The 72,089-nt window shown below is 35.9% G+C and overlaps 2 pseudogenes; both read right to left on the bottom strand.

Moving 5' to 3' along the window:
- LOC120778089 overlaps window positions 1–1,015 on the bottom strand; it is a 1,385-nt pseudogene extending 370 nt beyond the window's left edge.
- Window positions 1,016–13,559: 12,544 nt separating this feature from the next.
- On the bottom strand, window positions 13,560–41,358 carry LOC120777155 (annotated as a pseudogene).
- Window positions 41,359–72,089: the final 30,731 nt, after the last annotated feature.

Below are 72,089 nucleotides of genomic sequence, written 5' to 3'. Positions count from 1 at the left end.
GTAGTACACGCAACGGCTTGCGTGACTCATCTTTGATGCTGGCCGAATACAATGAAACGGCCAAGGTACGGCCGATAAGGAAGAATAGCGAAAAGTAAAAGCATGCGACATGGGCGAGCGATGACATTTTGCTATAATGAGAGAGAGAGAAAAGCAGACGAGACATAAAATTGCCGGCTATTACTCATCACGCGAACTAAATTATATAGTATTACTGAGAGATGTGTAAACTCACTTTAGACTACGCAACAGTTGCGCACAAATTAAATACAAATTATTCCAGAAAAATGTTATCGTGATGAGCGAAATGGCGCCGTCAATGCGTGTGCAGAACTCGAGCAAGTTCCGGTCTTGCTTGTGTTGCGTCGACCAGTACATCTTAGGCATACGCTGTGTCGGTCAGTCAGCCAAAGTAATCAATTAAAAGTAAAAGGCGATATTTGAAAGTGGGTAAGGTGAGCTCAGTATGCCCTTGAACTTGAGTAAATTATCGTTAAGGTGCGTAAATCTCGCTGCCAAGCCAACGCTAACAGTCATAACGAAAACATCCATATAATTACAGATGAAGGTGCAGAATATGTTCAGTACTTTACCCCAAATAGCCAGTGGATATCAGTGATTAGTCAGAATAAGGAAGTTGTCGAATGGGTCCTCGGTCTGGGGACAATAGTTGGAATCGTGTATGTTGGATAAGATAGTCAGCAGATGTTCACCTGAAAATAAAAACTGTAAATTTAAAGAAAATCTCACACAAGCATATATAAGGAAGCATAATGACACAAATTAACTAGAAATAGCATGGAATCCCAAGAGAGATGTTGCGAATTAAAAAAAGCTCTTTTGTTTTAGTTGAAATAAAATTCTATATACTGTCCATGCTTTTCTCATGACGGGAAGTACAACTCTTGCAAAAAGTAATACCGAACGTCAATCAAACGCGTCGCACTTTCGGTGAATGGACCCAAAACGAGATTGCACCGATCCCGATCTTCGTAAAATTATTTTTTTCAGCGATGAAGCTCACTTTCTATGTTCTATGGGCGGAAGAGCTCACTGATCGAAACTTATTTAAAAATGAAGCCGGTCATAACGTAACAGACAAGGGGAATGATACAAGGCTATGATTTATGACTTTTTCGTAGCTTAAATAGAGGGTGTTGATATGGACGACCTTTGGTTCCAGCAAGGCGGCTCTACATGCCATATAGCCAACGAAAGAATCAATTTATTGAAGGAAACTTTTGGTGAACGCACTATATCGCGTGACTTCTAAGATAAATCGCAAGATCTGGACTATTTGGTGCAGATTTAAGTAAAGTCAAGCAATGGAAGAGCGTTCCGAATGTGAAATACCCTTTAAAACCTCTATTGTTATCATTATTTCGTTCTTCATGAACTCAGGCATGCTTTTCCTGACAAACTGCTGACTGTAAGAGGTCTCAAATTGGTGCTTGTCAAGCTTGCACAAGTACATACATACATATGTATACGCAGCATTAAGAAATTATTAGCACATAAGTCGGTGTTCGGATCGGAATGCTTACGCAGCATTGCGCGCTAGCCGATGCGAGCCACGAGCCACATATGCGAATTCAGTGTAACGTTGCGAGTCTTAGAGGACACATCGTTGTTACTCGAATAAGAAAATTAATTTGTTAAAAAAAAGGACAAAAAAACAATAGTGAATAATAAACATTGAATGTTGTTTTTTTGTTATTTACAGGTAGGATAAGTTCTATATTGTTATTTTAGTCTAAGTATAATTAAGTTTGTATAAAATAATAAAAATTTTGTTATTTACAGAAAAACAATTCTTGTAGTTATCACTACATAGTATAAAACAACAAACAATTCTTGTAGTTAATTACATATTATATGTATTTTCTAAATTCTTATAAATTCTGTAAACATTCAACGCACACCTGGTCGCTCTCATTCCGTACTCCTTCACTTGCAACTACCCGACTATCATACATATGTGCTCTGTGTCATATCAAATGATCATCCAACTTACCGAGTGGCAACATCATAGCCACACATGTTACCATTTTAATCCTCTACGCCAGACGTCTTTTCTTTATTTGCGTTAAATACTCCGGCAAGTCGTACCAATCCAGCATCAATGTCGGTTTTTGCGTGCCAATACGATGGCACTGATGCCAACCACGATAATGGACAAACAAATATCAGTGGCTCTGCACAATTACCAAATGTATGTACGAGTAGGTGTGTGAGTAAGAGAGCAAGCGTCGATATAGGCGATCCAGGTCACAAAACGAACGGCGCCGAACGAAGGACGGTGAACGATTGAAGAATGCTGCAGGCATGACAGAGATGAATGTTTACGTAGTAAAGAAGTTACCATGCAATTTCATTAACGCAAAATTGTATGTTTGGCTTTGTATTTTCCCAGTGTGACTTAAAAAAAAAACAAAAAAGTTTAACTTAATTTATGTGCATGCGACCACTTGGATTCTTACATTTTCTACCTGACTGTGATTAAGTTGCCTCGGTCTTACACCCAGTGCTCTGTATGCAATTCTCTGCATTTATGCGCTAAAGATCTCGCCACAATGTTTACATGTCGTAGTTGATTGGTTTGTGAAGCACTTTGTTCATTGTCACTCCCAAATCAATTGTTGTCGTTGTTATGAACAACAAACAATATATGGTCCAGATATTTGTCCATGAAAACGACAACTGCCATGGGTGGGCCGCAGTGACTCCCTTGACCGGCATTATGGCGAAGAACTCGGCGAAGTGCAGCACTTGTTGATCAATGGCGAGAGAATGAAAATGCCACAAAAGAAAAATGTTGATTAGTGGAGAACAATGTGCAATTACTTATCAATATTTGGTGTTGTTGTGTTGGTGGTGAATATCCTAATAGTCAATATGTGAACTATGGAACCATAGAATTTATTATGTGGTATTTATAAGTTTCTATGCACTACGAAATACGTTATATTGACTTATGATTGCACAAGTCTATGGCTAACGAGGGAAAGAAATTGAATAGTTCAGTGGAAGAGAATTGGATGCAAAAAATTATAAATAGAGTGGGAGTTTATGGCATGTATTAAGGTCAGTGACATTGCGGCGTTTAATTCAAAGTACCTTATAAAATAATATGTATATAAGGCTCTAGTTAAATGGCGCAAATAGTTAATAAAGTAGTTGAGGCTAGCTAGAGATCGGTAGGGATAGGATTGATCTTCTTTGACAGCTTTGGTAAAAAATTCTGATCTCAACCTGCGCGGTGAGGCATCCGTTTCCCCATTCTTTGATTTTTCAAGCCACAAAGGCTTATCTTGTAATACTTACAAATTATCGTATTATAAATTTCACATACATATGTATCTCTTCGTACCAATTTGCTCTCGATTATATACTTTGATTAGAAGTTTTAGAAGATTTCATACATGGCTCGTCTGATGTTGAAAAGTAATTGTAGTTTTAAAGATGCAAGCAATGTGATTTAAAGGAAATTTTTTCCAAAAGATGAAGCAATTAAGGACTACTGAAAGTTCCAGCAATAGTATCTGTTTTGCTTGAATAGCACTGCCCCACATTGCCGTCGTTTCCTCAATGCCAGAATTTCTTGAATTCGCCACAAGAACTTTCGGGCATAGCTCAATAAGCAGGGGGTTGATGGGGAAAATAGAAAGACATATCCTCACAGTTTATCTGAGAGAGAATATTTAAAGCCACAATAGAAGAGGGTGGATGGCGCATACAATACACCAGCTGAGCTTAAAACATATACACAGACGGATCAAAAATTGTTAATAGAGTGGGCACGGCACTCAACACAGATCGGAACTGGATCTAATGCGACCCTTCAAGCTGCCGAAATAATGCAATATCTTTCTGGCATCAGTTCTTGCGGCAAATTCTGGGAAACGAAATAGCTGATCTGATTGCCGAAAATGTTGTCTGTCTGGCTACCGAACGAGTAGAGGATACACGTAAGACACTAAAAACGATACACAATAAAACTTCCGAAAAGGCTGACAGACAGATTATGATGATATGGAATGCCTTAGAGGCATGCAAGATCGTCAAGATCATGTGCAAGAGACTTGAAGAAACACTCGGATGATTTTTACTCATACGGTCTCGAGAAGACTGGCACATGTGCGACCCGGAGGGCATTAATAAGGACGACATTAATTTAATAGGTGTGTTTATGGTTATGGCCATGGCGTTAAGGGGACACTGCTAATTGAAACAGTGTTGCTTGTAAAGTTGTTTCGATCAACTGTTTTATATGATTATGGTTTTGGCACTTATAATTAAATCTTAAGGATCAGCATTTATGTACGGCGTAATAGCCATCCAGTATAACGTAACCCATCTTACAGCTGTTGCCAACTAAAGAGTAATAGATGTTGTTATTAGTAACTTATTGGGGAGAAAAGGACTTGTTCAACATTTCAGATCCAATCTTAATAACTAAGTGATTAGCTTGCAAATATACCGAGCGCTTTCAGGTCAATGTCAAAGTCAATAATAAGCTTGTTCTCTAATAAAGCTGACTTTTACTTGAAGTTTTTTTTTATTGCGCGATTGTTGACACGTATATTCCTACTAAAATAAAATTTTTGCTTTTAAAAATGTTGCCAACCATATTTTGGTAAGTGAGGAACAAAGCAAATAATCTACAAACACCTACTCTAAGCAAACGTGGCACCATCTACATGCCATATATTGTGGATTAATTTCCACTTAATCCACTTTTACCTTTTTTGCCTGCACCCTGATGAAAGCTGCCGTCGTGTGGAAAATTCTTCTTCACCAACTTTGCCAAAACTTCTGCCATAAATTCGTAAAAAAACAATAGCAATGGTGTTAATTAGTCATTTTCTTGGTGATTTGTCTATTTGCAGTTGTTGCAATTCCCTTTGAGCAACAAACTCCGTGCAGGTACGTCTAATTAGGGTAGTTTTGTTGTTCGGTTTCTGCAGTCCATATGTCGCGGCAGCATTAGAACCATTTTTGCTGTAAATTAGGCATAGTTTAATAAACATATGAAATGGAGTGGCTCACAAACTAGATCATTAACATTACAGAAGTATAAAGAAGAGTTTAGTGGAGTACATCTGTGAGGAGAAATACATTGCTTTACGTTTGAAAAATTTTGGAAAAATTTCCAACTTAAAATAATGTTGATCCAAAAATCATGCTGACAGCAAAACTACTAATTCTAGTTTTTAATTTATTACGTTTAATGAGTAAAACACAAATTAGCTTTTCTGTGCTTATACAAAAGTTGGCCGAGTTTTCAAAGTGACTAAACTTTGTGTTTCAATTAAAAAAAAAATAAAATAAAATATTAATTTCAATTATAGTGTAAATGAAATTAAATTAAAAAAATAAAAAATATAATTTTTTCATTGCATGTCAGTCTCTTACAAGCTCGTATTGTAAAACTCACTATCTTTCAATTGATTTGTCTATAGCTGAACGTGTTTTGTTTTAATTTTTAATATTTTTGATTAATAACATGTCATTAACTCATTTCTAAATAAAAAAAAAATTCTATACCGCAAAAAATACCGCTATAAGGCGTAGCCAAATGCGCACAATACTTGAAAATATTGAGTGGTAAGCTTTGCGTGGCGAGTGTATATAGATATGTATGTATATAGCAGGATGACTGGAAACGTTGAAATACAGGCCACTGTTCCTGTGTTTCTGTCCGTCCGTCCGTCGTATGTAATTATATTTCAGACAGAAACTTTTTCTGATTATAATAATTCTGTGCATCAAAAATGTCTTGAATCGGATCAATACTTCCCTGAGCCCCTATATACCTAATATACAGATTTTCGAACTTCCAGATGACCTTGTGCTGGCCAATAATGGAGTTAACACTATGAAAAATACAGAACATGTTTTACATAACAGTATATCCTTGTGCGTAAAAGAGATACAATTGGGCGAAAACATAACCTAGCCCCCATACATACAAGCACTACCATTATTTTCGAATATCCGGCTGCTCCTTAATGAAACCCAGTAAAATTTTTGTAGTATGTGGCATGGTAATAGTTAATCGATAATATCGGGTCGATACTACCCCAATTCCCATAGAGTACATAAATTAATTCTGGTTTTTCTAACAAATCTTGCGCTGAATATGTGGGTCAGTGTATGAGTTATATATGTATATGTATATGTAAAAATTCATAGATTCCGATCTTTTGGTTGACATTTTACACCTTAAGGTAAATTTTTTCATTCTTGCAATTTGTAAGAGTATAAAATGTTCGGTTGCACTCAAACTTAGCCCTTTCTTACTCGTTTTATGAATAAATTCGTATTAAGTGCTCTGGAATCCAGAGCAACAAAAAAATTGAATTTTCGGTAGAGCTGTGTAATAATTAATGAAAAATGTCATAATCTAAATATGAAGTGTGCCATACAATCAACATTTATAAAATAGACTGGTCAATAAATGGGAATTTTACTACAGCTACCCATTGTCAGATGTAATATCTTGCGAAACTTTCATTAATTTTTCTGTAAGGCTAACTCTAACTGCTTTTACAAAAAATTCTACGCCCTTCAACAAACAACAGTTCAATCCATTTATAATATTAAGAGCTCTGATTGCTAAGGTACTTTATAAGCGCGTAAGGCATTTCAATTTCACAAACCTAACTGCTCGCTTCGGAATTTAACGCTCGCTATATGACTAAGAGATTTTCAGAGTAGAAATTTATTTATTGAAAATTTGAAACCGAGTGGGTCTCAAGTTGGAATTCGAATTGTCAGCTTGCACCTCCAATCATCTGAAACTTTGGCTGCTAATGCCTAATAGCTGTTGTTTTCGTTCAATGTTTGCTTGTAAAGTTCGCACAGCTGCTGCGCTCTAACTGGTTTGTAATTAGTAGAGTTTATAGTTTTGTTATGACCTATCCGGATGGGTTGAATTCACTTAAGTGTAGTGGCGCACTTTCTTCTTCTTCTTAATTGGCGTAGACACCGCTTACGCGATTAGTTGTTTCTTCTTTTCACTACGTGGCGCCAATTAGATATTCCAAGCGAAGCCAGGTCCTTCTCCACCTGGTCCTTGCAACGGGGAAGTCTTCCTCTTTCTCTGACCACTTGACCTAGCCAGCGTAGCCGCTATCTTTTATGCTTCCCAGTGAAACTTTTGCATCTATTGTCTCCAAAGCATTTTACTAATTCTACGACAATATTTCCCCTATTAAATCTGTTTTTCCGTTTCTCATTCCCTCATATATGTATGTATGTATAATATTTGTCTCTTTAGCTAAGTTTATATAGCATATCTTAAGATATAGCAGAAAATTTCATTGGATAGTAAAAACTAGAGATAGATATTTCCGAAACAAAACAAAAATGATATAATTAGCAATGGATTCTTAACACACAAAAACTATAGAGGGTTAAAAAATATGATTGTAATCGCTTAAATAATTCGTTTAATAACAAATACTGAATGCAACCATTTTAACTAAAACGGTTTACTGATAAATTTAAAAAGAGCTTAGAATTTATCATTATCATCCAAAAGTGAACTACCATTATCTATATTTTAAATTATTTTAATACTGAGTGCATTAATTTAGTCTTCCAAGGGTGGAGTGTTTATTTTTGTTTGGTACATCAGCGATTTCATTTATTCTCACAGAATTCATTTAAAGACTATGTCCTCTAGAGAAACGCTTTCGATTTTGTCTGCCTCCGTGTTATATTCAGGCGATTTACACAAACAAATGTGCGGCTTATGAGCCATGCTTGTAGAGAAACAAAAAGCGCTAGCATGCCATTTTGCAAAACATATTGTTGAGGTCGCTATTTATATGAGCAAATCCATATATTGAATGTAAAATAGACAGACAAAGTAAATTGATTTGAGATTAAAGAAATTGCTGTGAACATACGCAGCTAAGCGTATACTGATATTTATATATATTTATGTAAATATACTTGTACACATGCATAATTCAAAGCGTCCTGATATGCGGAATTCGAAGAGAAGTAGTATTATAAAAGCAAGCTTTCGACGAATTGCAATTGTGATCGAACAAGATAGAGGAATTAGAAAACAGCGCACGCATTACTTTGATTGGATTTCAATTTCAGAGGCTTGCTCATAAGTTTCCTAGAGTACTTAAATGAATAGTAATTCGGCTTAGATTTTATTGGATAACTTAGTGCTGTTGCTGGTATTTGCGGAGGAATTCTAAAATTTGTGTTTTTCGAATTCTTGTATGGAAAATTCACACACCGATAGACTACTTTATTTTAGTACAACTGCATATTCAAAACGTTTGCATATTTAAGTAGGAAATTCAATGCCGGAAAAAGCTCAAATGTATGATATATACTCGTATTTAAAAATTTTAAGAGTTTCAACATTTACATTATTTTATATAATAAATATTTGCACAGGTCTACTATATAGTACATACATACGTCCATAAGTATAGCATATATCCATATATTACATAGGTATCTCTATGGTATATGCATGGTATATCTAAACAATTGCGCCTACTACACAAAGCTCTTCTCTGTCTATTAAACATAAATGTTTGCGTAAGACCTTGAGACGTTTTAGTTTTTGCCTGTAGTTTCAATTTGGTTCTAGTTGAGCGTGTGTGTGTGGTATTTATATAGTATATGCATAAGTATGTATGTATGTACATACGTACTTTCACATAAATGATTATTCTGCTGCATTTAAAGAAGCAAATAGCAGAAAGAGCAACGGTATCCCATATTCACGGTGCACGGTTAAAAGTTAAGAGAAAGGAAGGTGTTGGTTAGGGATAAACAAAATACAAGAAACTCCAGGAGTGAATATTCGTCCAAACACCCGGAACATTTCGGTTATTTTGCAATAGCCCTGCCCAGCTTAGATTAGGTTGGGATCTCGCTTGGACAGATATTTGTACTTTGTGTTATCCAAATACTCTTTAAGTGCACAACCTGGTGGAGCTCAACACAAATTTGTTAAGGCAATTAATATCAATCTCAGTCACAGGCTACGCTTTCCAAAGGTGTGTCTACCTAGATGTTTTAATCTCAATCTGCAAAATCCCGGGCAATAGAGAAGAAAGTGGCAAGATGACTTCACCTTGCTTCCCCTATACAACTTTGGCAAAGAGCGTCTGACAAAATATTTAGCCACAGCGCATGGTTACCTATTAGACAGGGTTCTATTCTGACTGAACTCTGCAACTGCGCCGAGATTTATTTTTCTAAGTGCAAGTAGTTCTAAAGATCTCTGCCTATTGGGTCAGATGAATTGCGCAGCCGCATAAGTTGTAATTGTGGACAAGTGCCTACCAAGCTCTCTGAGGTCCACAGACCCAGCCTTAGAACGCAAGAAGTCATTGGATAACTTATTCGCATTCCATTGTATGAAATTGGAGTTAGGTTGCCCTCCATAGCAAAAAACGTGCAGCTGCTTCCAATGAGATCAGGCACTTTTTGATTAATTTTGAACTCACAGTCAGCGAGCTGAAAGCCAGTATAGCAGCTCGGCTATGGAGTAAGTGCACACTTCTTTTAAGAAGGCTGCACCTCGAACCAGTATATTTACCGCTACTTGGTGGCAGCTTTCTCCGCTTTAATGACGCTGTAGTGGTTTGACAGCCAGAAACTTTAATTGATAGAGATCTCCCGATAGAAAACTCCATCTCTTACCCTCACTCTTAATTTCTATCCATCCGTGGAAGAGCTCAATTTTAATTTTCTAAAATTGTCTACATAATGAACCGGTTGATCGATTTAAACCAAACTTAGTCCATGACATTCATATTAAGATTTCTTTATTAAGTTTTATATCAGACATCAAAACCGATATTAAACTAAAAATTACCGGAAATGGTTGTCTTGGCATATTCCCTGCTTCCGGTTGACCTTAACACGCCGTTATGGTCGCGGAAGCAAAGATGATATGATTCGAGACTATCACTTTTTCTGCAAAATATTTGTATTTATATAAAATATTTTGTAATTTTTACATTGTTTGCTTAAAGTGCTATTTATGGTTTTAACAAAGTATTCAATTGGTAGAATTTAGAATATGTATAACGAACATTTACCAGAAACCATTGTACCAGAGTTATTTATGGTACATATAGTAAAGGTAAGCTTCACTAGAAAGCTCATTAGTAGAGGATGCTCTGAGTACAAAATTTTTCTAATATAACTCTGTAGAAATAAAAGAACATCAGACAATTTCAAACACTGTCGAATCTAGTCCAAATTTCGACCTGTTCTCCAACGTCAGGCAATACCATATATGAAAATACATGCTCTAATGTACTATACAAGAAATCTAAATGTATTTTTTTCCTTCCTATCACATATCTGGGGTGTAAAATGCCATCACTTTGGTAAAAATAGTTCAAGGACATTTAACTTTAGTTAGGATCACCTCCAACGAAAATTGAACACAACTTTAATACACATAGTGTCTGATATTTGAATGTAAATAAAACTGTCTCATGCAGACAACTTTTTACGACGTACGAGTACTACATATATTCATATATTCATATCTACTTGCCTACCGTTATTTATATGTTTAAGTACTGTGGCAGGCGTACTTGTGGCACTGCGAGCTGAGCTGAAGTGCCACTTAGTCGACTTTTCCGCTGCAAACATGTTCTATGGGTATTTAGGATTGCTTAGTGAAAGCCGAAACGTACTCGGGCCACATATGGAGGTATAAAAGCTTCATTGTAACGAAGACTGTACTCGGTTGAATGTATTATGTCCGTGCTTGTTAGAAAGGGTATGTACATAGGGTTTTATATAAACGTACAAGAATGTCCTTTACATAAGGTGTGTTCAAAAATTTAAAGCTACGGCCTTTTAAATTCCTACTTTTCTGTTTTATTGGTACAAACTAAGGAATACATAGAAATAAACACTTCAAATTTTGAAAATTCGCGATAGTGAGTTTACTCTAAGCTGTTCTAAAAAGAAGACCTACAAGAAGGTACAAGTTCGTCTCACTCTGGTTGTGTCACCACGTCAACATCTGATGAAATCTTTAAGGAAGTGAATGCTATAGTGCTGAACGCTGGCTTCTGGTTACTTGACGTAGAAGTTATTCGGGCAGATGATAGGATTAGCGAACCGAAACTGATTTTTACTATCATTGAAAAGATAAACATCGCATAGCTGAGAAATTCATTACTACCGAATCAAGCTCTAGTCAAAAAGACTTTAAGATAAAAAATATAATATCTGAAAAGCATTGCTTCGAAAAGGTCTGCATACAAGTATGAATAAATAAACAGTTTTTGACAAATGAAAAAAAATCGCAATAATTTCTGAGCTCCCCTAGTAAGCGCTATGCATAGAGTGTAATGAATACATGTTTGTTCTCTAATGATTATTTATGATATCATTAAATATTCGAGTTACTAAATATATAGCAAAATGTTCAGGATGAAAAGCCAAATTGATTAAGTAATCTCTGAGGAGCTCTATGTCCATATACCAAGCTGCGGTCGCTGAATGTTGGGTACAAGGTTTCGATGCCTAAAAACAAACTTAACTAAACTATAACGTAGACATTGGCAAACACTTGACACGAAATATTGGTATATGTAAAACTAGAGCGATGGATGTATGTTTAACATTGATGCCGGCCTACGAAATATTTTATAACAGGGATGATGATACAGGATTACAGAACAAATATTAATCATCAAAAATTGCTTTATTTTTTTCAGTATATTCCCCATTGAGATCTATATTTTGACAAAAAAAGTACCTGAATCGCCTTCAAAGTAATTTTATACACTTATGCCAACGATTTGTCCAGTCCTCGAAACACTTTTCATAAGCACTTCTTAAGATCGCCTTCCGAATTTTGTTTTATCTCTTCGGTTGACTAAAAACGGGTTCGATGAAGCGGAAATTTCCTTTTGGGGGCTAAGAAAAAATCACATGGAGGCAAATCTGGTATACTCGTATACGGTGGTCGATCGATGGTATTTATTGCGTTTTTGGCTTTTGGTTTTGGCTCGCCTCAATACGGCCAAATAAAACTCCTTATTGACCGCCTGTCCCTTCAAAACAAATTCATGATGTACCAAACCACGAATATCGAAAAACTACAATGAGCACCTTAATTGTAAGTGATTTTTGTGTGCACTCTCTGTTTTCGGTTCGGTTTTTTTACTCCATTCCGATGATTGTTGATTAGTTTGCATGTCAAACTCATAAACCCAGTTTAAGGTACTCTCTTTGAAAAATCAAACAGTTTTATCGGGTCGAGTAGAGCAAGAACGCGTTTCATGCCCAAAATATCCACCAAAATGCGGACACGCAGAGATGTCGAGCTCTCTTGCCATCTCTCTTTTTGCACCATATACATATTTCATCTTTTTAATATTTTCATCAATTGAAGGGAACGATGCTCGTCCAGAAGCAGGCATGTCTTCAACGATCTTTGGACCGTCTTTGAAGGCTTTGTAACACTCGTAGGCTTCTATTAACGAGAAGAAAACGAAGTCATTTGGTGCCAAACTAAAACTTTACGGTGGATTCCTCATCAAATCGATGTTTTGTCAGTTTGCATTGTCGTGGTGAAGAATGATCTGCGTTGGCTTTCCTAATTTCTTGAAATACAACTTGCAAACGAATAACTTTACTCTTCAGAATTTCTTTTAAAACAAATCTTTATGAATTATTAAATGTAGGGTGGTCCTCCTAAGGCCTATACATGTTAAAATCTCACGATAGTTCACATGACAATCATGCAATCTCAGTTTACGTACAACAGGAGCAATAACTGATTTAGAACGACCTTCACGAAATCCGCCTTGGATTGAAGTACGACTTTGATTGAATTTACCATACCATCGATTGGCTTTACTATTGCAAAGATAATTGATAATGAAAATTTTAAGAAATAATCGCGCGAAAATATTCGGGGCTGAATTCCATTTTTTTGCCTAGACGACTATTTGATGTTACTGTAAAGAACAAACATTGCGCACGTGTGCGAAAACAATCTGAGTATGTGGCAGAGTATGTGAGACTTCGCGATTAAGTTGGGAATTGCCAAAATGTAATATTAGAGGTGCCAAATTCCTAAATATACAATCTACTTGTAGCGGCTATACAAACTAAACGATCGAAGTCATGTTCTGGTATTGGAAACTTTTAAATATATTGTAATTATATTTATATTAAGTTGGCTCTTTTTACTCTCGGAAATGTCTACTTTGCGACAGCAGTTAACGTTTCTTTCCTGTTTTCCTTTGGATTTGCTAAAGAAGTTTGGTTTATGATGATTGTTCTACATTACAATTTTTCTTTATAGCAGGCAGCAAAGTTATATATCGCTTTACTTTCGACAGCTTTTTACATAATCGTCTTTCATTTTCATTAAAGGTTTTTTTAATTGTTACCCTGCGGGTAAACCGTGAAAGAAAAGAAAAGTAAGCAAAGGAGTTTAATTTACGCAACATGCGTATTTCAGCTTTGCGTGACTGCTGTTGGCGATATTCCTGGAGCATAGAACCCTGTTGAACGCCAAGAGAAAGGAAAGACATCAAAGCAAGGGTTAATATAAAGGTGCTTTTTATGTGCCCCTAAGAAAATCTAACGACTTGTGCTATAATAGAGTTAAGCCACTGGTTGGACATAATAAAATAATGTATATAAGTACTGGCGGTTGTTATACTTCTTGCGATTATCCTACCGCTACAACTTCTTTATATGCTCATCAATTAAGCTTTCCTTACAATGTAACGCACACACAAATTTCACATCCATCAAAAATTAAATACTCCGCTATTGTCGTCTCAGCTTTTCAAAGCAGAAAAAAAGAAAGAAAAAAGTTTTAGTTATAATTATGTTGAGAGTTAAATGCATAAAATACTATATTTTAATAGAATTAAAATTCTCCAATTAACCAGAAAAGCGGCATAATATAAAATGGCACAAATATTTATGGATTGCTGTGACTGTCAATGTTGTGTAATTTTTCACCATTTTTCATGAACAAATAAATTATATGCTTACTTAAGGGATAGTTCAAGTATTGAATATCCATGAGCAGACCGAAGGGTATGGCGAAGGTAACAAGCTGAGAATCCAAAGCGCGGCAATAATGCGAACTGCGCGTTTAAACCGCTCATCGCGGTCAAATGCAGCGGGTGGCAAATAGCGAGGAAGCGCTTCATGGAGAAGGCGACGATTGTGAGTACGGAGACGTACGTCGAGCTGTCGAGGGAAATGCAATAATATTTATTACAATAACTACAATTACAATATTAATAATAATGGTGAGTATATTACACAAATGCAATAAAAGGCATGAGATGATTAAATGTCTGTAGTAATAATTGTTATGCGGAATACGATGCCGCAGGTGGGTATTTAACATTCATCAGCAATATTGTTTTTCTGATAATACCAAAGGCGCAAAGGCGGCTACTTACGCTTCTCAGATGAACGTGCGTATCTTGCAGAACGGTAGTCCAAATAAGTAGCGGTATTGGTGCCAGTAGAGGAATATTTCCGCGGGCAAGCCTGGAAGCAAACACAAATTTAAAGTTTTCTGTAACAGTATTTGTTATGAAACATATGATATTTAGCAATTATTAAAACTCGATAAGTGTATAAATCCAACCAAAGTGCTCCCAAGTGAGCTTTTGTGATTTAAATTTAAATAATACCTAATATTTTCTAACTTAAGATGTTTTGACATTCACGTAAGCATGTATCTGCATGTAACATTCCTTAATTTTTGAAAGTTTTCCCATAAATTCTGCCCTATTTGGTGTTGGCAATATAATTCTATAAACGCGGTGGGTCCAACATGGGTCAGTGCTGCAAGCTCGTAAATCACGCGCAATTGACAAACAGCGCTTAAAATTTATGAGAAAAATGCTTTCAGGAAAATAAATAAGTCTCAGACAGCTAAACGTAGTGCAAGATATTTAAATTACAAAACCTGTCAAAGAAATGTTAGGTAAAAAAAAACAAATACTGTAATAGCGGAATGTAAACTAGGTGGTTTTTGAATATTTTTATTGCAATATTTTGTTTGAATTTAAAGTTAAAACGGCAGCGGAAAGTAATTCACTATGCCAAAATTCCCTGATGAATTACAATTTGTGCCAAAAATATTTCGTTATCATTGAACGGTAACGATTTCCGTTCGCAGTAGCGTGCCTGTCTTCATCATCACGGAAGAAGGGCGGCTCAATGGCGCCGCTGGCACTTAATGTTTTCATTCCCCAGTAGAGGAAGATAAGCTGCCCTAGACCATCCAGCTCCCTCAACGGTTGTTTGGGGCAATGGGTCCTAGAATAACACTTCAGGTCTTAGAACACTGGCAACACAGGGTGTATCACAGACGTTAGTACTAAGTAGTGTGATGGTGAACTTAGTAATAATGCAATGGTCATCACAGAGTACCTCCTATTATGATTTCACGCTCACAAAATTGAAAATAATAGATTCGACGGACTGTAAAGTCGCGGGTTATGATGATACGCTGGAACATTGTCTTTGCGAATGCTCAGCTTTAAGCTGGATGAAACGGAAAATATTCCACGGGTCTCAATGCTCAAACTTAAGAGACATTGGAAAGTTTGAACGGAAAAAATGTAGGTATTTTACAAAATCTACTGAGTTGCTGCACAATTTGCATAAGTGCAACCGTTTATGGTTTGTCGCTCCTGCGCATTCCTTTCTCAACAAGACAGCCAATGATACTGTAGTTTCGCGTTTATTGCGTTAAGTTAGAAGTTTTGAAGTTTAATTTTGTCAACACATTTTTACATTTGTATCTATATAAGCCTCTTTCTGTACAAAAGTTTTGAAAAACTGCAAAATCGCCCAAAGTAAAGCAAAGGGAGCTCTTAAACCCTGGTGTATGTCGATTATACAGATGGAGATGCATGAAACGGAAATCCGCACCGGTTGGCAAAACTTGCGGTTAAAGTCTATGTACTTGTACCCGTTTCTGAGTATCTAGATGTCACTATATTCTACTTGTACGAGTATTATACATATGTTATGTGAGTGTACTTTACAGGAACAAGTTCAAGATTTTATAGTCTACTTTGAACATTCTTATTCTTCACGTTGTGGCAATATTTGCAAGTATTTTCTTTGACGCCTACACTTACAGTAACTTTTAAAGGTACGTATATACTGAAAAAATAGTTGCCTTCTATATAAACCGCTAGTTCGACTAATCAACTTGTTGCAAGGGTCAGCACAGAAATTCAATATTTTAGGTCGTCATTGGACGATAAACAAAATATATGACAAAATAAAATTTCTTTAATCCAATTTATGGTACACATTCTCACTGGTTTTTTGAAAAAATACTTATATTGAAGTAACTATAGCCATCTTTTGAAACAATTTCCAAATTAATATGTTTAAGTTTATTACATCACTGACTAGTCCTTGTGTAACCAGTGTCTTCTCTTACTGGTTTGATGCTTCACTGTATTTTCGCAGCTGTTTATGTTTATATAAGTGAATGTATGTAAGAGCAAGTGTATTTTCTTTATCGCTGAATAATTTTACGACTTATTTATGTCTTCGGTATCCCGCTGTTGTGGCTTTCAGCGAGATTACACCAGCCACTTTACAGCAACACCGTATACATATGTACCTTTTTAAGGTGATCACTTACTTATGGTACATGTCATGCCTATTAATGTGTGTCTGCGCACTGAAGTTTATTCGTGCGCGTTTTGAATATTAATTGCTTAAGTTTCACAACTCGAAATAGTTTTCAAAAGGTTGCGTTTTATAATTTTATTCCTGCATATTACTTTTTTTGAAACTTTCAAAATGCATGAAACTTAAAAGAAAGCGTTTTACACATTTTTTCTATACGAGTATAAAAACACTTACATATATTTGAAAAAATTGGAAAGCCTAGCATTTTGGGCAATTGACTCGTAACTGGTCCTATTTACCACACTTTCCATTATCCATTGCCATTCTCTCACAGTTCTTATGGAATTAATTTGTTATTCTTTATTTGTTGAGTTGAGTTATTCAGTGGTAGCACTAATTTGTCGAAACTATGTAGCGTCGAAAGGTAGACAGTTAATTCGTCGCTATTCATTATTTAAAAAAGTTACAGCTGTTGAAAAATCAGTGAAAATAATAAAGAAATTCGCTACATTTTGAAATGTTTGTATAAAAAAGAAAGAATGCCACGCAGTACACCACTGTGTAGCACTACAATGATTCGCTCGCTTCCGTTCTGGAAATTTCGAAATTTCAATTTACACTGATGGAATAATGTCTCTAGCGGAAAAATGGCAAAAATTGGTCGACCCATTGGTACATATTTGTTTATTTAATTATTTGTGTAAATATAAAAAAAACAAGTAAGGAAGGGCTAAGTTCGGGTGTCACCGAACATTTTATACTCTCGCATGGTAAAGTGATAATCGAGATTTCATTATCCGTCATTTACATATTTTTCAAATACCGTATTTTTGTAAAGTTTTATTTCGCTATCATCATTGGTTCCTAATGTTTATACTCGTATTATACAGAGAAGGCATCAGATGGAATTCAAAATAGCGTTATATTGGAAGAAGGCGTGGTTGTGAACCGATTTCAGCCATATTTTGTACATGTCATCAGGGTGTTAAGAAAACATTATATACCGAATTTCATTGAAATCGGTCTAGTAGCTCCTGAGATATGGTTTTTGGTCCATAAGTGGGCGACGCCACGCCCATTTTCAATTTTTAAAAAAAGCCTGGGGGCAGCTTCCTTCTGCCACTTCTTCCGTAAAATTTAGTGTTTCTGACGTTTTTTGTTAGTCGGTTAACGCACTTTTAGTGATTTTCAACATAACCTTTGTATGGGAGGTGGGCGTGGTTATTATCCGATTTCTTCCATTTTTGAACTGTATATGGAAATACCTGAAGAAAACGACTCTGTAGAGTTTGGTTGACATAGCTATAATAGTTTCCGAGATATGTACAAAAAACTTAGTAGGGGGCGGGGCCACGCCCACTTTTCCAAAAAAATGACTTCCAAATATGTCCCTCCCTAATGCGATCCTTTGTGCCAAATTTCACTTTAATATCTTTATTTATGGCTTAGTTATGACACTTTATAGGTTTTCGGTTTCCGCCATTTTGTGGGCGTGGCAGTGGGCCGATTTTGCCCATCTTCGAACTTAACCTTCTTATGGAGCCAAGGAATACGTGTACCAAGTTTCATCATGATATCTCAATTTTTACTCAAGTTACAGCTTGCACGGACGGACGGACAGACGGACGGACGGACAGACAGACATCCGGATTTCGACGCTACTCGTCGCCCTGATCACTTTGGTATATATAACCCTATATCTGACTCTTTTAGTTTTAGGACTTACAAACAACCGTTATGTGAACAAAACTATAATACTCTCGTTAGCAACATTGTTGCGAGAGTATAAAAATAAGTTAAAGTTTGACTAAAAAAACGAAGAGGCTTTCTCGAATATTTTGATTTTAACATTTTTTGGTTTTGTTTGTTTGACAGTTCCATAATTCATACAGTAGTTCAATATAGAAAATTTTTGCTGATATTATAGAGTAATCTTAGATAATAATGCCATGCCCAATTTTGCGAAGATCTAACAAAAAAATCTTCCTGACAAAAATTTGATTATGATCGACCAGTTTGTATGGCAACTATTTTCTATAATCGCCCGATATCATCATTTACTCGCTGATCATTCATATTGTGATTAATTCCCCCGGGTAAACGAAATTTCAAAAAAATATATATTGCGAAGTCAGTAGGACTGTCCTTAATTACCAAGCCAAATAATTGTTCATCAGATTGTTTATAGAAGCTGCTTAAGTTGGTACACCTCCTAGTAAGTTGTGATTTTTTACAATATATAAAAGTATCGCGCAAAGAATTTGTCTCAAGTTGTGTATTTCTAACCAAAATGCGTGTATAGAAGCTTCAAATTTGCTTTAGCCGTAATATTTTAGGAGGGCATACATTATTATTGAACAGATTTGGTTTAAAATTAGAATTGAAACCAACAGAGGAAGAGATTAGTCCCTATACAAAGATATCTTCCATAAAATGGAAATATTTTAAAAATTAATAGCAGCAAAGGTTTTTCCAAAAGTTTTTCCATTTTATGAAATTATGGGTTTTCCTGCCGCATTCCGTGCATATGATTTTGGCGATCCTGCATACCTATAAGACATTCCATATCGTCCTGTTCCGTTTCTCAGCCCTTTCGGAAATTTCATTTTGTATCTCTATTAGCGAAATGCATATTTTTTAAACTGGTTCGATAGCCACCCGGCACATTTGGCAATCTTATCAGCTATTTCGTATCGCTGATTTTGCTATGAGTTTTCTACTGCGATATTGGTTAGTTTTAGGTTAGGTTAGGTAATTTTTTTTGCGTAGCCATCCGCTGTATCCGCTCCAACGGTTTCTTGGATTACTTCCATGTATTTGGTATGATCCTTAGTAGTTAACTCTAACGCGTTAATCTTCGGGGATTTCCATTACAGGATCTTGTACACTCTTGTAAAGATTATTTCAATTGTCTTACCAGCGTTTACCTCTAGGTTAGCGATATCGTCCATTAGTGTAAGACTCACTGTACTAATTGTGTCTAATATAGCAATGTCGTCTTCATAGGCTATCAATTTGAGTGTTCAGTACACCCCACTTAGGAGGTCCTGTATGCGCTTACCTTAGTAATCTGACTACATTCTACTTTCCATTAATCTTCCTGCAGCTCAGTAGAGCTCTTATCCATGTTATGATTTAGAGCTCTTTCCGAACTGCTTGCAGACTATTAACGAGTAGAGACATTATTAAGTGCAGCTTTTATGTCAAGTAAGACGCCCAGGGTATATTTCTTCTGCTCTACAGTTCTCCCTATTTTATGTTAGAGAGTGAAGTGCAGTCTATGGTAGCCAACTGAATCTTGTTCCTAATGTACAAACATAGAAACTAACTAAACTGTAGGAAATATTAAAAATTATTTACCGAGCGTAAAGAGTTATTAAGTTTGCACCAATTTTGGCGAAGCATTATTATTAAAAGCGTTACAAACTAATAAGTTTAATTAAATATAACGCGCAAGCAGTAGAAAAGGAAAATGACTCCAACCTTCGAATACCTTTCTTCATACTCTTACATTTCCTCATTATACGTCTTCAAACTGTTCCATTTCCACTCTGCGTGAATGACAAAAACGTCACACTTCCTCATTCACGACAATTTCTTGCTCCTGCAACCACAATAAAAATTTGCTTAATTTCTTGGAAAAACAATTAAAGCGTAATGGCTTCTTACAGAGATAATAAGCACAAAAGCGTGCAAGTGTGAGTGTTTTATTGAAATTTATTGCCTTGGGAAAGTGTTAGTCGTCTTGAACTTCCCTCTCACAATCAGGCAATTACTGTGCTTATTTAGATTGTACAAGTTTAAAAGCCGTAACGGCACCTGGCAAATTATAATTTATCTAAAAGGTTATTATGGAACACTAAAATTATATAGCAAAAGTCACGACAGGGCCTAAAAAATTAACCCATCACGGATGTGCTTGCCACAATTTGCTTTTGTATTAAGTGTACGCCGATGTAATTTTATTTACAGCACTTCCTCTCAACACATGTCCCTGTCATTGTGAATACTTTGACAATTGCCGTCAGCCCTAGCTACTCTATGTACGTCTCGTGTTGAAGTTACATAACTATTTCGCACTTAGAGAAGATGTTGTCTGTGCATAAGTAAGTCAAATATGTGAAGTGTCGTGTGTGTGAAGGTACTTTTGGAATGTGTCTGCCGTCTCCGAAGGGCACAATTCGTGGCAACAACGCCACGCATTTTATTATTTCGCCTCCGTGTTGTCGCATTGACGTTTATTTGTTTATTTTGCCAATTGAAATAATTGCATTGTTTCCAATTAGCATAAATTGCTTAAATATATGCGCAACTAAAATTTGAATTCAAATAATCAACAATGCAGACATTTTTAATGAGTTATATTTGCAGTTGTTGTTATTTTTTTTTTTTGTCTTCAGCTATTCTTTTTCACAGTATACCAAATATAATATTCTCATATAATTTGTTTTTAAGTACAGGGCGTTCAAAAAATAAAGTTTTTTTTCAAAGTGCGGGTAGCGTTTATTGGGAAAAAATGTTGTAATTATAGAAAATATATTGTTTTGCTATACGTCAGCTATAATCATTATGATCTCCAATCTCCCGAATTGTTTTGTTTAGCCTGACATCTCTGGCTTAAAGTTGTGCTAAATTTTCCTTAAAGTCCATACATTTTCTCTAGGATTGGCGTCTGCTGACTGATCATTTTGAAGTAAGAATATCCGTATAGTTTTCTTTGTTTCTTACAGTATCTAATCATGCGTATTTACATATGTGGCAAAGTGTTTCAAATTTATTCATTAGCGGAAAAGCTTTGCCCTCACTTTTAGATGTTACGTTATTTCTCCCTCTTCCCGGCTAGTCTTCTACGTTTTCATTTTCTCCATAATAGTCAGACAACCTCTCCACAAATGTACAACTCGTATTTAAATAATTTGCAATTTTTTTAATGGTCAATTTGGATTTTTTTGTTATATTTGGTCTATCATACAGACTTTATACAGTGTTATTAAATTAATCTGTGAAAGAGGAAGCATTGTAAGCATTATGTGGGGTATAGCTGAAGTCAAAGTCAATTTTTTTATATTGATATTGAACGACACTAAAATGAATACCTGTTATCTTTTGAAATCAAATCGATCTTTTTGTGATAAAATTTTAAGGAGAATTTTTAATTTTATTTCCCATGTTTTTCGAATCGGTTTGTTCGGGTTGTTAGTCGAAACTGTTAACGACATCTATGCTTCAAATTTCACGACAAAAATCTGTTTGCAAATGAATATGCTGTTATTTTTTGATGCTCAAATTCAGGATTTTTGTGATAACATTTAAAGGTAAATTTTTAGTTATACTTTTAAATGGAAAAAGAAGTGCGATAAGGCATAATCGCATACTGCACTGGTTATTCGCAACCACCGCATTCGCCAGACTTACCTACCTTCGTTCGTATAACTTCTGGCTTTTCAGCAAATACACATCATCACTCTGTGGGCACTTATTTGACTTGATTGAGGACATAAAAGCTGAATCGAAGAAGGCTCTGATGGCCATCACGACAGAGGATTTTTCTGAGTGTTATGATGACTGGAAAATTCGTTGGCATAAGTGTATTGCAGCGGGAGGGGTTTACTTTGAAGGAGATGGAATAAACAATATTTGATCACAGTAGAGTATACTCGTACAAATTTTTGAAAAATATTTGCATTTTTCTTTTATTTGAGCTATATGTTGGCTTACTTAATTATATCATAACAACTCACGCTCAACAAAAAGAGATCATAATGAAACGCCTAATGCTAACTTTTTTCTTCACATATAAATTCACAACGAATTTTTAATATACTAGGACCACTAAACAATATATGAATAAAAAATTTTCTAGTCAGGTTTTCTTGTGATATCTAACATATAGTATGCTTTCTTCAAAGTACAAACATCAGTTATATTAGGTTAGGTTAGAGGGTTGTTTAAAGATCGCACGTGGATTATATATGTAATCTTCTGCCAAGCCATAGAAAGGAAGAACTTTTGTGTTCAAACTTATAAATTAATAAAACCCTTAGTAACCAATACAATACAAACACCTGTGCAGTTTATTTCCATTCCCGCCAGTTCTGTGGGATGTCAGAAGGTTTGCGCTTCCAAATGCCTAAATCTTGACTTTCCAAACACGGGGCAGTCAAGAAGAGAGTTTTCAGTTGTTTCCACCTCATCTTCTTATATATAGCTTCTGCAGATAGCGTGGTAGAATTCCAAGACTTACTACGTGGACGCCAATAAGGCAATTGCGTGTTAAAAGCCCCACAGCCCAGCGCTGGCCAAGCTGTTGCGAAATCCAGGTGTCTAGTAGTAGAACACAAGAGGATACGGGAGCACCGATATTTTCATGATAGCGCTTCTTCTTTAAGAAAATGTCCTGTTATAGATTCCATACCTTGTTCGTCACTTAGAGCAAACAAATTCGACGGATTGTAGAGCTCTATATTGGAGTCAAACAAAAATAACAATCACTTATATTATCTTTTGGTTCTGTCCAAATCATTGGTATAGCAAATAGCATAAGTCTGGGTTCTTGTTTAGCTCAACTTAATAGCAGTCGCACACAAGTAATACAACATGTATGAAACCTTGCATTTATCTCGATTCGATTCTTTCGTGAGATTTTTACAATATAATAATCGTCTATATGCAGTAAGTTAGTCAAGTGCACAGTCATTTGAATGAAGTTATTACAAAAAGAAACCAATATGAGGTCAGAAATGAATAGAAGGTTGTCATAAAGAATGTGCATTTAATTGAAATAAAAGCATTATTTATTATTAATGAGAATACTCCAACATAAACAAAAATAATCACAAAGTTCGACAAACGCAGTATTATCAACAATATCTAAAGATTTCTTCATAAACACTGTTGTATTATGTTTAGCAGTTTGAGCTTTAGCTGTCTATCACTATTAAAAAAATAAAGAAAACAATTAATTTTCAGGCCATCAACAGTTTAGCTTTAGTAATATGGCGGACATAATGATTTATTGTACTCAAATATCCCCCTGTATTTCTATTTTGACTCTGCTGAACGCTCGTTAAGAAACTTTAATCACACTAATCAGAAATTAATTGCCACGATTGAGTGAATTGATAATCGGCTATTTGGGGATAGCCTATCTATAACCAAAGGTCTAGCTATACCAAAAGTAATTAATAATGGGACGGCGCGGCGTATGAGTAACAATGGCCCATATCAACTAGTTTAGTTTGGGTTATATGCAGGTAAATAAAATAATATTAATTATGGTTTAGTTATACTAAAGGGTTTTTGTGCAAAGTAAGTTGAAAATCACCTTTTACATATCCACGTACCAAAGAGCAGGTATAGTAAATTCGAGACTGACGCACTGAATAAATAGTAGTTTGTTGCCGTGTGCATTGTTGGATGGCGTATAATAACAGCACACACCAGAATATTGCCCAACATGCCGGTTATGAATATTCCACCGAAAACTATTGTGATCTAGAATGAAAGTAAAAGTATAGAGAAAACAAAAGTGCGCAACAATTATTATCTTCCTTCAATATGAGTTTATATTATATAGTACATAAGGAAATCGTAAGTCATAATTATTATTTCGGTATTACATAACTTCAAAAGAATAGCATGTGAGTAGACTGAAAATCAACTCAATTTATATTAAGCGTTTGAGGACTATATACATATATTAGGGTGTCATTTATTTCCCAGCCGTTTGCTTTTTTTGTTTTTTGCAAATGCCCCTAAAGTTTCTGTTCTTTCAGCTCCATTCAAGTAAAATTACAGCTGTGGGAAAGTAATACTCTAATTCAACATTTTCTGCACTACACAAAAGTTCTGGATGAATAGTTGTACGCAGTTGAAGTCGTATATCAGATGACCTGAACATTCATACAAATGTTTTTCCATGTACATAATGTGTTGCTCATACGACATGGTGTCCTCTGTGAGAATCTATACATTTCATGTACGACTTTAGCTCTAGAAAGACGGGAGCTTAGTTATACCTAACACTCATATATATATATATATACTATACTATACTATATATATATATTGGAAGTGAAGGAGGGGGTTAAAACAATGATTAATTAATCCATTTTAATATATGTTGTAGAAAAAGTCACAAAATTATTACAAGCTATGTCATTATTTAAATCACTATTTTTTTAATTGAAATTCAAAAGCAGTAAAAATGACTTGCTTAGGCAATCTAGTGTTAATTGTTTGTAACATTTAAAATAAGCTTTGTATATTCCGCATTTTTTTGGGATTTGTAGAACTTGGGATATAACGAACACATACATTTGCATATACGTATATATGTATATACCGCACAACTGCCCTACCTTACCCAAAAGTATCAAAAACTGTGAGCCACATAAATACACATATATATGTTTATATAACGTTTTAGGAAACTCTACAGCAAATATTTGTTGTTTTCTCAGTTCCTCCCTTCCATTAGTCTGTCATGGTAGACATAGTAATGGCTCCCAGTGGGTTTGAAAGATAAAGCACACAGAAAAGAAAAAACAGGAAGTAATTCCTAGCAAGCAATAGCATTTAAAACATATAATAATGCATTGAAAACGATTCATTATAGTTTTGCAAGTAGACAATTATTTTAATACGCCCACTCAGGCCTGCACGTAATAATATTGACCTTGATTTGACCACGAAATGCCTTTGTTTCTCCATTTCGAAATTTAGTTTTGAGACTTTAAGCATATTGCAATGGTTAGATAATGGTAAATCTGTTAAACTCTACTTTAGTACAGAGGAGATATGACATGAAAAATAAAACAGAGTTTAGATAAAAAGCTTCGCGAGTTTATGCAACAAACGTTTTACAAGTTTTTGGCATTGCTCTTTAGAACATAATCCTATATCTGGTCTCTGATATGTAACGCTTCATAATATGATGCGAAAAATATTCTAGAAATAATGAAGCCAGTTATTAACTGTAAATCAAATTGATGTTTTAGTTCTGTGTTGTAAGTCAAACAGCTCAAGGAGGTCTTTTGAGACGATTAGGCTACTAAATAGCTCGTTTTACTAAATAATAAGTTAGGTTAGATGGCTTATCAGGGAAGACCGCAAGTGGATTGCTATATATAATATAATCTTTGTGAAGCCATAGAAAAGAAGAACTCCTGCGTTCGAACTTATAAATTAGAAAAATGCTTAGTATCTAATACAAATTAGCGCAGCGTTTAATTTCCAGTCCCGATAGTTCGGTGGGATGCCCGAAGTTGGTGTTGATAGAGAGTTCCAGTAAACCCCCACCAACTTCCTTCCAAAGCTTAAAGAAGCTCACAAGATGTGCAAGATGACATTCAGTACCATGGTTGGAGTGAACCTTAGTGCACCACAAACTGTGATAAGAGCCGCCCTTTGAACACCATAGTGTCGTAAAGCCAGAGGCCACTTTCGGTGGGAGACCCCACCTTTTGCCAATGACTCCTTTAGAGCAGTATAAGGAAATCGGCGCCTCTTTTACCTCTCTTCGATTTTAGATTCCCATGAAAGTTTCCTATCCGGCTGCAGACCGATGTCTCTCATTTGCAGCAGGCACGGGGAACTTATTTCTCTAATAAATAAAATCATCTCGGTTTTACTGATGTTGATGGCGAGACCACCTCCGGCCGTCCAATTTTTAACGATGCTGAGATATCCCTTTGTAAACTCACGCGCGGTACTCAGAAACTTGCCTTTGACCATAAGTCTGCATAAGCAATAACCCGCGGCCACGATGACCCAGTTTTTAAGCAGGTTGTTAACGACCAGGATCCATAGAAAAGGAGAGAGAACTCCACCTTGTAGATTTTCCCTACTCACATTTCGTCGAGCACGTGCGTTGGCCCATTCCGTTTCAAACACTCCGTTGCACAAAAGTCTGAAAAGGAGCTATTTGAGGTTTGATTCAACCCGAAGACCGTCCAGAGTAGTAACGACTGCTTTCGACAGGACGTTATTGAAAGCTTCCTCAGTATCAAGGAAGGTTCCAATAGCGAATTCCTTAACACTAATTGTTTCCTCAAGCCACCACATTAGATGAAATTAATAAGTAGCTTTGAGTAATTTTTTTCATATTTTCTTAGAAAATTTACCAGAGCAGTGTATGGTTGTATACGTTTTTTACCATTAGAAAATGGAAAATTAAACAAACAAAAATCCACTGACTTTAAAAAATTGTTTAAATTTGACTTGAACATTTTTGATTGAAAAATGGGGTTTTAATAGGATTTGTTTAGTCAAAATACATCAAATTCATTATGCCAGTACTTAATAATCAATATCATATCATTGTATATTCAGCACATGCTGCAAAAGTCCCCTACCTTCGAGTGATCATTAAAGTCACAGAAATGCACAAAAGTGAATGGAGCTTTCACTGGCAGCTTTAATGAGGCTTTCTCAACATTTTATTGTTTTTTAAATTTTTGACATATAAAAATTGAGATTATTCTCTATACAATTGTTATTGCAAGCACGCAATGTAATTCTTTTGAAATATGTTTTACAATTACTTTTGTGTTCAGTTTTATTATGTATATTTCCTATTAAATATTATTGTCGTTTGCGAAGCTTTTGGAAGAAAAATATAAAAAGAATGATAAATACATTGGATTGTCTGAAGGAAAAGGCGGTGGTGATCAACATTTGTGTTTAAGAGAACAAATGCACTAATTGCTTGTAGAGGCACTAACTGAAGATTAGAACAATTGTGATCATTATCTATATGAAAATAGTTTAATTTCTTTTATGAGGTCTATGATGATTATGGAAGTATTTGCTGTAATATATTTTATATTATATTACATCATTATATCATTTTTTATATTTAATTATAAGTTTGTATTAGTTGGTTTTAGTCGGTTATATCTTTATAAAACCTGTTAAGAGATACAAAGTTGATCAATAGCTAAGAAATATGTAAAAAAACTGAAGCGAATCATTTAAATTAAAGCTTTTAAGCCATTCGTTTTAAAAGCTTCATTACTTTAACAAAAACTGTGTTGGGATACGTTTTTAGCGTAATGAATTGACAAATTAGTTTCCGTGGACCTTTTTGTAATGTTCCGTCTTCGCTTACCTTTGAACTATTGCTAGTTTTAAGTTTTTAGTATCTAAATTATCTGCCATGGACATCTGACAAAATGTGATCTATTTTTAAAGGGGTCATTATTTTATTTTCTAATACTATTATATATTGTATGAACTGCAGCTGCACAACCCGACTTAGAGCATATCCCAAATCATTCGTTCATTTAACATAACATTGCAATATTTTGTTTTCAGTCAGCAGTTATATGCATGTGAGCACTGAGAGCAGCAAATGCAGCTTTGTTGTTTCAAAACAATACTGCCGGAGAAGACAATAGAAGCTATTGCCGTAAAGACAGTAAAGGCAATGGCAATAAATGCAAAGGCAATAATGGCAATGAAAATCAAGTCATGTGGCATTGAGCGCAACAAAACATTTTCCATATTTCTGTAATATATTTTTGCGTGCTGTTATTATTTATTATTGGCTCTCTTATGATATTTGAGTTCAGAAAATGATAATTTATCAAAAGACACATAGTAAAAAGCATTTTAGCCAATTGCAATAAACAAACTTAAAATATGTTGAATATTTGCATCATAATAAATATGACAAAATTAAAAAAAATATTAAATACTTAATACTTAATAATATTGGTTGCACTTTATATTTCCACTATACATAAAATTCTAAATACTACTGTGTCCGAATTGAATTGTGAATTTAAAGTAATCCCCTCCCGTTGCAATACACTTATGCACTTGGAATAATCCTCCTTGGAAAAATCCTCAGAGCCTTCTGCGATTCAGATTTTATATCCTCATTGCGATGTTCTCGTAGTGGTCATGTGAATTTGTACTATCAACTTATAGAAAAAAAATTTATCGGTTAAGGCGAAGCATAGATTAAAAATTCACCTTTCAATTTGATCACAGTGTTATATACGCGTCTTTTATTTATACTATTATTATATATTACTCAAAATAATATTTTGAATAAGTTTTAAGCGCACTTCGACAACAAAAATTTAAATCGAAATATTTATCTAACATTTCTTTACTTATTTTACGTAAATACAGCATGCGCTTTAAATAGTACGTCATGTACTCGTTGCATTATTATACATTCCATTCCATTGCCTTTCAAGCCTCAGAACAGAGTAAGTAATGTTTGTTTGCGTCTTTTGTTTTCGTTGCTATTCAAGCTCAACAGTTTCATTGCTGTATGCTGTATGCTGTAAACATTATCAAACACTGTTAACGCAATAGGTCACTCGTTGCTTGTTGTGACTCATTCGTTGTGATTTGCCGTATATCAATTTTAACACAATTTCCATTATATGGTGACATTACAAAATTGAATGATAATATAGTTCAAAATATAATGTTTTTCCGTTGTTTTTCTATACCTTTAATTATATTTCTTCAATGCATATAGTCTTCACTCTTTTGTGTCCTTGTCTTTCATTGGTAACTTATACATTGCCATGGTATTGAGCCGGAATAAGCGGAAAACAGCTTTCTGGAGCAGAATCGTTCAACTCGAGAGCAATTGAATATATTTGTGCATTTCTCGCCATTAAAGCGGTGTTTCCATGTATTTGCACTTGAACGCTTTGAGAAATGGCGAAGGCTAAAACCAAGCTTGCTTATGCACAAATTATATTTGTTGTTATAGTCCATATATATGTAAGCAGTTAAAAGTAAAAGCAAAGCATCACAAATATGTAAGAAAGTACGTATGTATGTATGTCAGTCGTACAATCAGAATTTTCAAAGATTAAAGTATTTCAACGCTACAAGGCCAAATTAAATTAATATAAATCGCACCCCTTCTCGGTTAAGAGCTGAAACAAAACGAAAACAATATTAAACCAAGAACAAAAGGCATATTTATATATGGAAATAAAATAATTTTGTGTACATATTAGGGCGAAGTTTCAGTTTTGCACATAAAATAAGGCTCTAACAAGTTCTTTATTTTCAGTTTGAACCGCATTCTTGTAATCTTTATATGTTAGGTATACAGGGGCTAGCGAATATTTATCCAATTTCATCCAGGTTTGATATTACATCATATCATCACCAAAAATGTATGTCCTTTGAATTTTATTACGAAACCTTACAGATTGACCAATTTATTTATAAGGTATATATTGTGACAGTACTCCGAAATTGTAAAAAGATGCAAAATATTTAATAATTCATTAATTTCTTTTCCTTCAAAGTAATTCCTACAACATATAATACAATTATGTCAACGATTTTTCCACCTGCTCGAAACACTTTTCATAAGAATTTTTTTGGATGGCTTTCAGCACCTTCAGCGAGTTTTGATTTATCTCTTCGATCTGCTAAAAACAGGTTCCACGGAGCGATAATTTCAGTTTGCAGAGCAAGAAGAAGTTATAAGGAGCCAAATTTTGTGAATCTGGCGGTTGATCGATGGCAGTTATTGAACGCGTTTCATACCCAAAATATCCACCAAGATCATTTGAACAGACTCGCGAGAGATGTCGAGCTATTTTGCCATATCTCTAAGACTTATTTGACGATTTTTAAGCACCATGCCCTTCACTGTTTTAATATTTTCATTGGACAGGTCGAAGGGCGACCAGAACCAGGCATGTCAACGATCTCTCGTCTTCGAAAGCATTGTATCACTCGTAAGCTTGTGTTTTTGATAAATGTGAATCACCGTAAGCCTTTTCAAACCTTCGCAATGAAATTTGGTTAGAAATACAAAATTTGAGACAAATTCTTTGTTCGATATTCTTATCCATTGTAAAAACCGGAAAGCGCTACTGAGGTATATCTACTTAAAGGGAAAGATATCTCTAGAATTTTCAAAACATTAAAACTTTTTTTTTTTCATTCTAATCAATTGAAAAGCTATTCTAAAATATAAGTTTCATTGATATACTCCGAATATTTTCGGAGAAATAGGTCCCAGAACCACTGCACTGCATGCAGCGGCTATATAGGAACCAAAACTTTGAGCCTTCTTTCTTCCAAACTAACTTTTTTTATCCGGCCGTCGAAATTGCGGGCGAATTATTTAATTTATTTACTTTAACTAAGGCGTCTTTTATAGACAATTTTTTAGTCCAGTGCGTGATAGAGCGCTTTTCCGAGCAAAATGCCATTTTGGCAGTGGTTTAACTAATTTGATGTCGAAAAACAAGTGTAAAAATAGCAATTTTTAGAGAATCCAGACTTACATCCCCAAATTTTCGAAATTCTCAAAAACTCTATTCTACTATACACTTGATAAAAGCTTCTTTATCGAAAAAAAAAATTTGTAGTTCAATAATAGATCTTAATATATGCAGAAATTCGGATGTGATCGGTTTTTAATCTCCCATAATAAATGTGGAAAAATTACCTTTTTTGACAATACTAGAGGTATCCCCCCTTAAGTAGCTACTTTAAACAAACTGGTTGACAGATCGCGCTGATATATGATAGTAATTAAGAACAGTCCTACCAACTAAGCAAAATACTTTTTAAATATCGTTTACCTGGGTAATTTAAATTACAATTTTTTTTTATATATTGACCGATATATGTGATATAAAGTCAACCGGACTGTTGGCCCTCGTCGTTAAGGGTCGACGGTCGTCCAGAGCGCCGTTCATCCTTAAAGCATTCTTGGCTCGCTTTGAACTCATTGTGCCACTTATAAATGTAGTAATATACAGTCCCTTAAACCCGCAAAAATCCTGAGTCTTAAATGACCATTTCACCTTACTTTTTGATCACAGTAGTACATGAGTGCATTAGCTAAGATAAGTATTGACCCGATTTTATAAGGATTTCAAACTTTCCGTTGCCGTTATATACAAAACTCAATAAGAGTATACTTGTAATATGAAATTTATTGGTAAAATTGGACATCTAATTGCCCCAGCCACCATAAATACGTACTACATACCATATGTGTAATGATTTAGGCGTAGTTTTCATGTTGAAAAATTTGTGTAACAAAACCAACTCAATACAACATTTCTCCAAAAGGGCGGCGGCTTAAAATGGTTTTTAACTGTGTGCATTTTGAGTAGGTTTCATTAATTTCGAACAAGAAAAAAATATATGTAAACTAAAAGAGGGTGGTACGCTACTGAGGCTATAACGACCAAATTTTCAACCATTTGGGAAAAGTAATTTCGATGATGTTGTGGCATAAAAGCACGCCGTTAAGATGTTACAGAATGGCCATGGCGTGCTTTGAATAGTTTCGCTGTCGCTCTTATATAAATATATGTACGAGTATATATTTATTATACATATACGAACACATTTGTACAGATCTGCTGAGGAAAACTTTAAACTACTTCTGTGCAATAAAGCAAATGTGGTGCTGCCGTAAGGAAATTCGCGCAATTAAATTCGCCACATTTGAAAAAATTTGGCTTTTATTTGAGAATCGCCTAGTATAAACGACTTTAATGTGCAATCATGTTAAAGCGTTTTTTATGCAAATGTGTGTGTACAATGCTGGCCATATATCTTAAATTAATAATTTATATAGCTTATCTGTTTAGAGCATTAGCGAAAACTCATAAATTATTTGCATATTATGTGTACCAAAAGTAGTTTTTGTTGTGGTTATTATTATTTCAGTTATTACCATCTCAACAAATTTCTTCCGAATTGTCAAAAAAAAACATTTTTACGTATTCTAATACAAATTTTTATTAACGCCTTGAAAACAGGAGCCATTATAATTGGAATAATTGAGCCATTATAAGCACGCCAGTAATTATTCCAATTTTCTAGACACTTATTTTAAGCTTCGGCTAAGAGTGGCTTCAGAGAATTTTTCTGTTTTAGCCCAATTTTGGAGCGCACTTCGTTGGATATTGTTGGATTGTTTGGACGTCATATTAGTGGACCGACCTTTTGTCACCTGTAATGATGAGTTTTACGAAAGTAACGTCTTCAGCTCCAGCATAAGTAGTACTCATGGAAATAAGAATGCGATATCCCGCCGTTCTTACAATTTGGAATGCAAACATTGCTTGGAAGCTAGGCCACACAAATCCATATAGATGAAAGATTAATGGCATTAGCAACAGACTGAGATCTGAAGGAACTATGCAAATGTCAGCAATAATATCCCAATTTTAAATGTATAATATCTTGGGTGGAGATGAGCAGACGTAAAACGATAAAAAAGAAAATTGCTGCAAAAAGACTTGTCGCAAGGGAAGATTGGGAACAATGATACAGTTTAAAATTTGTGGCTGTCTGCTTGCATTGTGTATAGGAAGGCGAAGATGTTAAGGCTTGTAATTTATAATAATTTGTCGTTCTTAAGATTATAACCCGAATCAATTTGTTACCGTTTTTAATCGCCTTTGTAAACTTACCTAAGAATAATTTGCCGTTTTTCAATATTATAACACCAAACGATTTCATAACTAGTTTTAATAACCTTTGTGTACCTTTTTAATAACAATAATATACAAATAAATCGAAGTGCGGTATATTTGAAACTCATTACCCACATACATATGTTTTAATAGTAGTAGACTGAGTAATTCAGCAAATGCCCAGAAGCATACATAATTTCTAATCAAGAGACAGAAATAGATATGAAATGGAAGCAAAATACGATAAGAAAATTAATTTTGAGGAATTTATTGAAAGAGATTGGGTAATTTTCTGTAAGCTATAACGGAAAAAAGGGCTGTCTTCAGGTTATTAAACAACTCAGCGGTGTAGTGTATCGCGCACAGACCATTGGAAGACCTACGAATCAAAGGAAGGTATAGTAGCTCATCTTGAAGGGCCTGTAACGCTTGGTACTGTACATAAATATTGCCAAAAAGTATTTGGAAATTGTAATTAAATTCCCCGGGTAAATGATATTTCAAAAAATGTATTTTGCCAAGTTGTTGGACTATATTTAAGTACTATGTCAAATATGATCGCGATCACTCAATCAGTTTGTTTTCAGGAGTTGCATAAGTCAGACCACCTCGGTATTGCGTTGCGACTTTTATATTGGATAAAAATATCGAATAAAGAATTTTCTTAAATGTTAAGTTTCAAACAAAATTTCGTGTGCGGAAACGTTGCTAGTGTTGGAAAAGGCTCATTCAGTTTTATCAAAAAAGATATGTTACTTGAAAATAGCCAGGTAGGTGGAAGAAAGATGGCAAGAGAACACGACATGTCTCACGAGTCCGTTTAAATAAGTTTGATGAATAATTTGTGTATGAAACGCGTTCTTGCTCGACTCGTCCCGATAAAGCAGATTTTTTTTTTTTCAAAATAAGCCCGGTAAGCGGGTCTCTTTTGACTTGCTGGATTGTGGGAATGCCAATCCAAATTCATGGAGAGCATTATTACTGCCGATGAGATATGAGTTTATGAGATTGGCATGCAAATAAGTCAAGAGTCATCGGAATGGAGGGGAAAAAACGAGCTGAAACCAAACAAACCACACCAAAGCCGCAAGATGGGTCGCTCCTTGTTAGAAGATGAGAGTGGCTAAATATAGTATGGCCAAGCCTTAGGCGTATGTACGGCTTCAGGATGTCGCTTGCCGTGTTTGCAGGGTAAGTGGGAGTGATTCTCCTTGGGTTTATTCCAATGTAGTGATGGTTTTGCTGTGATTTTTTCTTGTTACCCAAACTGAAATTGCCCCTCCGTGGAAACCGTTTACAGTTGATCGAAGAGAGAAAACAAAATTCGCCGAAGGAGCTGAAGCCCATCCCACAAAGTGCTTATGAAAAGTATTTCGAGGACTGGAAAAACTGTTCGAAGATATACATTATATCTGGTGGGAATAACAGATGACAAAATAAATAATTATACACTTTGCGTGTGTTTTATTTACAATTTTGTAATACTTTTCTTGTCAGAAATGAAATTAGAATTGTCCGTATGCCATTTATCTGTCTACTCGCTCCTGAATTCACCGTTATGTTAAAGTTTATTACAGTAAGAAAAAGAACAGGCATTAGAGCGCATGCACTAACGATGCAATCAAAAAGCACTTTAGGTTAGTGTTTTGCTTGTTTCGACCGAAAATCCAAATAAATTGAAAACTATTTAAACAAGTATGCACAAATGTATTACTAACACAACAGCGGTGCTCCAGGGCTGCAATGCTGAAGGGTAACTAAATGAAATAAATTTTAACACATTAAATAACTGCCAAAAGTTTTAACTCACCGAAAACAACAAGTCAGAAAGAGTAAATTTGCACACGCTTGTGCATCTAGGCATGTACGAATGTATATTTATGCGTATAGGGTGCTCCAAGCGCCGCATTGAAACCATAAATATATTTAGCATTTGGCTTGGTCCTGTAAAGCTTCGCGATTGGTATAATTTACAATAGTTAAAGGAAAACACATCTTCATCTTCTGCTCACCCTTTATATAAAAATATTAGCATGAATATATATATGTAAGTAGGTATGTAAGCAGCTGACCTATCAGCAAATTTCCGAAGTAATTAAAAGTTTCCTTCGTTGGAATAAAAGAGAGCCAAATTTGAGGTTATTGTTGAATTGTAAATACTTGGGATTAAATTGGAAATAAATATCAAAAATGTTCGCAAGCATTTTAATTAAATAAAGCTTTGTTCGTTAGCAGCTAATCGCCAGCTATTTTCAATAGCGACCAGCAAGGCAGCAAACTCTTCGTAAATGAGAGCATGTCGTCCAAAAAAACGCACACCGGATATAAGTTTTTTTTATTGATAACACCAAGTGGATTGTTCGCAACGAAGAAACGCGATAGTAAGATTGTAAAGGTCTTGCAATAGTGCCCACGGTGGCTGTACCCCTACCTACCTGCCTGTATATTCTCTATGGAAAGATATTCGTAACAAAAAGAGAGAGATTGATAATTTAAAACTTGCCTGCGAAAATCTCTCAAAAATTAGAAGATTCTAAGCATCATGAAATAAAGCCAATATTCAGATAAAGAATGTCGGTAAATAAAACATATTCCAATTTCTTCTTCGATTTTCTTATAATTTGCTCTAAAATTCCGTGACCTCAGTTATCAAATACAACAATATTTACCATATTTTATTGCGATACGACTTTAGTTTGTATTTATAAAACTCATTTCACAAATTGACTTGTGAATTAAAACAGCCAAGTGCCTAAACCTGATTTACTTGCTTTCGCGAAAAAGGTAAACAAAAGGTGCCGACCGTTTCGCTACAATTCGCTATAATTCGCGAAAATCAATTTCAAATTAAACCTGAGCAAAAAAAGAAATGGGCTACAAGCTCAGTATGTTTCGTGGCATTTTCTATTTTTATCTTTTACTCCCTTTTTCGATACTTTAACTTTTAATGTATAATTCAGCGGATAGTTTTCCTTTGTGATTCGATTAATGAGCAAAATATTTGACTCGTAATTCTACTACATTTTTCTCATTTTCCCTCTCGTTTCGGTTGCGAAATTAAGAAGTCGTAATACAAATTAGAGAACTTGTTTGTAATTACTGAAACCAATAAATAGATATTACGATATCTATTTCCAAATTGTGAAGATGACTGGACAAATTGATTTCCGGACGTCTTTCTGTCTACTCATCTGTCTGTGCAGGCGACAACTTGAGAAAAACTTGAGATACTTTGAAGAAATTTGCTACAAGTTTTCCTTAAAAATCTGAGATGATTTATATTGCATATGGGTTAGAAAGACGTTAAAGAAATAGCGTCTGTGAAAAGAAATTGTTAACAAGTGGGCTTGGTCTTGCCCACTAATACAATACTTCAGACATATATGTACAGTCGAACTTCCATAACTCGAATCACTATTATCCCAAAAAAAACTTCGACTTAGGGAGACTTCGAGTTATAGAAACATTTTTTTTTTAAAGAAACTCAATTGCTACTTTAGAGTATATTAAATGATGAATATGTATTTGTTGTTTAAAACACACATTACAGAAAACTGTAATAAGTTACAGTGAAGTGAAGTATTCAGAAATTGGTGACTGAAAATTTTCTTTTTTTTTTTTTTGTATTTTCAGTAAAAAATGACTGTAATTGTTTTAAAGCCGTATAGTGCTCATCAGTTGTAGTGTCATTTGTTTGCAAATATAAACTCAATGTTCAGAAAGCATTTGGAGGCTGGTGAATAGTTTCTTCTACCGATCCCTCGCCGTCACTCTCCTTTCCGCTTAATATTGGATCATCTAATTCAGGGCAATATTTCTCAACAATATCAGCATCTGTAGGAAAGCCAGTTGTGCAAAGGTCATTATCTACTGCAATATAATCCTGAAGAGTAGCACTGCAAGTTATTTTGTTTGCTTTCAACCATGCTTCGTAATCAGCTTCAATTACATTTCGATATTCATCAGTAGTACTTAAAAACTCAGAGGTATGTCATCTTCCTCTTCCCATTCAGAGTATTGACCAAATCCAGCTTTTTTGAAGCAATTCGCTATGGTTTGATTTTTGACGTCAATATCCCAAGCTTTTGTTACATGATTGATGCAATCCGTAAGTATAATATCTTGTTTTTCGTTTGCCTCTATACGCTTTAGTGCTTCTTTTACTATTCTGGTACGATAAAAAACTTTCAAGTATTGAATTACTCCCTGATCCAGCGGCTGTAATTTAGAGGTCATATTCGGTGGAAAAAATGCCACTTCAATGGCTTTCAGTTTGCTTTGTACGTCTTTAGGATGTGCTGGGCAATTTTCAAAAAACAATAAAATTTTTCGGCCAGTACTTTGAAAGCGCTTATCCAAAATTAGAACCCATTCTTTAAAAATTTGGCCAGTCATCCAGGCCTTGGAGTCATAGGCCAGGATACTGCGAGTTGTAGAATGAGAGAAAAGCACATTACTTCGAGTTATAGAAGTCATAATTATGTATTTTCGTTCGAGTTATGGAGAACTTCGAGTTATGGAAGTTCGAGTTACGGAAGGAAATTTATATGTTAATTACTCTCTTAATGCTACTGCCAACCCATTTAGTTCGAGTTAGAGAAAATTCGAGTTAAAGAAGTTCGAGTTATGGAAGTTCGACTGTATATCGCAAACAGTTTAAGCTAATCAATCAAACTCGCTAATGCCAAGTCCTTCTAGTCCTCCCTCATACAGCCCAAAATAGCTGAAATCGGTTGATAACAACGCCTAATTTCCAAATATTGGTTTTCCAAACGCTTGAGAACCTTTAATACCAATTAAGAGAAGTACTAAGTTTTAGGGAAAAAATGTTGCACAAGTGTAAGATATACCCACTTTTGGCTGAAATATATTACCTCAGCAACTATTAAATCAATTTCACATATAAATTTTAATATATATTCTGATATTTTACCACTACATTATGAAAGTGATCGAAATCAGAGTACAACCACGTCTTCATCCGATATTTCATAGTTTTAAGATCTATCAGATTTTTCACCTTATAATTCCATTATAAATGAAGCACTACATTTGCTGTAGCACTCGATAATGATTCCATATTAGAAAGCTATGGGTATCGGAGGCCTATGTAATAAGTCTTTAGTTCGTGTCCTATTATACTTTGACTGAATGTTAGTTATTGATATCTATCTGTTCTGGGCTATTAAAATGCTTATAAAGCTCTCTTTTGATCAACCCCAGCGACCTCGGTATTGATTTCACTTTTCATTTGCCTAAAACTGCACCAAGTGTGGTCAACTTGTCGGCTTTTTCGTAGAGCAAATAATTCTTATGGCGGGGAAGCTAAATTTTGGAGTGGAATTGATTTGCCAGTGATCACAATGCCTTTTTACAATTAGTAGTCAACCAACCAAAATTTGTGGTGTCAATCATACCAGCATACTATCCGAGTATGGTTGCTTTCTGTGTGGTTGCTTTCTGTATCGTTCCGTGGTTATTCAATGGAACACAATAAGCCTTCTCTATACAGGTACCTAGCACTTTCGCTTGGAAGATGCTGGCTGGGTTTGAAAGCCGGATACAGATAGAGACTTCAGAGGCTTATAGAGTGCTCTGCTATTCGAAACAATAAAAAATAAACTATTCGATAAAAAAATCATTATTATGTTGCACTTATTTTGTATTTCTAAATTACTTTCACAAATCGTTTTTCTGGTCCAGCATATTATGTGAAAGATCCAAAGCGGAGGGAGTGTCGAATATATCCATTTGTAAATTAATATGTAAATTAAATGTTGCAGACACTTTTATGAGGGGCAATAAAATTTTACGAATTTTAAGTGCCAAAAAACTATGCGAGAACTCTCCACTATGCAAATCAATCTACTCTTTATTTAGTGGCAAGCCAGTACTCGTATGGTCATAGTTAATGATGTCTGCCCAACTCTTTTTCAATACACAAAAATTTATGCAAAAATGCAAAATATGCATACAAAACTAACCCAACTAATATTTTTCCGGCACCTAATGCTTTCAATTTGCGCGTTATGCAACGCTGTTTTCGGTGAGGACACAAACGGATGCAAGGTGTCGCTTAATCCAGCCAATCCTTTTCTATTTCTAAAATAAGTTTTAAAAAAATATTCGAAAATTTAATTTTGCAGGATGCAAATTTATCCCTCTACACTCATACATCTTCGACTGGGCGTGCTAGGCACGTATTATGTCGACGACAAAGGAGTAAAAGTGCAATGGCGAAATCAACAGATAAATATTTGCCCAACAGCGTAGGATGGCGTTGCTAGTTAGTTTAGGCGGCAACGAGGGCGTCTACGGGGCGAGCGCTAACACCGAACTCATTTGCATGCCGAATAGAATAACTTTTTAAAGCTTCGGAGCTGTGGAAGTAGCTCTAACTTGATAATGCAGAGGCGTTCAAAAATGCCATTTGGATAATGAACAGTCACATGTAGACGTACGTAAGTATATGAAACGAGCATGAGCAATAAGCATGGACGGTGAGCATGGGCGATGAGCTTCCTAAGCTGCTTTTATTAAATTGAATCTTGGATATTTCTTATAAATTATTTACTTTTGCAGAAAGAGAAATTTCAAAAAATTGCTCACGCATCTAAAAAACTTTGTTAGTGTTATTTTTATTACAGTAGCTCACCAGTAAGTAGGCAGTGAATAGTTTTAAAAAGCACTACATGTCTCAAGGCAAGCTTTTGTGCTGTCTGGGAAAACAAGTTATGGGAAATATATTTCTGGGTAACTGCCGCTACAGCACACTCACCATATTCAATGGATTTCGCCCATAGTGACTGTTTCCTTCTTTTCAGACACAAAGAGTGGCATTTGGAAGCCTCATAGCTTTCCAATATGGTATCAATATTGATTGTTACAGCAAATGTATTATCTATCATAGCTGCTTTAAAATAAAGCCATATGTTTATCTAAGAAACGCTCGCTAAATGTTAAATCAAAGTTAAGTTCTACGAGGTCAAATTACTACAACTGAAAATATCCGAAGCATATTTTAATTACCTGCCAGTGAAAACAACTAACGGAAATTAATAAATTTTAGTCGACTTGGATCGAAATCTCTCATACAACCAAATATGCATATTCGGTATGCAACCAAACATAATATTCAATAATGAATATAGGACCCATGGAGCCTGCATCAGCTTCTTTGCTGAATAAAGCATGACCGAACGATTAGAATATATGTAAGTGTGCTCCGCGCAATCCACAAAAAAGGAGACCCCACAATCTACGTTAACTACCGTGGGAAAAGCCTCCTCAACATAGCACATACCTGTAAGGTTCTATCGAGTGTATTGTGGGAAAGGCTGAATCCCACCAAGCTGTTTGGACCTTACCAGTGTGGCTTTAGGATTGAAAAATCAATAACTAACCAGATATTCATCACGCGCCAAATCTTGGAAAAGACCCGTGAAAGGGAATCGGCACACACCACCTCTTCGCCGATTTCAAAGCTGATATTGACAGCATGAAAAGGAGCTGCTGGGTAGTGAAGGTACAATCTTCTATAATGATGTGCAGCTGCTGGATTACGCCGATAATTTCGATACCAGTTGTCTCAATACCCGCGTCGTTAATTCTGCTTTCTCCAGACTGGCTAGATAACGTTCGTCCGAATGGACGAAAACACTCCAGCTCTGAGAGTTTTTCGACGCATTACCCGTCAGAGGAAGCAGAGGAACTGTAAGGCCTCCCACTCACTCCCAATTGGCGCCAAACAGGGAAAAGGAGGAACGACGTGCGCGCTGTTGTAAACTCGGCTATAACCGCGTTATGGTGCCTAAAGTAATAAAGAAGAAGAGGAGTTCTCTACCGACGATATACTATGTGCGTAGAAATTCTAAGACTGCCTATGTATGTTACTATCTATCCGTTATCGCTAATTTGTTAAGATAATTTTACTATTTTACAAAAATATTTAGTTGACTCTAGGGTTTCCATGCCGGAAACAATAAATACTACAAGCAATAAATTCCATGCAAATTGTGTGCTTACTCACCAGCAATGCCTTATAGACCGGCAGCGTTTGTGGTCCGAGCAGGAATTTCACAAAATCAGTCAGTGTGCAGTTGAATTTCGAATTGTTTAGATGACACGGGCTTAATTCTTCGTCGTCATAGTTGCTGTAAATATTCTGTGTGTTTGTCACCCAACTATCAGCATCAGTGCTCGTATTCCTCGCATTCTTTCTGACCGTAGTAGTGAAATCGAGAATCACGCCTTCTCTCCGCATCCCTTCATGAACGGTGGTGAGTGTCGCTGAATTTGTGGCGTTAAGCCACACATTATTCAGCGATAATGACACATTGTGGTAGTCCACAATACTATTATTGGCAGCACCAGCGCATCGTCGATTACTATGCTCACTAATTGTTTGCGAGAGTCGTTTGCAATTGTGCTTAGGTTGGCGATTAATTCGTTGAAATCACTCTCGCTGCCGTTATTCACGAAACCATCGAAGAAGCCAACGTCTGTACCGTTAGCGTAATGTTTATCAAGGAACGCATTGCTGTTGTTGAAGCTTTCAGCGAGTAAATTATGCTGCTAGCATTTGTGTGGATGGCGGGGAGTTCGGTGGTTAAGTTCAAAGCGAGCGCTAGTAAAATCATTTCAGCCGTTATTTATGTTGTCAATTGTTTGGCAATTTGGACTAAGGTTAGCATTTTCACTGTATAAATATTAACACTATTATCCTTTAGCCGAATAGAAAACACTTTGGATTAATTAATACTTTTTGTTTGATATTAAATTAGCTTTCAATTAGTTTTCATTCATTAATGGATGTAAAATACTTTAATTTGACTTTGGTTGATTTAAGCTTTGACATCTTTTCTTCAAAAAATATTAGGTGTATTAGTTTTTATCTTAATATCGTAAACATGCAATTTATTTCGTGGAGTTCATGAGTAATTGGAAAAATTCTACATGCTTTTCCATTTTGCTAATTAAATTCAAATAACTGTATTAGAATCTTGGATGTATAGAACAAGTGTGGAAATTGGAAAATTCAAGGCCAAATTCTATATATGTAATTGCTACTTCAGTTTCGTTTACTTTTCTCGATGAAAATGTTGTCCCATAATACGGCAACATTTAAGATATACGCAGATGTGCTGTATAAATGTATTCTAGGCAGTGTGTATAAAGTTTGCCCAGAAGATTGTAACCCCCCGAAGGAAACTTTGAAGACCATATTAAGTACATACATAGTAACAGGTGATACACACAAAAGTATTATTTTCAGTAGCCCTTTTGACAGATCACGCGGGAGTCGCGTAAAGCTGTCATTGTATTTTTGTTCAGTATTGTTTGTCAATTCATTGAGGAATGCCTGTTTACAAATCATTCAAATTTATTAAGAAAATTCATGTTCTGTAAGGATTGTGTTTCGCCCACTTTCCTCATCTTATAATTACTAGCGTACTATTCGCAACACCACCACCCATCTTCAGACCCATTATTGGATAATATACGACTGAATAGACCACGTCCATCACGCAGTGATGAAAATATAGCAGCCGTAGCTGAGTGTGTATACGAAGACAGTGTCGCCGTTCCCAGTAGCTCGGTTTGGTGTGGTTTGTGAGCCGGTGGAATCATCGGTCCATATTTCTTCAAAAATGATGCCGGTGAGAGCCGACTATTTGTTGCCTCAAATTGAAGCTCGTAATGTCGGCAACATTTGATTTCAACAAGTTATTACAACAACTTCATTGCAGCCAAAATATGATGATATATGACAAAAGATGAAAGAAATACAGAAACAAGAGCTCCTGACATTGACCATTTCATTATAAAAAGTAGAAGAAATTGATTAAAAAAAATAACTCTCAAAAAACTATAAATAAACAACAACATTCGCTGGGAAACTTTCAGTCTCTCGTTTTGAGAAGAGCAGAAAATATTGGACTTTTTTCTAGATAGAATGCAATATTCTGTGAAAAGATCAAACTGACTTAAAAATGTTGAGAAATTTTCAAGCATATTTGACAACCTTTTTTTAAGAAATTAATGCGCCATAAGGTACGGTTAAAGTTAGTCGCGATAATCTGCGGCTCTGAGCCTTTTCTTTCATGTGGTGTTCGAAGCTATGAGGGAAGGTTGGAGGGGCAGGTTTCTAGAAGGACCTCTCCGCCAATCTTTAGGCTACCGGACTACTGTAGTATCTTTCAGTCAGAAGTGCTGTTAAGGTTGACGCATCGCTACGAAGCGCAGCATCTTTCAGAGAAGTGTACATTCACTTCATCAGCAGAGCGGCAATACCAGCGCAGAGCTCGCTAAGTGTGCGTTCAAACCTAGTCAATAAGTATCTGTCCTCACTAGAAATTGCATCAAGCTAACATACTTCATCATCTGACTCGTTTGGGTGCAGAATCCCTGGCATCTGCCAGGGGAGGACACCCTTGACCAGCTCTTATTGAAAAAGAACCGAATTGAATCCCCATAGGCACGCGTTTAGAAAGCGCTAGAAGACGATTAGTTCCTCTTTTGACAACAGCAACACTTTTCAAGTGAGACAACTGTTAGGATCAACTGTTTGCAAATATTTATTTTGTGAAAGGTTACCGACTTGCTCTATTAAATGGATAAAATAAATAAAATTTTCTGCTACAATAAATGTAGATGGAAAGTGTTTAAGAAATTATTGTGAGCGTTTAGCTTTTGACCGTCTGACAATTCTCGCACGCAATGTGATCATTAAGCCCGCAGTGGATAATTGAGCTGTTCACACTTTCATTTCGAATATTTTTGAAAATTAATTAAACACGCTAAAGCTTCGGCACTTTTGTAGAATTCACAAATCGTCAAATGTAGCGAACGAAACACGTTATGCCAGTATAAGCTAATGCAAAAGAGTTCGAGTGAAGATCTAACGCCGAGAGAGATACTTTTTGCTCAAACAGACTTTGCCGAATAAAAAGCGCCACACGTTCTTCAGTAGCCGGAGGTGCTTAGATGCAACTTCGCATGCCACAAGGCTTTGTTGTTTCACAAACATTTGGACGTATATACACACGAGCTATACACACATATGTATAGTCATTGATACAGACATGCTCGTATGAAAGTATTTATGTACTCGCCTACAATTGCTCTGGAAGTCACATAGCCACAGTTGGAGAAAGTGGAACAATTAAGATACTATCAAAAGTGCGGAAAGATAAAAACAAACTCGACGATGATAAATTGTTATCACAGTTAAAGTAAACGTTTCGCTTTTGTTTTTGCCCTTTGAACAGTCATAAAAAAATTGCGCAGAATGGCGTACGCTCACAATGTAAATATTAAAATGTAAGTAAACTGTCAGCACAGCGAGTTTTCCCATGTGATAAGAGAATGGACGAAACTGCGTAATCTAGTACAATGTCAAGCCCATAACTAGGGGTTTCTAAAAATGAAAATAGTCACAAACTGTTTATCTTATGTAACTAAAATAAGAAAAAAACGTTAACTTCGTGTGCACCGAAGCAAGTATACCCTTCACAGGTTTATTTCTTTTAGTAACTATGTGTCCAGTTTGTATGGAAGCTATATGCTATAGTAATCCGATCTAAATAATTTTTTCGGAGATTATGTTATTACCTTAAGCAATAATCCATGTCAAATTCCGCGACGATACCACGTCAAATGTAAAAATTTTCCATACAAAAACTTGACTCCGATCGTTTGTATGGCATCTATATATTATAGTAGTCCGATATCGGCCGTTCCGACAAATGAGCAGCTTCTTAAAGAGAAAATGACGTTTGCAAAATTTCAAAACGATATCTTAAAAACTGAGGGACTAGTTCGTATATATACAGACAGACGGACGGACGGACGGACGGACAGATGGACAGGCAGATAGACAGATAGACGGACATGGCTAAATCGACTCAGCTCAACCTACTGATCGTTTATACATATATACATATACTTTATATGGTCTCCGACGCTTCCTTCTGGGTGTTACAAACTTCGTGCCAAACATAATATACCCTGTTCAGGGTATAAATATAAATGTGTAGATGTGTTTCTTCAAATAAATATACTATGTTTATATGTTTCTTCATATAAATATAATATGTTAATGTTAACTTAGGTAGGTAGGAGTGCAGCCCTATCCGGCTCAATTAGCACTTGATGTGCCATTTTGTTACACTATTCGTAGAACCTCCTGTATCTGCTATTACGTTTCACCTTCTCTCTCAAACCATTTTGAGGTCTCGATGAAACTACTTATGTCCGATATGCTTTTGGTGGAAATCCATTCAAGGTTTGGATTCCGAGTGTTTTGTGTCGGATCTGTGCTAGAGCTGGGCATTCGCAGAGAAAGTGGAAGATTGTTTCCTTGTTCCCTGCTACTCCGCAGCCACGGCAGATGTCGTTGTAGAGACAAATCCCATGTTTGGGCTGTATGTTTACCCAAATGGCCAGTGCCCTATTGTGGTAGCTGTTATTCTGTAAATACTTTTTCTTGACCTATTTAATAAATCATTGGTTTCTTTCTTCACTGTCATATGTCGGCCTTCATTGTTTAGTTCTGTTGCCATTTTGCAATGTTTTTCCACCTGTTGTTTGCAATTTGCTGAAATTTATTCTAATGATCTCTCCTTTTATCGATCCTAGCAGGCCGTGCGTATTAGCTCCGCCTTGGATTCATTGAGGAAAGCTCCTGCCTTTGCCAACTCGTCTGCTTTTTCGTTACCGATGAATATTCCTGCGGCCGGGAACTGAATGTGGGTTTAAGCTGGAGCTTGTCTTTTATTGAGCTTTCAAGTGCTCTCTTGCAGTTGTATGAACTATACTTTCTGGATTTTTGTCATGGGTGAAGACAATGTGCAGGAAATGCCGCCTTCAACTCTGTAAATATATTTGCTTTACTGTAAATTCCCGTATATAATGTTAACTTAGTCAGTGAGAAAATTATAATGGACTCAATTTAGAGATTGTTTGAAACGTCTCATAACACGTGCTACATATAAAAAATAGTAACTGTGAAGAGTATTTTATTTTCAAAGCAGCTGAAGTTCACGTTTTTTCTTGTTTGGATCATTTGGGTTACAATATCCAAATAACTCGTTCAGTCAATGTATGAACTAATTTCATATTTGTTGTTGAGGATTTCTTTCGCTCATCGCAAATTACGATTCAACTTTTTCCCAACGATGTAGCTAAATTCCGATATTTTAGATAGCAGTAGCTATGTAAAATAATAAATTCTTAAATTTCTCCACTTGTTTAAAAAAATTGATGATTACAAAGCAAAATGTGTTTACGCAATTACAAATTATAACTTATAACTTTATGAGACTATGTATTCGTAAATCCGTATTAATTTTTATATACTATATAATACGAAATATTTTGACTTTTGCCATAAAAAGATAAAAAGTTGCCTATGTCCGTCCCGCGGTTCTGAGCCACCTCCCCGTTAGTTTTTAGACAAATCGGTTCAGCCCGTCTTAAATTATAAAAGATGTAACCAACACGAATTTCTTTAATAAATACATCATATTTCGTCAGGCAAGTGTTAGAGATATGGCAAGAGAGCTCGACATCTCTCGCGAATAAGTTCGAAAGATTTTGGTGGATATTTTGGGTATGAAACGAATTTCTTCAAAACGAGTACCATAAACAGGTCTCTGTGAACCGACTTGATCGTGCGAATTCCTATCCCACATTCTTGCAGAGCTTTATAACTGTCGATGAGACATGGGTTTATGAATTAGACACGCAAACAAATCAATAATGATCGGAATGATGTGAAAAACACGAGCCAATTTCAAAACAAACACGCAAAAGCCACTCAAAACCAAGGTGATGTCCATTGTTTTCTTCGATATTCGTTGCTTGGTGCATAATATATTTGTTTCTGAGGGACAGATGGTCAATAAAGAATTCTAATTCACCGAATTGTGTGAAAACAGTCGAAATTGTCAATGAATAATTCATGAATTTTACACAATGATAATGCACCATCGCATCGAGCCACGATTGTAACTGAATTTTAAGCCAAAAATGCAATGAATACCATCCATAAACCACTGTATTTTTCTTGTTCCCCAAACTGAATTCGCCGCTAACTCGTTTTCCCAAATACAAACTTATTAATTAATTCAAGTTGTAATCCTGGTACCATCAAAACTAGATTTTATACCCTATACAGAACATATTAAGTTTGCCACAAAGTTTCTAACGCTCAGAAAGAAACGTTACAAATCCTATAAAAAATATATATTTGCAAAAATTATCAGCCTGACGGAGTTTATTCCATCTATCTCTTCTCCGGCGAACTCGTCTCTCGATAGTTTGAGATATCGATCTGTAATTCTGCATACATCATTTCCTTAGCAAGAACCTGCTCTCATGTTGGAATCGACGATTTCCGACTACAATGACATATAGCTGACATACAGACTGAATCATCAGAATCAAGTGCTTTTTTCATTTGACGAAATATCTTGATAGTATTTGGCAGGAATATTTATCCAGAGCATTTATACAATCTTCACATAAATTGTTCAAATCAGAGCAATGCAACATATAACTATCATACACATAACTGATTAAAATCAGAAGAAAGATCTTTTTACATTGTTTCGTGTTATAAAAACTGCACCTGTGAAAGTTATATCTTTATATCAATTGCAAAGTTTTCTTGAAATGCTAAATGCTAAAGCAGCACCTGAAAGCTTAGAGGACCAGTAACTAGGGAAGATGAGAAAAATGCTTTAAGTTAGCGTAGTGGACCGAATAAAAAAATTCTGCTTCTAGGAATACCTATGATCTCACTTTTGAACATCACACAATGTTAATAGTCATTCAACTATCACTTTCCCTGCCAAATCTACATATGTTTTTGCATAGCTGCTCCTGGCAAGCATAACTCAGTGTTTATTCCGCAACTACCAACACACTCACGCGTGCTGTAGAACGCCAACGCACCGTGTTATTAAATTTCTTTGACGTAAATGAAATTTACTTTATGCCACATATTGTCCCTTGCCACCGTTTTGCTGACGTGTTTCCATCCCACGATCCGCCCGGTCAGATTATTGCGATCCGTGTGTGCTTAGGCACGTGTGTGTATCACAAATACTCATTTGTTTGCGTTTTTTTGTTGCTTCTCTTTTCAAACAGGTTGAGCTATTTTTGCCTTGCCTTTGTTGGCACTATCGTCTGCAACTCCTTATCTAATCGCTCTGTCGCCGTTGTTTGAAAGTGTCGCACTATTCGGCTTATCTGCAGCTGCCGCAATGAGCAATAAATTCAACAGTAGCGGGACGTGTCAACATTTCTGGAAGCTGTTTGCCGTCGACGCATTTCACTTTACATAAATACCAGCCGACATACATCGTACTACTTATATGCCTACAAAGAACATTCCTTTGTTGTTCTGGCGATTTGCTGATGCATACCAAATTTTATCAGTAGCAGCTGTTCCACCTGTGAACCGTTTTGCCATTTTTCAAATAGCATATTTGTAGCATGACCTCATTCTATGTGAGAAACGTATGTGATATATTATTTTTCCAAAATTTTTGAATGACAGTCACAGAAATAACCTGTTGCGCTATGCTGTGACTCCTAATTGCCATTGGCCAGCATTTCTATTTCTAATCCAGCGATTGTCATATTAGTGACTAAGTTCTTAATTGCATAGTTAAATATAAATTTTCGGGACCTTCAGAACCTTTTGCGGAAAAGTTCTTAATGTACATATATTTATTTCATAAAAGACGTACTTGCTTAATACTAAAAAATTCTATGAAAAGATGCTGCGACTAATAGATGGTATCGAAATAGGGGCATAATCTTGTAGAATCTCCAGAAGTGATCTAGTGACTGATGCTCAGGCTTACTGAATTTATGGAGGGAACACTTCGCCAGCCTGTTGAATGGCAGTGAAAGCATAACATCAGTATATGGCGAACTGCCTGTATGCTACTTTGTCTGAACTTGGTATCCCCTTGGTATCAGGATCGAGAAGGACCTCTCCGAGCCGTTTGATACCAAAAGAGGTTGCAGGCAAGGCGACTCGCTTTCGTGTGACTTCTACAATTTACTTCTGGAGAAAATAATTCGAGCTGCAGAGCTGAATGGCGATAAGAAGGTTCTGCGCCAGATTTATAATCCTTTACGCATTGGCGACGGCGAATACCGAAGTCGATGGACCGATGAGCTGTACTGGATATACGCCGACATTGACATAATTCAGCGAATCCAAAGTAAGCGGCTGCGCAGGATAGGTCATGTAGGCTGAATGAATTAAAACAATCCAGCTCTGAGAGTATTCGACGCTGGAGCCACCGGGCTAAGCAGGGGAAGAGGAAACCTCTATTCTGTTGTAAAGATAAGGTGAAGAAGGACTATAATTGGAATCTCCAATTGGAGCCAAACAGCGAAAACGAAGAACGACTTGCGCTGTTGTAAACTCGGCTATAACCGCCTAAGCGGTGTCTACGCCAATTAAAAAAAGAAGACATACTTACTCATATGTACTGATAGTACTTTTCTTAGTTTCGAGAATATGACAATCTATTATGACGCCATTTATCCCTGATTATTATAATATATTTATATAAAGAACCTGTGGCGACTAGTAACTCAGCGTTTCTTATATCATTTATGTTATATGAAGGCTTTATAAGCCAAACATGTTAGAAATAGCTTTCTTTAACACCTCACCTCGCTGCCTTACATAATATTTTATGCAGATTTTGCGTAGATATCTTGTTCGATACTATCTTTACTAGACTACTTTTATTATTTCAGTTAACTTCGGGGGTACTTTGAAAGAAGCTGTATTTCTGTTTGGTATTATATTCAAGACTTTTTGCTCTGAAGTGGCTTAAGGATATTTAGTAAAGCCTCCATTTAAATAAGTTTCCCTATTGAAAGTGCGCTATCTTGTCTCCAAAATTATTTTGGTAGTGGAATAATTTCCCTACTGTCCAGATATTGGTAGTGAATTATCTACTTAAAGAACTCGAAGTATGAGACTTCTGAAGAGTTTCCAATTACTCCACGAGTTACTAAGCAAACGCTGCTTTCCTAAGTCCTTCCTCCTGTTAATAAAGTGAAATATCTGCGGCTTATCCTTAATAAAAAGTTTTCCTGGAGGCCAAATATTGTAAAGAGGGTAAAGAAGGCATCAGTTGTATTATACTACTGAAGATGAAGTAAAGAAAGAAAGGTCTTCTGAACTACTCGCCTTTAGCAAAAGGGTTCACGAAGTTAAAAGCTCTGCAGGGGGATCACCATATCCAGTGCACTAGGATGACTGTTGATTGGACTTCCGGGTGAAATGGTGGCACTATGTCTCATCCATTGTCACATATCGTCGCAAAAACTGAGGTTTATTACGCTTGTGAGTTTGCGCGTCACACATTTTCTCATACCCAAAATTAACCATTGACCTTATTTATAGTGTTGAGATGAATGCTTATTTCAGCCATGCTCCGTGTTTTTAACCTGCACACAGGCATCTTAGGAATAAATAGAAGTAAAAAAGTGGACAGCGGTTGGATAATTCACGCCAAAATAATCATAATTCACTGCCAACTACACTAAAGTGTGTACTAACTGGGCAATAAAAGGTGAACATTGCACAGGCGTTAGCTATTTGTTCCAGTTGACGCGCCTTAAAGTCGTGGGCAAATAATTTAATTAAACCAGCAGAGCGCCACAACCGTCATGGCTTTTGTGTGTAAATAAATAATTCCTCAGTTATGAAAAGCCACATTAAAAACAGCGAACGCGACTTGCGTTTGCTTGCTTGCACACACGCATGCCCAAGTATCTGAGCATATTTGATGTAAGACAATGTGCGACATGACGTATGAGTAACTTTGGGCATTTGCCTAACAGCTTCTTGCTTATTATTATTGCGGCATTTTATTTAAGTGACAATGAATTCGCAACAGAAAAGGTGAAAAGCGCTTCTTGCTTACTGTAAATGATTACAGCTTATTTTTTATGTTGACAAAAAATTTTGTGAGGAAGCCTTTATTATCTCTTCAAATGACAGTTGGCATTATTTATTAAGTGGAAGATAAGTAAGCAGTTAATATCTAAAAATTCTGTTGGGTTTTTCTTTTATAACGATGATCTCACTGTCGAAACATATTTATGAAGCTGTTAATTGTAGTTTGTCATAATGGGGTTTTCACTAAAGACGCTACATAAGTGGACCGATAGGAACACTTAAAAACGCCATATTTTTTCCAGCTCTTTTGACAATTGAGCTCTCTGTGACGTCGTTGCGACAAATTTTGCGAAAATATCTTAGCCTGCATCCTTACAATATTAAATTGATAACAGACCTGAAGCCGCTTGATCACCAGAATCGTCGTATGTTCGTGAATTGGGCTGAGCAACAACTTAAAAATTATCCAGAATCTCATCGAAAAATCATATTCAGCGAACAGCCTCATTTCTGACTGAACGGCTTCATAAATAAACAAAATATACGTTATTGGTTAGGCAGAAATCCACACGTACTCCAACAGTCATCATAGCATCCCGAAAAAATTACGGTTGGTGCGGTTTATAGGCCAGCGGCGCCATTGGGCCGTACTACTTCCCTGATGATCAAGACCGTCACGTTACTGTGACTGGGAATCGCTAGCGCTAAATGATAACCGACTATTTTTGGCCCGCATTTTGGTATGAATATCGAACGTGAAATTGCAGCAGTATCGGCCGATTTATGCTTGAAACCGTCGAAAATTGGGTTCAGCGTCTTGAGTTCTCCAAGCGTGCCCGTGGTGACCATGAAATGAATTGAAAGACTCGTTATACTAATACTGAACTTAATACCTCAATTAACAAGCTGTTTTCACTAGATAATCAACTTGAAGTCTTTAAGCAGGTTTGGGTACAAATTTTCTGCAAAACTTTAGGCGAAAACAAGTGTGGACGAATCCCAGCTTAGTCACCAAAAAGTTAAATATGAATGTAGTTATGTTTGTGTTCCGCAAATAGTAACGCTTTCGGGTCTTTATACTAAACAATTCAGCCAGTGGCGCAACTTGCTACTAAGTTTCATTTACAAATGATCTCGAAAATATCTAAAGCTTATTATGATCTCTTCGCAAGCCTTTATTTGATAATTTTATGTAAGTGACGATACTTACTGCATACATATTCATGCAAAACTGTAGCAATCCCACCCACACTCACATACAAGCGCAATATCACGGTTGAAAGTTTATCCGTTACTGTTAGCTCGTCTGAGCTGTGCTCGGTGTGGGAAGCTTATTGAATTGTAGAATGATTGTGCATGTGCGTGTTAATAACTTCGATATTCAATTTGCTTTCGTAACATATTTTAGCCTTGCTTACTATGGTTATGACTGTAAATGACTACGCTGCATACAGCATACTACCAAGCGGCAATGGATGGCGAGAATTATTGTAATTGGTTTTCGAAAATAATATTGTATTGCACTAGCAAAACTAACCGACAAAACTGATTAACTACGGAAGACTGTTTCGTTGTTGTAAGCTTGCGAAGTTTACCGGACCCCAGCTACAATAGAATGAAATAGTATGAACGAAAACGAGGTGGAGTTATCTCAGCACTTCCTTCTTGACTGTTCAACAGTTGCGAAATAAGGACTTTGCAGGTTTATAAGTTCGAATACAGTAGTTCTATTTTTATGGCTTCACAAAGTACTACATATAGTTGGACTACTAAATATATGCAATCTCTGGATCTGCCATCAAATTAATGTAAACTAACCTCACGGTGCCCATTTAGTTCGAAACGTTTGATCTAGAAATGCTTCACCATTAGAAGAGCAGTTTGTCATTCACCAAATGGGGCCGTTTATTTGCAATGTCGAATCGATCTAATAATTTCTGTATCCTAATTCAACTTATGAATCCCACCATCGGTGATCATCACCTCTCCGTCCGACTAAACAATCTTTCGAATGAGGCGAAGCATATTCGCTGGCTTAAGACTATTATTCCCGTATTTTTGTACTGTCGGCAGACATAAAATAACGCAGAAATTTTTCGGATTCATTTAAGCAGCTCAAACGCTGGAGTGAATTGGTCTCACGATTAATAAGCCGAACTAAATAAACGCGATAGTCATCAGACCTTCGTGGTAACCATTATCACTTTAAAAGTAGTCATGCGATTGCCCGATACTAAGAGATCCATCTACTTACATATAAAAGAAAGATTCGTTGATATTTATGTAAATTAGGACAGGTGGGTGACTGGAATGGATCCCGATTTATATCCAGTAAACTCCAAAAATTATTTCAGAAAATTTCGTCTAATACGATAATGTTAGATTACATTGTTAGAACAGATAATTAGCTGCCAGTAGCAAACGCATTTTACACTCTGTGCTACTGCTCAATAATTTAGTTTAATGAGTTTATGGTGAAATACTTGCTAATAATAAAGTGGCAAGACACGCAGTCGATTCATTTCAACAGCAAGAACGAAGGAAAAGAAGAAACATTAAATTAACTAAGTTATTGACTTCAACGCATTTAATTTCTTTGGGGCTTCTGATTCAGCATTGATTCCACTTCGTTAAGCGTGAACAAACGATTAAATGTCTGTACAGTCGGTCCGTCTAAAAGACTTACAGTTTCTCTTTACACTACTTTTTTAGAAGGCCAAAATGCCGCCAAAGTGAACGATTTGTATTCTGTTAATATCAATGATATAAAGGGTGATTTTTTAGACATGTGGGTTTCGAGAAGAAATAAAGACCTTGAATTTATTTTTATGATCAAGAATTTAGCTTTACTTTAAGACAAGCATTTTCTATTGTGTTTTAAAATGATTTAGAGTTAGTGATCGCCATGGGACCATTTTTGACAGCATTAACCAGCCGAATATTATTTTCACAGGCGTAGATCATCTCGTACAATCTTGCAGGCCTCGACGCAAGATAATAAGCTCAACAAAATAAATAATTTGTTTCGTTAAATTTATGACAAGTAGCTCTATTTTAATAGAACCAAAGGTCCTTCACATCAATATCCTCCAATTATGGCTCGAACTATTCATTAGTCATGAATCTCTTGCGTTTCCTATTCTGTGTAACGTTATAGCCGACTTAATTTTTAGAGAAATATGGACCAATGATTCCCTTTGCTCATAGAGCATACCAAACAGTGACTTTTTGAGGATGTAACTCCAAATGCGACAGGTTCATTTATGCCTGTGTATGTAGCTATTGAATCAAAAGTGAACTTCATCGCTGAATAGAATTTTATAGAGAAAATTGGGATCGCTGACTGTCTCATTTTGTGCCCATTCAGCAAACATGCGATGCGCTTGATGGTCGTACTGCTTTAATTTTTTCACTTGTTTTCTTTTCGATGCCTCAAACCAAGATCCAATTTGTTGCGCGTGATGGCGGATGGACTCATTTGGGTTGTATTTGATAATTTGCTACACAGCAGCAATAGCTTCTTCGGTGTGCATTGAACGGCATCTCTGAGAATGCGCATTATCCGCTAGAGTAAACGTGGAGCGTAATCAATACATGATTGTTCGAACTGCCGACTCTACTAGACGATTATTTTGACCGTATATGGGACGCAGATTATGTTGGGTCCCACGAACCGTACTTCCTTCAAAACCACGCGTCTAAAAAACATCCCTTAATTGTGGTGTCTGGTAGTTTGACAAACATAGATCGGTATTGTTTACTGGGTTGCCACTTTTATTCAAAATGCGCCGAAATGGAAAACATTCCCAATGGTTCCACTACAGCTGTCATGTCAATAGACGCAATGGAAACCGCGAATTAATCAGCTGTCGACAGATTTGCCGAAATGCAATGCATTTCAAAAGAGAGAATGAAGATTCATGTTTATTTAGGTCAGAAATATATAACATTACTCAGTGAATACAGCTCAAGCAGTGAATGGACCATCCAGTCCTCAATGCGCACAAAAAGCCACGTTTTACAAAAACACATATAGTATTCCTACCGAAATTTCCTTTCAGCTCATTACTTGTACGCCAACTACATTGGATGCAATTTTCCTATCGTTTTTATAGCACATTGCGCTCACTGTATACAAACTTTGCTCAAAAAGTTCCGTTATGAAGTAAAATAATGAATATATGGCTTGCGCACGTGTCGCTACGAAGGACGTGACCAGCCAGTTGGCAAATTAACTCAGCGGTCATCTAACGCTGCATAGTTTGCTACAGCTATGAATGCAAGAGGAAACACTGTAAATTTGAAAATGTTCATTTGTCTATTCCAGTTTTTATGGCGTGCGCCTTGCTGCCTTTTAAATAATGAGAATAAAAAAAAAATAATGGCCGTATTATTTAGTTAAGGCAACGAAAACATCAAAAAGAGCCATCAAAAGAAATAAAGTAGATCACTCTATGACGATGTGCGCAAACTGATATTGCAGGATCGTAGCCTATAGTGAGATTCAAAAAACTATAGGCTATAGTGGAACCAGCCTATATATAATATTCTATGAACGATTTAAAGTAAAAAAATTGTTCTCGTTGGATACCACACAATTTGGTAATCGCTCAAACAAAAACTCGTGTCGATTAGTCGGGGAGAATGAAAAGAAAAGTAAGGTAGAGCTAAGTTGGGACTTAACCGATAAATCATATTTTTGCAATTTGTAAGGTTAAAAGCTAGGGGAAAAACTCATAACAGATCGATCGACCTATTCAACTAATGAAAATATTAAAAAAAGATAAAGATGTGGTGCCTAAAAATCGTCAAGCAAGAGTTAGAGGCAAGAGAGACATCCCTCGCGAGTCCTTTTGAATCGAATGCGTTCTTGTTCCACTCATCTTGATTAAGCTGAATTTTCTTCAAAAGAAGAACCATAAACAGGTCTATTTGGACAAGGTTGATTATGCGAATTCTGATTCCACATTTAGGGAAGTCAAAAATCATCGGAATGGAGGGAAAAACGAGCAGAAATTAAAAAACCACTACAAAGTCGCTTAAAAATCAAGGGTTTGATCATTGTTTTTTCCATATTCGTGATTTTCTGCATCATGACTTTGTTCCGGAGGAACAAACGTTCAATAAGGAGTTCCATTGGTCGTATTGAGACGTTTGCGTGAGAACATCCTTCGAAAAAGGCCGGTATTGTGGAAGGACAACTCATTGATTCTACATCGAGCCACGATTGTCACTGAACTTAGTAGGCTTGGTAGGATTTCTGCGTGTTCACAAAACTGGACGTGAACGTGGAACCCGTTTTCAGTCGATTGAAAAGATAAAACAAAATTGGTGAAATTAGTCGGAAGACGACAAAATAATTAAATATTTATTTACAATTCTCGGGTATTTTTTTGTCACAATGTATATAGGGGAACAAAACCACTGAAGAATTTTGTTATTATTCAAGGCATCACTACAAACTCCATTAAAACTCACCGATCGAGACAAAGCAAAATGTCTTTTTGTATACTTTCTTAAACCAAAAAAGTAGCTGCAAAGAATAGCATAGCTAATTGTTACAACAAAAAGTAAACTCACCTGAAAACGAGTGATGTAGGGGTAAACACTTTTAAAAAGACAAATATAAACTTCAAGTGACATCGAAACTTGGAACATGTACACCAACAGTAAGATAAATACCAATAGCATGAATTACGTGAGTGTTTCACGTCGTGTTCACTTCACGACAACTAATAACAGTAAATAAATATAGCAATGCCAGTTTGTGTAGTTTGGAGTAAATAATTGGAAAACTAAGAGCTTGGGAGCAGTCACAATGTTTTGATAGCAAGCGTCTAATTTGACAAATTGAAAGCTGTTCAATTAGCAGCCGAAATCTTGGAAAACAAATATTCACTTATTATTCTGCCCTTGAGTGGCAAGGTAATAAATTTTTTTGTAAATTGGAATTATTAGAAATGGATTGGTAAGTAAATGTGGGCTTATAACAACACCTAGACTTCTAGTAGCTCTTACTTCTAGACTTCAGTCCCATTCACTTAACATTCCGCAATTCCCTCCACTTCCTATTCACCTATTCCTATTTGCCGATTTCAGAGCATTTAAACAAAATATTGCTCCAAAGACAAATACCTTTGCCTGAATGATCATGCTAAAAGCAAATATGACTTATTCAAAGTTAATATTTGTACTAGCTACAATATAATCAAAAGAAAACAATAAGTTCACTTGCATCTATGCTAGAATGCCCTCCACAAACTAAGAAGTTGTCATCGAAGCACTTAATTCTATGACAACTGATTCGTTCAGTTTGTATGGCAGCTATATGCTATAGTTTTTCAATAATGGCGGTTTCGACACGTGAGCAGCTTCTTGGAGAGAAAAGCACGTGTGCGAAGTTTCAGAGCTACATATCAAAGACTGACGGTACATGTATGCATGACTTAGCTGGTCAGGGTATAAATACCATCTGAACACTAGTAGAAGGTGTGAAGGCACGACACGAAATGCCAGCTCCGTCTAACTTTAATACAAAGCCATAAGGCTGTACATAATAATACAAATGTACCAATCCCTAAAAAGCAAAGCAAACAATTTGCTCATATACACATACATAAGCTGGTGAGAAACATTATTTCGGACGCCTTCACAACTGTTTGTTATTCTTTATCGTTTCTTGCGTGTTAGCTAACGACTATCGTGCAACGGTTGTCTGCTTTTAGGCGCAAGACAATCACGCCTCTTAACTACTGTCATAAATTTGAGAGAAAATATTGATTTCACTGCGTAGTAATGAGTGTGAAAATCTTTTTGTAGCAACTAAATCATTCATATGTGGGCATGCACAACCCCATCAACACATGTGCACAAGGCAGACACTAATGATGAAAGTGTGCGTCGAAGGGCTAAGTGTTCTTTTATTGCCGAGATTCGATGGGCACATAGTGCCAAGTATTGTGAGTATATTCTGCTACATATAAGCACATTAGAGGGTGCATGCAATGGATGGTATTCATGGAGATCGGTAGATTAGTTCTCGAGAAATTTTGCCAATCGACCTCATAAACTCATTTTCGAGAAAAACGCGTTTCAAAAAGGCCGAGAAGGCTGTATCTCGGAAATTATTACTCAGATCAATTAAGAAGGTTAGGACAATATTATAGAGTTGTTGTAGAATTTAATAAGACAACAAAACAATTCAATTTTTTTAAAAAGTTTGTTAAAAAAACAAAAATCACTATACGTAGTATATGCAAGCTGGCGGTAGTACCACCCGATTTTATCTCATACTCCATACCATCACCCATTATATGGAGAAAAACCACCCGGATATAATATGTTTGTTATATAGGAATTAGGTCAAGTTTTCGCCTAATTTTATCCATTTTAGACACAAAGATGCACTATATTTGAAACACGTTCTCTCATTTTCCTCGAGATAACTTACATATTGGCCGATGCATGCGGTATAAAGTCTCCTGGAAATTCGAATATCGTTTTTTTAGGTATATGCGAGCTAAAGGAAGTATTGACAGAAATTATCGCATTTTTTAACTCATAGACATACCATTGTCCTTAAAGTGCTCTCTTTGAATTTTCATTCTCTCAGACCGATATCTTCGATAAAAGGTCAACTATAGGTACTGGTGTGAACAATATCTTACTCTCTAAGTTTTAAGTGATATATACAACCGTTAGGTGAAAAATACTATAATTCTGTGTAGCAACATGTTGCAAGAATATAAAAATAGCTCATTATTTGCGTCGTGTTTATTATGGTAAAATTTGTTACAGAATTTCAGCTAAGTGCTCAACCCTGCAGTTACATAGCCGTCTGTTGAAAGTACATGCCAGCACACAATCTTCTCATTTTTCAAAATGCTGCGTTAGATGGAGCACAGTGGTATAAACAAATCATTGAAAATGTGAATGAATTCGCACTATTGAGTATGTAGAACAGCAAAAAGATGTAGAAAAGCATTGATAAATGGAAAATCACCGACCGTCAATAACTTTGAGAATACTTAAGGTAGTCGAGACAGCATGAGCATTTAATAACGCAAGGCAACAAAAAAACCAAGATGAAATAGTCAACAAAAACCTTGGAATATTAAGTTGATTGAGCTTTCAGGATAAATTTTTTAATTTAAATGGTATATAAAGTGTAGATACGAATAAATAAATAAATAAAGCCGGTAGAAACCAAACAGATGATTGGTGCTGTTTTAATTTTTTATAGGGTATTATATTATACCCTGAACAGCTTGCTTTAATGTTGTCACGAAGTTTTTAATACAATGCAGTCTTTTTGATTTGACGAGATATCTTCAAGAAATTTAGCATGAGGTATCTCCGAAGAACTTTTTTAAATCGCGCTATTAGAGAATATAGTCGCCATATAAACCGACCGATCAAAATCAAGTCATAAATTATATAAGTATGTACCAGAGTGTCAATATTTTGGCAATATTTTTAGCAAACACGCATATGAACTCCAATGAAAAGTAAGTTTTTCTGCCACATAAATTGCCATATAATGGCTCTGACTAGTAAGGAAGTATAAAAACTCTATAATGAGGATTTACACTCTGCGAGGCAAATTTGATGATGAACACATCAATAAAATGAAGGAATTAGGGCTGGAGAATCGGCCATTAATAGTCAGAAATCTTATGGCAGGAGTATCGGAACGATCATTATAAACAATTTTGAAAAGTCGTTTGGGCCTATGAAAAGTGAATGCACGATTGGTTTCAAAATCCCCTAATTTTTCAAAGACTACCATCGTGTTGACGTCTGTGAAACAATACTTCCAGGATGACATGAAACGTATTGCGATGAGTCTTGGATGCTTAGAACACGGAGACAGACGATCAATCAGCCGAATATCGTGGCCAAGGTGAGCCAAAGACGAAAAATCACGTCAACGAATGTCAAAACTAAATTTTGTTTGAAACCTTTTTTCGAATACCGAGGTGTGTTGCACTCCGAATTCCTTCCGATTGGCCGCACTGTCAACAAGGAATAATATTTCAGTATTATACGTCGTGTGCGCGAAGCCCTTCTTTAAAAAAGACGGGAATTATGGGTAGAAAACTCTTATTTTTGCACAGCGTAATGCATCGTCAATACTGCATTGGTTCTTCGTGCACATTCGTTTGAAGGCGAGCTAAAGTGAGAAGCTGAACCATCCTTCCTTAGGGTTTTGCGCGGGGTGTGGGACTCGCCACTTAAAAACGGCAAATGAAAAGGAAACAACAGTCTCGGAAGAGAAACCCCATTTTTAATGACAACCACAGCAAACGTAATAAGAACTCGGTTATAACCACGTAAGCGGTATCTATACAATTAAAGTATTATATATGGAATTTTTTGATTCTTTGCAATAAAGTTTTAATTTCCAAATCAAAAAAATTTGCAACTTTAGAAAGTGATAATTTTCCACACTAAAGTAAATTCTGCATCATTTTTATCATAAAACAGTTCCTTGAAAGTTATATGCCGTTAAAGTTATACATTAAATATACCAAATTCATGTAGTACACCATGGCGTATGGGTAACACAGAGTGCACAAATCGCTTGTTTGACGGTTTAGGTTACATGATTTGTAATTTTAACTGCATATAACTCTTACTTTAGTCTTTCTTTTTTGCAGAGTGTAAAATTTTGCATAGAATGTCGTTCCTTAAAGTTAAAGCCTATCTTTCTAATGCAAAATACCCTAATTTAGTTTTTAGCGGGATAATGAGGTTTTATTACCAAAGCATTGGAATAACATCCTTTAAGAGGTACAGAGTAAATAAGGATCTAAAGCAGTACGTGGGTCAAAACACGTCAAGTGGACCCTAAAAATTTCGCTAAATCACCTAAATTAGCACATCATTTGATGAAAGATCAGAAGCATACCTCATTTTAGAAATATATCGTCAAAATGTGATACAACGCGGAAAACGTTCGCCTTTAATAATCTATAAAAATTTAATTTTTTCCTTTATGCAACTCCGAAAACGTGCTCATTTTCAAAATCGGTGAATTGGCGAAATTTTCAGGGTACAATTTACGTCGTTTATTTGCACTTATTCGAACAATGATTTAAATGGTGGTCAAAAACCTTTTTAGAAATTATTCAATTACTGTTACAAGCAGTCATATTAGGTTTTAAGATTAAGTAAAATATTTCATTCTTAATTGTTGTGATTACATTAAAACTCGCAAACTAATGCTTCGTAAATGAGTTGTTGGATGGTATTTCAAATTCAAACGAATTCATTTCACTTTTAAATGAAGCAAACTTATCAGCATGAAGACAAAAATTAACCTCAAAATTGGTGCCACCAACCTCCTGCATAATTCAATTCTAATCTTTCAGCCTGTCCATCTTTATATACGCAACCTGGTTTTTTTCAATTTATGGTTTTTCAGTTTTTGAGAACTTTGATCTGAAATTTTGCAGACAACCTCTTTTATTCATTAAGCTGCTTACTTTTCGAAGCATCAGATATCGCGCAACTGCTATATGCTATAGGTGTCATACAAACTGAACGATCAGAGTCAAGTGTTTTCATGGCGCCTTTTGTATTTGTGAAGGGTAAACTGATTAAAGTTAAAGATTTTACTTGTTCCTTTATAAGACAAGGTTTCATATAAATTTCATAATCGCAAAGCCATACTGCGATCGTCCAATTTCTATCTTCGTATTACAAAATTCACTTTTCATATTTTCTTACACTTGCAAGAATTTACAAAGTTAGTACACATGTACAGTTAAAGGGTGAAACATGAAGCCATAAATATAAAATTTTTACAACACACCCATAACTTGTTAGCTCTGTCAGCGCCCATCAAAAGAATGTTACCAGATGCCGCTCTTTTATGGCTGTGTGATGCCGCTGGCTATAACAAATTGAAAGCACGCTCCGCACTCGCTGCTCGAATGAAATAATATTGCTAAAATTTTTAAGAGGTGATTCAAATTTTAAAACAAATAAATTTGCTCCCTCGTCTCATATAAACTAGTAAGTATATGCAAATAGTAAATGCACGCCGGCATTACTCTAGTTCGATTTATAAACACAAATCACGTAGTTTTAACGATGGCCTTGCAGTTGTCAAATTCTTTAATTGTTAAGTTACTCTCTGTTGTACAAAGCAAATATTATCTTAACAGAATTCAATGTAAATAAGCTGCTCATTAGCTATATAAATCGTGTCTAAATCATATTTTTTTTTCTTGTATTCAACAAATAAAAAACGACTGAAATTAAACAACTTTGAGAAAGTGATATTTCAGCACAAAATGTTATGCTCTATAAAAAAAGTCGGAATTGTTTTTTTCTTAAAAATTTTCCTTTAAAAATCATGGACAGTCAAAGTTGTACATCAAATGACCTCAGCATTCATACAAGTGTTTCACCATATATATTATGTGGTGCTCATACGACATGGTGTCCTCTATGAGTTTACGTACATATTATGCACAACTTTAATTGCTTTTAACTTTTACAATAAGCTTTATATGTTGCAGATCTTTTTTTTGGATTTCGAGAGCTTGGAATATAACAAACACCCTGTGTCGCTCAAGTAGAGTTCAGCGAGAAAGCGGCATTGAGACGATCGGAAATCAACTTCTAGAAGAATTGTGCTTCTTTAAAATAAACTTAGAAGAAAAGTGAAGTAAAGTGAAATAAAGTGGCGAAGGAAGTGAATAAAATAAAGGAGATGAATTCCCCATGAGTTGTACTCAAATGCACAACTGTACTCAAACATTTGCATATATGTATGTGGCTAAATGAGCTTCTGAGCCCCTCACAATATAACACATCTACACCACACACATCATACACACCACCTCTTCATCCCCCACTACACACATCATACTCAACACATCGGCATCATACACACCACATCATCATAACCACCATACCTTCCACACCACACTCATAAGGACGCCAAATCAACAAAAGGGACTAACGGACGGCGCCCAGCCTCTTTTGTTCTCGGTCCGTGCGCATACACGTTAACAACCTACACTTCAATTTTCAATTTATAATTTCGAACTCGTCAAAAGGTAAGTTCCGGGAGTTTTTATTTTATGGAAAAATATGCAGTACATATATACCGCACAACTGCAATTGCCTTAAAATAAAAAAAGCAATCCATCACTTAAGTACAATATTGTTGTTTTAGATAATTCAATTCAACATTTTTTGTTTTTCCGCCTCCTCCCTTGCATTAGTCTGACATCGTATACGTAATAATGGCTACCAGTTAGTTTGAAAGATAAAGCACAAATAAAAGAAAGACTAGGAAGCAACTTCTAGCAAGCAGGAGCATTTAAAGACATTCGAAACGATTATGGTTTTGCAAGTAGACAATTATTTCAATTTGCGCACCCACCCCTGTTTGTAATAGCGCTCGATATCATCCCGGCGAGCAAAAGAACTCGGAATAACTTATAAAGAACCGCTGACCTTGATATATATAGGTCTAAATAATCCATTAAAAGTTATACACCGCCAAAGTTCTAGATCAAATGTTCGGAGCATTCATACAAGTGACTTACACATTATGCGTTGCTCATACGACGTGGTGCACTAATGAATACAGCAGACTTCATGCTTACTTTTAACTGCGTATAACTTTTAAAAGAGTTTTTTTATGAAAAAAAATTAGTAAAGCCTTTTTCAGAATTTTGCATTAGAATGTTAATATTTTATAGTCGTAGCTTTAATTTCTTTTGAGAGAAATAAACAGTTTGTATAGCAGCTATATGCCATAGTGATCCGATCTGAATAACTTTTTCAGAGATAATACCGTTAAAATAATCCACGCAAAATTTCGTGAAGATATCTTGTCAAATAAGAAAGTTTTTCCAACAAAAACTTGTTTTTGATATTTTAGTTGGTATGACAGCTATTTGCTATAGTGATCTGATCTGAATAATTTTTTTAGAAACCATACCTTAGTTATTGAAGTTAATCCACGTCGAATTTCGTGAAGATATATTTTCAAATAAAAGAGTTTTCCATCCAAACCATGAATTCGTTCATTCAGTAGGTTCAATATCGACGGTTTTTACAAATAATCAGTTTCTTGTAGACAAAAGAACGTATGCGAAATTTCAGATCGAACCTGTGAAGTAACGAACACCCTTCTGCGCTTACAGCGGCCGTGTGTAAAATTTCAGATTTGGTCACCCGAATTTGCAGGGCTCAAGTGCAAGCGCATGTGGGCATGTTTGTAAGTATTAGAGTATTTTATTGCACTCGAGAAGTCAAAATGAGAAAACATACATATTTAGGGGGCCAATGTAACTTAGTTGCAACACGGGACAGGGCCTAAAGTGCAATATTGAAGGGAAGGGCAAATACGAACATATTTAACAATACCTATATACATGCTTTTAAATAAGTTCACCGCGTGTAAACGCCACTTTTCCGAGCAACAGCAGTTAGCTGTGTAAATATTTTGTATGCCGGAATTGATGTCAATACTGGACCACATGTGTTCTCGGTTAAATGAAAATCCGCCATTATTTACACAAATCAACACACTTATACACATAAATAAAGATGTGTGTGTTCATGTGAAATCAAACAAATCGCTTTTAAATGTTCCGACACGAACAATACTGAAAAATGCATGGCCATCGAAAATTATTTCGATTTGGCTATAGCAGTAACAGATAACGGTCGAAAGCTGGAGAGAAACGTTGAAAAATGTAATTGTCTATTTTTTGGTTTGTATTTTTTAGTTTTGCGATAAAAGTCGAAAAAATTAAAAAAATAAGCGTGAGGTGCTAACGAAAATGTTTCCAAAATGTTAGATTAGAAATATGTGTATATGATGATAATTTTTTTTTAATAGTTTAACAAAGAAAATATTTTCTGTTTTCTTTGAAAGAGAAATAATTTTTTTTTTAACGCATACCTGTGTAATATACACGTACTATATGCAAATAATGAAATACCATAACTGATATATTAAATTAGAACTTCTAAAAACACTTCAATTTTGAAAATCAGTAAATAAAATTTAATTTCATGCCGCTAAAAGTTGCATTGTTATTCAGCAAAAAGAAATTTTAATGAATATCCCATTTTCACATTACCATATAAATGATTGCCTAGGTACAGTGCGCGAATTTTGGTTAGCCGCACTCTTAAATTATAAAAAAATAACTGTACACACGACAGTTTTGATATTTTCGTTTTTGTAAAGAATAGTTGTTAGGTAATATACATAGAAAGTTAGCATGCATACAAAAACAAGAGCATAATGGTACTAAAATCGCAAATTGTGAATATTGTGTGACAATTAGTGCGAACTTTAGTTAGCCGCAGTCCAATTTTTATCGTTTTTGCGGTAAGTTCTCTGTGTTTTTAATATTTTTTTGTGAAGTTTGGTAACATTTACACTTATTCTATTTGATTATATTCAGTTGACAACAGTGTGATTGAAATGGCTAAAAAATAGTTTTTAAATGATGTGGAAAAGGGCCAAATTCAAATTTTGAAGGAAAATGGTCTTTCTAACAGAGCAATCAGCCGGCAAATCAAAAGGTCAACTGTCAATGTGTTTTACGTGGGTATCTGCCTACGAAGGCTCAAATCCACGGTGCTATCTATTGCTAGTAGCACATAGATCAAATTAATGCGTTGATCAGCGCCCCAAAGTGTAAGTGCATGCACAACACTACATTCTGGAAGAAACCAAGGTATGAGTGCCGCCCCACACACATACACTTTGGTTCCAATCGGTTCGGGTGAAAACCAAATTAAATACCCAAGCCACCTTGGTCGGGTTCGAGGCCCATCTAAAACCTCTGCCGTACTCTGGGTCCGGCACCCGGCCGCAGTGCTACTCCACATTGGACTATTGCCCTTCCTGCATTTAGGTTTAAACCACAGCCACCACGAATCTCCCCAAAAGGCCAAGACCCAATGAGCAGATTGGAGCGAACTCCAAGGGCAAACTGCTCCCCGTGGTACCATGTTTTGGTCTTTGGTGTGACCTGTAGCTCGCTCTACTGCCAGTCGAGCCCCTAAGAACTCCGAGGAGCTCTTAAGAACCCGGCTGTATGATGTGTTGTCCGTCAAATCCATTTAGTGTTTGTTATATAATCGCAAACCCATTTAAAGAATATGATAGCATCTCAATATAGCACTTTTCTGACATCTCTGACCATGCCCACATTCAATAAACCAGACATGTGAATGTCAAACATAGTGCATTTGGATTTTAGTCGCCTACTACGACTGGCATGCCTTACCCTCCCCGCAGGGAGAAAAAAAATCAAAAGGTCAGAGAAAGTCATGAAACATTTTCTGAGATTAGGAGATAAATATGGCATATCCAACAAAAATTCAAGGAGGAATACCAAGATAACTCGCCGGCAAGTTAAAATTATTAAAGAAGAAGCTACAAAAAATTGGTTGAGCGCCTCTAAAATAGTAGCAAAATTAAGTATCCCAATTGGACAAAGAAGAGTTCAGAAGATTTTAGCTGCAAACAGATACATAAAGTGGAAAAAGCAATTAAAAAAATGCAAACAGATACATAAAGTGGAAAAAGCAATTAAAAAACCACAGCTTACGCATGTCCATAAAGTAGCCAGACTTAAATTTGCGAAGGAGCATATGAGTTGGACCGATTGCTGGCACGATGTTGTTTTTTCTGATGAAAAAAAGTTTAACTTAGACGGACCTGATAGGTTCAGTTATTATTGTTATGATTATGAGCCGTAATTTCGGGGGTGGATCTGTGATGGTATGGGGTGGGTTCTCCTACCATGGAAAGCTCAAACTATGTTTTATTACGACGAAAATTGATACGAAAAAATATATTTAGAGTGATGGATTTGAGTAATTGGAGGATAACGTCGAAATTGGGTTTACCTTTCAGTAGGACAATGCCAGCATCCACGTTTCTAAGAAGGCAAACGAGTTTTTTGCTTCGCGCTCTATACCGTTGCTAGAATGGCCAGCCCGAGGTCCGGACTTAAACCCCATTGTAAATGTTTGGGACATAATTGCAAGGGCTGTGTATGCGAATGGGCGCCAGTACTTAGCCGTGCAGGAGCTTAAAACAGAAATTTTGCAGGCGTGGCTGGATCTGGATATTGGTATACTGCAAAAGTTAATTGACTCGATCCCAGCCATAATTTTCCAAGTAATTAATAAGAATGGGGGTGCAACTTCATATTAAGAGCGCACAATGTGCTAAACTTTTGAGAAAACCTCTTAATTACCAAATTTTTTGTAATGCGGCTAAGTAAAGTTCACGTTTAGTTACGTTGTATTTTCAATATTTGAACTTTTTTTGTTTCTTTAAATCATTTGAAATGCAAAACTATTTTCTCTTCTCTTTCCCAATAAAGAAGTATCTTGAAATATTCTAAATTCAGTTACTTTTGACAATTACTCTTATGTTAAACCACCAAAAAGCATGTGCGGCTAACCAAAGTAGGAAATGTGGCTGGCTAGGCAAAGTGCGCCGTTTTTAACTGTGGTTTTCTTGAAACTGTCTTTTTGAAGTTGGCTGGCAAGATTTCTCGACAACTACTTATTCAATCTTCATGAAATTTTATACAGGGCTTTGAGATACAATTCTTAAAGACTTGGATGAAGGATTTTTTTTTGATTGCAACTATTTGCACCGAAGCTAAATACCCTTCACAGGTGCATTTCTGTTAGTAACTATGTGTTCAGTTTGTATGGAAGCTATATGCTATAGTAATTCGTTCTAAACAAGTTTTTTAAAGATTACATTGTTGCCTTAAAAAAAAATATATATATCAAATTTCGTGAATATATCTTGTCAAATGTGAAAGTTGTCCATACAAAAACTTGATTCCGATCGTTCAGTTTTTATGGCAGCTATATGCTATAGTTAACCGATCTGAACAATTTCTTCGGAAATTACATTGTTGCTTTATAAAATAACATATACCAAATTTCGTGAATATATCTTGTCAAATGTGAAAGTTTTCCATACAAGCATTTGATTCCGATCGTTCAGTTTGTATGGCAGCTATGTTATAGTGGTCCGATATCAGCCGTTCCGACAAAGGAGCAGCTTCTTGAGGAGAAAATGACGTTTGCAAAATTTCAAAACGATATCTTAAAAACTGAGAGACTAGTTCGTATATATACAGACAGACGGGCAGACGGACATGGCTAAATCGACTCAGCTCGACATACTGATCATTTATATATATACTTTATAGGGTCTCCGACGATTCCTTCTGGGTGTTACAAACTTCGTGACAAACTTAATATACCCTGTTCAGGGTATAAATATCCAATTTTAAGCTTTTTTCTTTTGTTCAAGTTAAGGCCTTAACTAAAACACGTATTTTTTTCTCTTTAGATGATCTTGTAAAGAGTTATCCTGGCAACGCGGGTGCATCTTTTTCCCGATGGGCTACCGAAAATGGCGTCACAAAGGTCAAGTGCTTCGGAACCCAGTTCGTTAGTTGTCCTTCAAAAAATCTGGAAAACCAATGAACGAAGAATGACCCTTTCACATTGATTGAAACAACTGAGTTTTGAGCACTGAAAATACCGATTTGATGAGACAACCACCATATATGCATGACGTGCCACCGAACGACTTCTCTTTATTCCCGTACGAATAAAAATAAACTTAGAGGTTTTCGTTTTTCGACACCTGAAAAAGCAGTTGGTGCACTCGAAATGGATGTTATGAAGATACCTCAATCGGAATGGCTAACATGCTTTGATAATTGGTTCAAAAGCGCGTAAAAGTACGCTCATTTAAGTAAGTATTGAACAAGAACTGTTGCGATTTCCTTTAAATATCTGAAGCGAATCATTTAACAGGCATTATTTGGTACCAATGTATAAAAAATTATGAATTTCTAATTTCTAGTAAATAACCAAGGATAATAAAAGGAAAATGGAAAATGAAAACAATAATCGCGTTTTGCCTTTGTATACTTGGTAACAGGTCTTAGTATTCAACGATCCCCCACGGAAACTTTATTTTCATAAAATGTTTCGATGAACTACGCCGGAATTGAGAAACACTGAGCAAAATATTTATTTGAAGCTGTTGTAAGATGTAAAGCAAGTATATCTGTTAAGTCAGGTCAATGCCAAACAATTCTAAAGACCTCAAGTAAAAATCACCGCGAATATAATTGATCTCAAGCACCATTTTCCAATACTTTAAAAAGCTGCAACTGCCGGATCGCGTACAGAAAACTCTCAGTTTTTGAGTGGGATCTGAAGAAGCCTTCACTTTCCTTAGCTTTACGCTGTTCTTGTCGTCAGACTTACCTAAAATTCACTTTAAGTATGGTTAAAACTAGTTTTATTAGAGGAGAGTCCTTCTACGTCCCCGTTGGCATAATACAGTGGTATGACTGCTTTTCGATTGCAGATTGGGTCAAAAGAGAATGAGAAAGGAATAATATCCAAAATTACTTCGTTAATTTCAAAACAACTGAGTTGATAGGGTCATGGCCGACTGTCTGTTTGTATATACGCAAACAACTCACAAAGTTTTTGAGATATCGATTTTTCACACATCAAGGCATTAGATGGAATTCAAAATAGCGTTATATTGGAAGAAGGCGTGGTTGTGAACCGATTTCACCCATATTTGGAACATGTCATCAGGGTGTTAAGAAAATATTATATACCGAATTTCGTTGAAATCGGTCTGGTAGTTCCTGAGATATGGTTTTTGGTCCATAAGTGGTTAACGCACTTTTAGTGATTTTCAACATAACCTTTATATGGGAGGTGGGCGTGGGTATTATCCGATTTTTTTCATTTTTAAAGTGTATATGGAAATGCCTTAAGGAACCGACTCTGTAGAGTTTGGTTGACGTAGCTATAGCAATTTCCGAGATATGTACAAAAAACTTAGTAGGGGGCGGGGCCACGCCCACTTTTCCAAAAAAATTATGTCCAAATATGCCCCTCCCTAATGCGATCCTTTGCGCCAAATTTCACTTTAATATCTTTATTTATGGCTTAGTTATGACACTTTATAGATTTTCGGTTTCCGCCATTTTGTGGGCGTGGCAGTTGGCCGATTTTGCCCATCTTTGAACTTAACCTTCTTATGGAGCCAAGAAATACGTGTACCAAGTTTCATCATGATATCAAGTTACAGCTTGCACGGACGGACGGACGGACAGACGGACGGACGGACTGGTAGAGATCCGGATTTCAACTCTACTCGTTACCCTGATCACTTTGGTATATATAACCCTATACCTTACTCTTTTAGTTTTAGGACTTACAAACAACCGTTATGTGAACAAAACTATAATACTCTCTTTTGCAACTTTGTTGCGGGAGTATAATTAGTAAAACTTTTACCGAAACGTTTCAATTGATGAAACAATTTTATGGCGATGATTGGCTATACGGGAGCAGAGTGCACGAGTGGTTTCAATGTTAAATCCGTGACTACCGGCAATTCCATGGAAACTGTGCGTGAATTCATCAAAAATCAGCCAAAATCATCATTGAAATTCATTGAAATGGAATTGGACATCTCCAAAACATCGATTTATCGCACTTTGACAAAACATTTGGGCTTAAGAAAGGTGTGTGCACGGTTTGTTCCGCTCAAATTGACTGACGATCAAAAATTGCTTAGAATCCAGCATTCGAAGGACATTATTGAAGAGGTCAAAAAGGACAAAAACTTCCTTTACAATATTGTGACTGGTGACGAAACGTGGTGTTTCCAATATGATATTGAAACGAAACGCCAGAGTGCTGAAAGGAAGGCACCGAACGAGCCGAAACCCAAAAAATCGCGCATGGAGAAGCCAAAAGTAAAGACAATGCGGATTTGTTTTTATGATTCCAAGGGTATTGTCCACAAAGAATTTGTGGACCAAAACGTTAATGTGCTATTCCACTGTGCCGTCCAATCGATCAACGCTAGTAACCGATTATTTGACCAAAAACCACACTTTAACCATTAACCACTCCTCGTATTTACATAATATGGCACCGTACGACTTCTTCCTCTTCGGAAAAATGAATTTTCCCTTGTAAGGAAAGCGTTATGCAGACGTAGAGGCCATTCCAAAGGCTTGCACCGGCATAGTGACAGCCATATCGGCAAACAAACTAAAACACTCGTTCGACATGCTTTTGGACCGCGCAAAAAACTGTATTGAAGTAGATGGAGACTATTTTGAATAAAGAAAATTGATTTTGCTGAAAAAACCATTTGTTCTGTCTTGTTTTAAAAGTCATTTTTACCTTGGAAAGCTCTTTGTATATATAGCTATAGTTTTAGCTATTGAAAAGATCAAAATCAAAGACTTGTGTGGAAATTTCTTTGTTTGTGAAGAGTCGTTGCAACAGAAATTAAAGTTTTTTTATTTTCAGTCTGGCAATTATCAATAGTAATATTACTTCTGCAAGTACTTCGCCCAGATAATACCTAACAATAAGAAAAATTCAATAGTATTAAAGGTGTGACTACTTCCGGCTACGGGCTTACTAGCTCAAAGCATTTATAGCAAGTTAAACTTAGTTAATGAAGCCAAGCAAACATCAAAGGTAGTCCAGTGAAATTTCATAAAAAAATCCAAGGCCTCGAAGCCAATTTATGCGCGGTAAAAAGTGGTGCGAACGTGGCCACTACAAAGCATTTATTGCGAAATTGTATAAAAACTCCCTGAAGCCCACCGGTACTCTCAAACAGTCCAGTTGGTCGAATTGAAACGTGCCCACACAATTCATGCAGGTTTTTTGCCGCATGCTGAGATGTTTTTTATGTGATTTCACAATGTGCGTTGGAGCGAGTGAAAGCTGCAATAAAAAGCTGGAAATTTCTGAACTAGCACACGGACTTACTTTCTACAGTTTAGTAGATGGTTTATGAGAACAATGCAGTTAAGTCAGTATGTGAAAAGCTGGTCACTCTGAGCAAAAACAAGAACACGTACGCGCTCATGTTGGCGTTCCGGCACCACCCATATTGCCCATCCACAAACGGTGGCTTACATGATGCTCGCATGGGTACCTATGAATATGTTTATATGAATATG

This window comes from Bactrocera tryoni, chromosome 5, assembly GCF_016617805.1.
Source record: "Bactrocera tryoni isolate S06 chromosome 5, CSIRO_BtryS06_freeze2, whole genome shotgun sequence".
Taxonomy (NCBI): domain Eukaryota; kingdom Metazoa; phylum Arthropoda; class Insecta; order Diptera; family Tephritidae; genus Bactrocera; species Bactrocera tryoni.
This window is presented reverse-complemented; position numbering and strand designations above follow the sequence as displayed.